Raw genomic sequence first — 72,089 nt, forward strand, 5'->3', positions numbered from 1 at the left:
CTTATACATTCTTTCTGTGTTGTACCAGTAATGTATGTCTTGTTCAGTCAGTTTATACCTTAATGCTAAAGGGAACTGAAAAGAGTGTTGATGCCATTGGATCAAAAGCTGTTTCAATTAGACTTAGAACAGAGTCATTCATCACAAGGACAGCTAGCCTATCAAATGTGTGTAATGTCACATGTCCCAGAGCCCCCACATGGAATTTCAACAATTTGTAAATAATGACCCGTCTGAAGGACAGCAGAGTGAGGACATTGAAACCAATGCCAAATACCAAGACATGTGAGAAAGAAAGAGAGAGAGATAATTTTGTTTTTACATCAGAGAACATATATTTAAGCATCATGCCATTTGCTGAATTAAAAGGTTGCCCTGTATTAAATCCACCCTTGACATTGATAATTTTGAGTACATTTTTCTAAGACTATATCTCTTATTTTGCTATTTTCTTTTCTTTTATACTTTCTTCTATTAGTATTTTTAATTTTACAATTAGTATTATTGCTTTTACATTCATATACTTTCTCTTTGTATCTAGAATAATTTAAGTGATAAGGTAAATATTAAGACACCTGGTGCACGGGAACTTGCCATTTGTTCATCCTACAGGGTTATCAAGGCTAAGAAGTCACACTTCAATAGAAGAACAAGTGTGGTAAAAGTAAGACACCATTGGTTGATAAGTAGCATGTGACCAATAGGGTGCTGATCCCTTGTGTGTGTCATGGTCACCTGTGTGTTTGTTACTGCTGATGATAGTGAATCCATGAGTAGAGTATGGAGGAATGATGGGCTTGAGGCATCACTCCTGCATACCTTATGTGGAAAGCATTCTATGTTGGATATTACAGAGTGAGTAATAGTAGGGTATCACTTATATGTAGTTGTCTAAATAGAATCTTTGAGTGTGTGTGTGTGTGTGTGTGTGTGTCAGCGTCTGTGTGTGTGTGCTAATCTTAAAGTGCAAGATTAGCACTTTAATGCACTTAAAGTGCACTTTAAACCTATTAATGAACATAATAAGTCTTACTCAGCCCACAGAGTGAACTGTGAAATACAGAGGCTGACTCCTAGCTCAGAAGCAGGTCTTCCCACAGCCAAGATTTAAGAAGGATTTTTTTATTGTACAGTGTGGACCTTTTTGTTATATATCACAGCCATTTCCCCACTGTCTCAATGGGCATGCATGGTAAAATAAGTCGCTCGCTCATGATCGATCATTAAGCCATTTGATAGTGATAGAAGTTGTCAGTCCAGTATTTTATCCCATAAGCTACCGAATCAATGGCATTAGAAATAAATATTTAGTGGTATTTGGGTCTGTCTTTGTAGATACTTTTAGAATGTGGTATGCTGTATGTTCTGCTTTTAACTGTGTCATTGTCATTTTTCATGTGATGCCTGACACACCATCTATATTTCCTGCTCTTAGTTGCATCTTTCATTTGCATTATTTACAATAATTACTTGTATAAAATGATAAGACAATAGATGGTAAAATAGTACCCTTTTGTATTGGCATATGAAATGATTAAAGGGGCTGTTTAGATATTAATGCTTCCAAGCAACAATTAAGTTTCCAGGTCCTCTGGTCGTAAATGATGTTGTGGAGACTGGAAAATGCAGGAGATAAGACTGTCCCTATAAACTATACAGAAAAAATGTGGTCTTGAAGTAGGGCTTATAGCTGTCATAGGGATTTTAGGGACATTAAGTACTTAAGACCATGGGCCTCATGTATAAATGGTGCGTACACACAAAAATGTTGCACACTCCCATTTCCACACTCATATTGCGATGTATAAAACCTAAACTTGGCGTAAAGCCACGCACATTTTCACAGTAGCTCAAACCCTGGCGTATGCAAGTTCTCTGCTCGGTTTTGCAAACTGGCGGCATCCAGCGTCAAAGCAGTGCTTTTGTTCCAGTGTGGTTTCCCTTTCTTTTTTAGATCCACATCCCTGATGTGGCTTTATCATATACATTAAAATTAACCGCATATTGTTTATTAGTTTAAGGCATCTGATTGTAATTAACCTGTAGCAATATAATGGTCCACGGAATGGCCAAACTATTCCAAATACCATAGCTGCTTTAGTCTTTACTCTAACTGCACGTTTTTCTTCTTTTAGCTGCTTCCGTTAGGGGTTGCCACAGCGGATCATCTTTTTCCATATTACGCTCACTGCACCACTTGGAGTATTTATATCACTGTATCTGAGTGTGGAATCACAGCTCTACAGCAGTTGATCAGAAAGAGAATTATCGGAATACAGCATCAAGCACACACTGCCTCAGCTATGCTGTGTCATACGACAAACGCTTCAGAGCCTTTCCTGTACTGACCTCGCGGTTCAGAAACAGTTTCATCCTAAGAACTATAAATGCAATCAATCAGTCTATAAACAACAACAACAACAACATTTATTTATATAGCACATTTTCATACAAACAGTAGCTCAAAGTGCTTTACATATTAAAGAATAGAAAAATGAAAGACATAATTATAAAAAATAAATCAACATTAACATCGAATAAGAGTAAGGTTCAATGGCCAGGGGACAGAAAAACAAAAACTCCAGGCGGCTGGAGAAAAAATAAAATCTGTAGGGATTCCAGACCATGAGACCGCCCAGTCCCCTCTGGGCATTCTACCTAACATAAATGAAACAGTCCTCTTTGGATTTAGGATTCTCACGGAAGGGCTTGATGATGATGATGGTCACGTAGACTTCTTCCTTTTAATCCGTCCATCATTGTTGGAGCATCATGAAGCTTTGAGTAGGTGGAGGTGGCGCAGGCCACCACCACAAAGAAACCGGAAAAAGAAACAGAAAAGAGAGTAGGGGTCAGTACGATTTTAGAGCCACCATGAATAGTTGTTATGATGAATTGAACATACAGAGTATCAGGATTAAGTTAAATTACGATTAAAATGAAGTTATAGAAAGGCCATGTTAAAGTAATGTGTTTTCAGCAGTGTTTTAAAGTGCTCTACTGTATCAGCCTGGCGAATTCCTATTGGCAGGCTATTCCAGATTTTCGGTGCATAACAGCAGAAGGCCGCCTCACCACTTCTTTTAAGTTTTGTTCTTGGAATTCTAAGGAGACACTCATTTGAGGATCTGAGGTTACGATTTGGAATATAAGGTGTCAGACATTCCGATATATAAGATGGGGCGAGATTATTTAAGGCTTTATAAACCATAAGCAGAATTTTAAAGTCAATTCTGAATGACACAGGTAACCAGTGTAGTGACGCTAAGACTGGTGTGATGTGTTCTGATTTTCTTTTCCTAGTTAGGATTCTAGCAGCTGCATTCTGCACTAGTTGCAAACGATTTATATCTTTTTTGGGTAGTCCAGAGAGGAGTGCGTTACAGTAATCTAGTCGACTGAAAACAAACGCGTGAACTAATTTCTCAGCATCTTTCAGTGATATAAGAGGTCTAACTTTACTTATGTTTCTTAAGTGAAAAATGCTGTCCTAATGATCTGATTAATATGTGATTTAAAATTCAGATTACAGTCAACAATCACCCCTAAGCTTTTTACCTCCGTCTTGACTTTTAATCCTAATGTATCCAGTTTATTTCTAATAGCCTCATTGTATCCATTATTGCTGATCACTAAAATTTCAGTTTTCTCTTTATTTAACTTGAGAAAATTACTATTCATCCATTCTGAGATACAAGTCAGACATTCTGTTAGTGAATCAATAGAATCGGGGTCATCAGGTGCTATTGATAAGTACAGCTGTGTGTCATCAGCATAGCTGTGGTAGCTCACGTTGTGCCCTGAGATAATCTGACCTAACGGAAGCATGTAGATTGAGAATAACAGCGGACCCAGGATAGAGCCTTGTGGAACACCATATTGGATATCATGTGTCTTGAGTTGTAATTCCCACAACTAACAAAAATTTTCTCCCTGTCAGGTAGGATTCAAACCAATTTAAGACACTGCCAGAGAGGCCCACCCATTGACTAAGGCGATTTCTAAGAATGTTGTGATCAATGGTGTCAAATGCAGCACTCAGATCTAAGAGGATGAGAACAGATAAATGGCCTCTGTCTGCATTTACCCGCAAGTCATTTACTACTTTAACGAGTGCAGTTTCTGTGCTGTGATTTGTTCTAAAACCTGACTGAAATTTATCAAGAATAGCATGTTTATTTAGGTGGTCATTTAACTGCATAATGACTGCCTTCTCTAGAACTTTACTTAAGAAGGGCAGGTTAGAGATGGGTCTAAAATTTTCAAGAGCTGAGGGGTCAAGATTATGTTTCTTAAGTAGGGGTTTAACTACAGCAGTCTTAAGACAGTCTGGGAAGACCCCAGTATCTAGTGACGAATTTACTATGTCAAGAACATTATCAATTAGCACGCCTGATACTTCTTTGAAAAACCTTGTTGGTATCGGGTCAAGGACGCAGGTGGAGGGTTTTAATTGAGATATTATTTTTGTAAATCAGGTAAATCTATCCTAGTGAAAGAGTTTAATTTGTTTATAACAGGATGTTGGGGTTTAGGGGGATCCTTAGTGTTGGGGAGATATACTATGTTATTTCTAATATCATTAATTTTTTGATTGAAAAGTGCTCATGGTAGAAATCTTTGTACTTATAAGAACAATCACCTCACTGTAAACTTGCGATACAGTTATACTATTGCACAACCTGAGCCACTTTATAAGGCACGTATTTATATATGATGAAAATATCATTTTTAAGATGAAATGCAGCAAAATATGTTTATTACATTATACAGATAAAATGTTAACACTATTAAAGTAATCTGTATTTTTAATAATTAAACAGGTGAGGACACGATGTCGCAGCATTAGCAAGGAGCTGGCACCTCATTCAGGGATTGTTCCTGCCCCATGCTGCATTCTTGTTTGGGCTGGTGCGACACTGGAAGGATAGATAAATAAAATAATTAAACATGTACTATCAAGATATTTCAATGTTCCTTAAAAGTTTTGAAGAATCAGAGTTCTAAGCTTACAGATGGCTTAACATCTATTACTGAGCTGATTGTGTGGCGATTGGGTATTTGGAGAAAGAGAAGGAAGGACAGGAATTGGCGGTTAGTACATTTGAAAGAGACATTACTGCTGCAATAAATTATTTCATTGAAGCTCACGCACAGTGCAGCAAGCATCTTGCATGAGGCAGGAAAAATCTCTGGACGAGGTGCCAGTTCATCACTATCACTGCGCCACCATGTTCCCATGTTTAATATATGTTTTTATTGATATGATATGAATACTGAAAAGATATCAAGTATATATCTCAGTATTTAAATTATTCAGAGAACTGTAATATCACGAATGTAATAGATTCTGTGTCCTGTCGGAGAAAGAGAAAGCCGGTTTAAGAAGCACATAGTGATTCACACACATAGAACACATAGAAAACAAAGAATTTAATGTGCTACTTTAGTTACGATGGAATTTGAGAAACTATTAAATTAAACGATTTTAAGATGAAGTTGATATTTTATTTTAATGACAAAATAAACTACGTGATTAAAGTGGAAATTTCAAGATTAAAGTTGACATTTTGAGCTTTTTTCCCCACTATGTCCTTATTTTTTTTTTTTCTTTCTCTGTACCCTAATAAGCTTTCATATGACACTCAGACGGTGGGCTACGACTCGCCTTTTCACGGCAACTTTAATATCTGACAACTTCTTTTTTATTTCGCCACTGTGCGACTTTGTGAACTTGAGCTTTCAAGTTTCTCCAACAGTCTCTGTCACTCGATCAGCTTCCTTTTGTTGTATATATCACTGTTTAAACCAACAAATAGTAAGTTTTTTCTTGCCTCCACTTGGTATTTGTTGAAATTCTTCTATTTTCCCCCGTGCTTTTGCCATTGCCTTTTCACAGAACGCTGAGCTTAAGGACTATTTATATTGATTTGCATTTTCAAAGAGGCGTAATTTTGGGAGGAGACGGGACAGGACACCAGGCGCATGCACTTGCGTTACTTTTCACACTGACCAGGATTTATGGAGCAGAAGAACGTGGAAGTTGACATTCGCACAGATTTATGCATCTGGATTTTTTTGTGCGTACACACATTTCCGCTTTTGTCCGCTTTTAGTGTGAATTCTATGCATGCTGTTATACATGAGGTCCCAGGACATCATTCATTATATTTAAAACTAGCAAAATACCCGCGCTTCGCAGCAGAGAAGAAGTGTGTTAAAGAAGTTATGAAAAAGAAAAGGAAAAATTTTTTAAATAACGTAACATTTGCTTTCTATTCATTTGCATAAGCACAGTCCTTCACCAGCAATTATTTAATGTTAGCTCAGACCAGGCACTTAAAGGTTTCTCTCGCACTTTTGCTGAGTTTGTGCTAAACAGTATTCTATCTCTGACCATCTCATCTTCGTTTGCATAAGCACAGTCCTTCACCAGCAATTTTAACTCAGTTACAAAGTGATCAAAAGTCTCATTTATACTCTGCGTCCTCTCAGTAAACTTGTATCTCGCGAATATCGTATTCGTCTTAGGCATGACAAACGCCAGCGGCAGCGTGTCTATGAACTTAAATTTAAAGTTAAGCTTTACACCTTGCTTTCCTATTCGTTTGCATAAGCAAAGTCCTTCACCAGCAAGTTTAATTCCGTTACAGTAATTTTAATTCTGTTACAAAGTAGTCCAAATTCTCGTTTATACCCCGCATCTTCTCATTAAACTTGTATCTTGCGAATATCGTATTCGTCGTAGGCATGACAAACGGCAGTGGCAGCATGTCTATAATCTTAATTTAAACTTACAATTTACACCGTGCTTTGTTTCCGCAGTAGCTGCACTTATGAATATGCTTGTATGCATCACTCGATTCATATTCTTTTGCTGTCTTCTCAATTGTGTAATGCGTTTTTTGTTCAGCGTTCTTTGGAGCTTTTCCTTGTTCTCTGCGTACTGCGTTCACAGTCAGTTCACGTGAGCCACTCGGAGTACATGCATCGAAGGTTCTCAGCTGTGCTTGTGGTATCTCATGCGATTATGTGATGTCCATGGCTTTTTTTAATGTCAGCTAAGACCCGGCACTTAAAAGTTTCACTCGCACTTTCGCTGAGTTTGTGCCAAACAGTAGTCCAACCATGACTATCTCATCTTCATTTGCATAAGCACAGTCCTTCACCCGCGAATATTTAGCAGCAGCGTGTCTATTGGATTGCTGCCGACATACGGCCTTATATGGGCAGGCACTCAATTACGTGGGAGGCGTGATGATGCGGGACGCAACACCGCCTCACACGGCGACCGAGCTACAGGCTATGGCCGTATATATGTACGAAAGAAGGTTCCAGTTATGACTGTTACGTGTAGAATTTCGAAATGAAACCTGCCTAGCTTTTGTAAGTAAGCTGTAAGGAATGAACCTGCCAAATTTCAGCCTTCTACCTACACGAGAAGTTGGAGAATTAGTGATGAGTCAGTGAGTCAGTCAGTGAGTCATTCAGTGAGTCAGTCAGTGAGGGCTTTGCCTTTTATTAATATAGATGAGATTGCGAAATTTAATGTTACTTCCAACACCTGAATTGTAACTGAAATATTCTAACATGAAAAGTGCTCAAAAATTAGGGATATATATTAAATGTAAAATTAACATTGATTATATTATGATGAGAACATTTGTTACCATAGGTGAGCCTGTATAGTGTGTTTAATAGTCCATTTCATAGACTGTAAAATTTGTTGCACAAATTATATACATGGAACCATCTGAAAAAGTCACTTAATTTATGCGTTGTCACACACTTGTACATGGGAGGCAGCTTACAGGCTCTAATGCATGTAATTATATGCTGGGCGAGTGGATGGCAGTTTTCATTGTCCCTTTCTTTCTTTCCTCTGCATACCGATCAAAGGAAATTTTGCTAGAGTCTAAAGAAATCACTTCCGGTTCTGGTCCTTCCAATGTCACTGTAAAGACCCGTTGTTTTTTGATCATTTATTGCTGTTTCAAGTATATAGGGTGGCTACCCCAAACCTTTTTCTATTTCATTTTGTCTTTGTCCCATTGTCCATTATTAATTTGAACCATAGTAACTGCAGTGACATTAGCAGGTTAGAAGCAGAAGGCAGTAAGGAGCAAATAACAAAGTGCTTGGAACTGATTGTAAAACAATAAGAACTACTGTAGAATATAGATTATCTTAGATTACATTGAAAAAAAGACATCTATATTCTTGCACCTTCTTTTGCATCCATGATTAACTTCCCTTGCATAAAAAACATTTTATAGATTTGAAGGTCTCAAAAAAGGCTTTGTAAATATCGGTGAAGAAAGCAAGCAGAGGTAAGTTACAACTTAAGTATAACAAAAGGACAAGATGGGTAAAGAATGGTGAATAATCAAGGGATAGGTTTTAAAAATGCAGTTATCTAATATTGCCAGAGGTCTTGTCCAAAAAAGTTTGAATAAATGAAAACATGGCAACTGCTACATCTTTGAACTTCTCCTCCTGCATGCATTGTGTCTTCAGCTACACCTCCAATTTCTACCTACCTGACAAATGTAACATGACATTTTCTTAATATAGCTTCGAGGAACATTTGAGCAGGCTTCTGAGCTACAGTTAAATATTGCTTATTACATCCATTAAGTCTGTGGTTTGTGTACTTTTCTTATTTTTGAATGAATTTTGGACCTTTTTCCTGTTGTTTAAGGAACATTTTCTATCAAGAGATATTGCTTCCACACTCAGTCAAATTAGATTAATATATTCTGCCTTTATTTTTACCATGTACCTTCCTACCCTTTTGATTTTGTTTTGATACAGATTGATCATTGACTTTTCTGTTTAGAACCCTCATTTTCTAGACTGTGACTGACAGGCTGACTACACTAAATTTGATTCAATTTATTTTTATTTAGCACACTTGTTTGCAATTTCAGTGTACTGTACACATTTAGCAAATTTAAAGAATGTAAAATAGGTGAAATGTAAACAAAATAAAGTGAAATACAAAGATCATGTAGTTATGTATATTGGCTATGTGCAACTTATGCAAGCAGGGCATTTAAAGTTTTATATTTTGCATTATTTTTCCTAAAATGATCCATTTGTTTTCAACTTAGATATTGCCTATTACAAGATCTAATACAAGGTATACTGTATAATTGTTTTAAAAACAGCTGTTAAAGCACCAGATTGCAGTGGCATAACCACTTATCTAGTGGCAATAATTTTGACTGAATGTAAAAAAGATTTGAAGCTGGATATATCACTGGGTCATGCTAATTTGTGCCAACTATTGTGAGTTGTTGCTGTGGTGTTAGAAGGGGCATCTGATTATACAGACAAGAATGCTAATATCCACCATAACATAACAGAAGTAAGAGTATGGCAAAGCAAGACTAATTGTTATGATTATGAAAAAGCAAAGAGAACAGCCACAACATCAGCTTGACATTTCTGCCCTAGAGAAATTACTTTTAAACATTGATTAAATGCTGTGACTGATGGGGTAACTACCTAATCTTGAAGCTAACTGCTTAGTCTGCAGTCTAATGCTTTGAAGTTCATTACAAAAGAAATCCCTATAATAATCAGATCAGGTCTTGTAGAGGGGTCTTCTTAAACTATTATTGTCACCATACTGTCTTTCTTTTCATGCAGAAAGAATTATTAAATACTTCATCCATCTTACACAGTCACCTTTCTTATTCCTCTCTTCCACTGAACCATACAGGATCTGGCATTCACTGGTAGATCCATGCATGGGGGAAGTGACCAGGTGCACATTATTGATGTTTGATGACATCTTTCACGACAGCAAGGGATATCGCACTTACATTAGAGTAGTGCTTTCACTGCAATATATATGAGGACAGAGCCTTTTAAAGAGCTACTGTTTCACTTTACGTCTCATTTACTAGTTTCTGCAGCTGCCACATGAATTTAAAATGCCACTTTGGACAACATGATCTAAGTTCACAATGTTTTATTCATAGAAGTTTATTTTGAATTTTGAATATGTTTGCTATGCACTCTTTTTCTTCCTAAATTGCTGTAAAAAGCTAATTTGTTCTCTAGAACAGTTGCAGATGCACAACAATTTGTACTGCAGAGGAGAAAGTAATTATCAGGCACAACTGTGCTTGTTCATTGGGAATTACTTGTTTTTTAAAAAACATTTTAGTAAAACAAGGGTAAGTGTTAAACAGGCAGGCCAAAAGTCAAATAAATTTCTATCTATCAAAAGATAAAACAATAATTCTACAGATTTGTCCTCTTTTTATCTTTATACATGAAAATAAAGTAATTTAATAAAGCAAAGGGTTTGGTTCAAAAATTACAACAACCAGTAAGCAACTCCTGCCATTTCAAATTAATTTGATATCACTAGTGCAAAGTGTACAAATTTTGAACTCTGTGTTTTCAGCCCCATATTCTGTACTTGTAGTTGACATTTTTTTAATTTGAGTATATTTTTCATTCATTAACTACTGCAGAAACAGTATCAATTGCAAACCTTATTTTAAGTACCTCACTCAGAGGTGCTGTTTGGGAATCATGATGTTGTTCGTGCTGTACAAACATACCATATTTTCATTATATTCTAGTTCATATATAGTTTCTTTTTCACCCCCCCTTTATTTAGTTTGAGCATCTTCTTAGCTTCATGTTCTGTTCTCCCATTTAGTTTAAAGTCCTTAAGTTTTTAATACGAATGCTTCTATGAATGTTGCAATCATGATAGCATCTGCACATCAACAACAACAACAACATTTATTTATATAGCACATTTTCATACAAATAATGCAGCTCAAAGTGCTTAACATGATGAAGAAAGAGAAAAAAGACAAAATAAATAAGAATTAAAATAAGGGAGCACTAATTAACATAGAATAAAAGTAAGGTCTGATGGCCAGGTAGGAAAGAAAATAATAGCATACTGCACTTTTTGTCCAGTAACATATTTTTAAATGTTTTTCTGTAAATGCATTGGTGCAAAAAAATATCATTATGCAGTATGAAATGATATGCCTAAACACAACAAAAAGGTTTGGGGCAGCACCCTCATATACTGAAAAAAAGGCAAAATTGAACAATAGGTCTAAATAGAACTGATGTAACAGAAGGAATATTGCGGTTTTAAAGCCGGACAGAGGAGATGACGTCATCTGGAGAGGAACTGGAAGTGGTATTATTGAGCCTGGAACCGGAAGAGACGCAATTAGGCCCAGGGCCGGAGGTTTCGTCATCGGGCCCTGGCAGAATTTCCTGTGGTTGGTCTGCAGGAAAAAAAGAGAAAGGATCAGTGCACTCTGCCACCTCCTGGTCCGGCATGGAATTACCTTCATTTGAGCCCCTCCCATACGTGTATATGTGACATGGTTTATAAATTTCAGAATGTTTAACTCAAATTTAGCATTTATGAAGTTGAACCTGAAACTTGTAACATTTTCCTTTGGTTTCTGATTTTATCTTGCAGATTTTCGGTAGTTACCAAATTGCTTATTAATCAGTCAATTAAGTTTTCCCACAAGACTATTAAATTGACCTTTGTTTCCCTGTATCTGTTTTACATAAAGTCTCACTCCATTTGAGTATAGCAAGAAAATGACATTTCCAATCAAGCAACAGATCCTTTCTGTTTCAGAATGGCATCTACCGTGCTTTCTTGTATTTTAATGAACATGAAATTTAAATCTTGCAGTAAGTTTAGAGTTTATTGCTTTTTCCCAATACTATTTTTTTGTCATTTGTATGGAAAACAGCATAGAATTCAAAATAACAAAATTCTATAAAATCTGCTTAATTCTATTAAGTATTTCAGGGGGCTGTGTCTATTATGGCAACAGGGGAAACAAGGTAGGAATCAGTTGTATACATGGTACCATCCCTAGGCTTATTACAGCCCAAGATACAGTATAATCAGGCCATCTCCTTCCGTTTATGTGTCCTCTGAGATTAAAAAGGGAACACCCCAAAATACGACCAGAGTTCACCACCAATTAGAACAGTAGAAGGAACTCCACCCTCTGCAGAATGTACTTTTTGCATATGCCAAACATTCGCACAGTTATCTTTTTGAATCATGACAGATGAAACCAGATTAGGTTTTGGCGTTAGTCTTCAATCAGCCCACCATTCAGAATGTGAAATGTGAATTTTACTTACAAATGTGCAACCCATTCAAGAACTGCTATTTTTTTTTACAACCAACCCTCTCTGTACGTGAACTACTGTAGAGAGAAGCATTGTTTTAATGGGGACAACAGCAGTAATCTAGTTTGAGTATGTTTACCATAATAATGAACTTAACATTTGGCTACCTGTAAGCTTAAACTGGAATAAGTTTAAAAAACAAATTAACTAATGAAGTAAAAAGATTCAATTACAATTCCCTTGATAGGCTTTACTCATGTCCACCCACAATTCTGGATTAGATAAACCTTGTGATTTTTGTTTCATGTTTCCTTATACAACTCAAATATTTGCAGGTTTTGTTAATTGTTAATTCAGATACAGCCATGTATGATTGATTATTGTTGTTTGAGAGTAGTTGCCTTATGATGGGCTGTTAGATATGTAGGCTTACCAGTGTTTGGAAACATGGGCTTAGAAAATAAATAAATGGTTCCATATAGCAATAAAAAAGATGAACTTGCATTAAAAATACATACTGTGATATCCCTTCAGGTCTACAATAAAATCATGAAGTTAACAGTTAATGCCTTTAATTAAAAGTTACTCAAATGTTGTTGAATTTTAGAATGTTAATTAATTGAGAAAAAAAATTATTTTAGTTCAAAGTAGTTTTTGTTTTTTCCCTCTATAGTTTATTCAGTCAACAATTATTTCATTTGCCTAACAGTGAATACTAATAAAGCATTACTCAGTACACTCATTGAAACTGAGCATGGCGGCTTCAATGTTCAACTGTACTCCACCACATTAGTATCTGCATGTGATAGAAATGCTTGTATTTGCTTATAGGAGGCTGATAAAATAATAATTTCCTGACATCTGAATATGGAATATGCCTTTTTAACAATCCACTTAAGAAGCCTTGAATACTTTGTTTTAAGTTTTCCCTACTGAATGTCACTTCACTTTTTTAAACTCTGTCTCTCACAATGTTGTACTATGCAGAACAATAATATTTCATACTCTGAGGAAATTTCAACTTGTTGGACCTGAGTGATAAGATTGGCTATTTGCTGTTTTAGAGAGAGAGAAAAAGAAAGTTTTTTTTTTTTGAGTGGAACAAGCTTTTTGCCAAAAAAATGTTTAAATGGCCAAGTTCAGCACAAGGTTGTCTAATGATCTGACTGTCTTGTGAGTACTTAAATCTATAAATCTTGTCATCTGTTGTAGCAATTATTAAAGATTATGAGTATTTCAGTGGTGTAATGAACACACGTACAGTATTTGTATACTGTCATGTTTTTAACTTAAAAAATCTTATATCTCATATGTCTGCTACTTTACTAAAGTGAACAATCAAAATACTGTTGAATTAAAAGCTGTTCTCAAGGTGTTCTTTTTTTTATTCTGTTAGGCAGGGCATATTGCAAATGGCATAATTATTTCTAAAAATACATGAAAGCATGAAAATGCTTTTTCTCAATAGATTAAGTTATGCATGTAGAAATGTGTGCAGTTGGCCTAATCTCAAATTACCATTTATAGAGACAAGAAATTCATTATTGTTGACATATTAGTAGCAGGGCCCCTCTAAAATAATGTTTCCATAATAAATATATTCATAACATAAGATGGTCACAGCTCTGAATCTCACATACTTGTGGACACACATGACAATGTCATGTTACAGAAGGAATTGTTGCTCATTAGGAGTCATGGAGGGAATGGCTGGCCACATGGGTGGAAGCACAAAAAAATCCAGATGGATAAATCTGTGCGAATGCCAACTTCCACGTTCTTCCACTACATAAATCCCGGTCAGCGTGAAAAGTAACGCACGTGCACGCACCTGCTGTCCCACCCCAACTCCCCCCAGAATTACGCTTCTTTGAATATGCAAATCAATATAAATAGCCCTTAAGCTTAGTGTTCTGTGAAAAGGCAATGGCAAAAGCACGGGGGAAAATAGAAGAATGTCAGCAAATACCAAGTGGAGGCAAAGAAAAACATACTATTTGTTGGTTTAAACAGTGGTATAAACAACATAAGGAAGATGATCGAGTGACATAGAGTGTCGGAGAAACTCGAAAGCTCAAGTTCACAAAGTCGCACAGAGCCCGAAATAAAAAAGTTGTCAGATATCAAAGTCGCCGTGAAAAGGCGAGTTGTAGCTCACCGTCTGAGTTTTATGTGAAAGTTTTTTAGGTTACAGAGAAAAAAATAGGCACACAGTGGGAAAAAAGCACGAAATGTCAACTTTAATCTCTTAATTTCCACTTTAATCACGTAGTTTATTTTATCATTAAAGTAGAACATCATAAACTTCATCTTAAAATCATTTAATTTACTAGTTTCTCAAATCCCATCGTAACAAAAGTGGCACATTAAATGCTTTGTTTTGTATTTGATCTTCTATGTGCTCTATGTGTGTGAATCACCACGTGCTTCTGGGCTTTCTCTTCCTCTGACAGGACACAGAAACCATTACATTCGTAATATTACAGCTCTCTGAATAATTAAAATATTGAGATGTATATTTGATATCATTTTCATGATGATAGGAGTTAAAGCATGTTATTAAACATGGAAACACGGTGGCGCAATGATAGTGATGAGCTGGTGCCTTGTCCAGAGATTGTTCGTGTCTCACTCAAGATGCTTGCTGTGCCGTGCACGACCTTTGATGAAATAATTTACTGCAGCAGTACTGTCTCTTTCAAACGTACTAACCACCAATTCCTGTCCTTCCTTTTCTTTCTCCAATACCCAATCGCCACACAATCAGCTCTGTAATAGACGTTAAGCCATCTGCAAGCTTAGAACGCCGATTCTTAAAAACTTTGAAGGAACTTTTAAATATCTTTGTAGTACATGTTTAATTATTCTATCCTTCCAATGCAATATTATAACTGTATCGCAAGTTAACAGTGAGGTGATTGTACTAATAAGTACAAACAGTTCTACAAGGAGCAATTGATGGACTGATTGAGTGCGTTTACAGTTCTTGGGATGATACTGTTTTTGAACCGCGAGGTCCGTACAGGAAAGGCTCTGAACCATGGCTGAGGCAGTGTGTGCTTGATGCTGTATACCGATAATTCTCTTTCCGTTAGGCTGCTGTAAATCTGTGATTCCACACTCAGATGCAGTGATATAAATACTCTGAGTGGTTCAGTGAGAGTAATTTGGAAAAAGATGATCCGCTGTGGCAACCCCTAACGGGAGCAGCTGAAAGAAGAAGAAGGTGCAGTGAAAGTAACAACGCTAAAGCAGCTATGGTATACTTTGGCTATTCCCTGGACCATTATATTGTTACAGGTTAATTACAATCAGATGCCTTAAACTAATAAACAATATGCAGTTAGTTTCAGTGTATATGACAAAGCCTTATCAGGGATGTGGATCTAAAAAAGAAAGGGAAACCATACTGGAACAAAAGCACTGCTTTGACACTGGGTGCCGCCAGTTTGCAAAACCGAGCGGAGAACTTGCGTACGCCAGGGTTGGAGCTACCGTGAAAATGTGCGTGGCTGTATGCCAAGTTTAGGTTTTATACATCTCGATTTGAGTGTGGAAAAGTTGGTACGCAACATTTTTGTGCGTACGCACCGTTTATACATGAGGTCCCGGTCTGCTTTGTTGTCTTTTTGGAGTACTCACAGTTTTTCATCATGTTTCAGACTTCTCATTACAACATATTTTGGGGGCTGGTCTGTCAAGTCTGAGTTTGTCCAACTTCAAAACGGTGATGTCCAATGTGAACTTTAGTGAAAGCTGTAGTATTACACTGTTTATTAGCATTTTTGGCTATTTGTGTCTCATTAAATCAGTCATAAACACGGTACTGTACAACATCATTCTGTGGACATTTTGCTAGGGTTTTTGGGTAAGAAAATTACTGCGTAATGTGTTGCTATCAAATGATTTTTATTCTGACAGAGCAAGCACAACGAAGGTTTTTCAGGAGGTGTATATACTATAACATCATCATCTACTCATACCGGCTGTAGGCTGCTCTTTTTTCAACAGCCACAGCAGTTACAGCCTAGCCTTGTTAATGTCATTTTCTCAGCCAATTGTTTAAACCAGTGTTTTTATTAAAAGTGCTCTGTAAGTGAAGGGTGCAGTTGTGGCTCTGAGGTTATGGATCTGCACTAGCCATCGGAAGGTTGCTGGTTTGAATTCCATAAAATGCCAGAAGTGACTCTATTCCATTGTACCCTTGAGCAAGGCCCTTAACCACCAAATGCCTCATCTTGGGTATGACGTTAATCTGCATCCTTTCCTGTAAGCAGGTCCTCAAAGTAGCAGAGAAAACTTGGGGGGTTTGTGGCAGGATTGGCACACTGACACCAATACTTGATCATACAAGGTTAGTTTACTGATACTGATTAAAAGTAATCTGCATGAGTTTAGGATGCATCAAGAAACAGAAGAAACTTGAGAAAACGTAATCATAAACAGGGCAACATCCAGACTTTACATGGATTGTGTCTAACATGAGAATCAAGCCCAGTTATAAAGCAGACATTTTCTTCTGCTGTTTCTTCATATAAGGTTAACTTGAAAATTTAACAAAAGTCTAAATAAAAACCTATAGATGTAAGGTCAATATTTAGGCCAGGCAACAATTTACATGATAAGTTTAGGAAGGAGTAGTTGTCAAAAAGTGTGTATGAAATAATAGATACAAGAGTCAAACATTTCCAAAAATTGAAGTAAAGCTACCATAGAGTTCCTTTTCCCTCTCACAATGGAATCTTGACACTTCATGTTTTTTGTAATATGAGCCATATTTAATGCTCCGTTGTTTGTTGTTTTTTTAAAGTTGCCTGACAACATACTCTCTCGATACATGATACCCTGAACTCAGTGATGAACAGACTAATGCAAGTTTGAAAGTATTATACATTCTAAAAATTTAAATCCTGTGTTTTTTAACAGAAATTTTACATAAAGTATTGCTACAAAAACATCATTCATCTAAACACTTTGAATGCTTTATACTGTAAATCTTATTTTAACATAAACTGGCTGTTGTTTAGGACATCCACACATGTCAGGGGGTGTGTGTGCGCATGTCTGTGTGGGGAGGTCTGTGTGTCTGTCCTGGAGATCCAGCTTACTAGTTAGGTCTGAAATGTAAAGCGAGTCCTTGGTCTTCATTTATTATAACAGTAAGTGTACAGAAATGTGAAACTAAATCGATGTGTCTGAATGAGTCAATCTCTAGAGACAAGCTGATACATGCTGTGTAGTAGTGTGGAATAATTATTGATAGCTTTTAAAATAGAACATGAAGATACAACAGCTTTCTACAGAAAAAAAGTTTTCAAGCTTTTTAAGATTTACATTTAATGCCCAGGCCCAGTTAAAATGATGTGTAAGTTAAAGCTCACGCTCTGCAAAGCGGTAATGAGCAGTCGCTAAGGAAACCATTATGCATAATGGTGATAGTGTTCTAATCGCATCATAATTACACACAGTGACTTATAATTAAGCTGTAGCAGCATGGCAATTAAAAAACGTAGCGATTTTTATTGAAATCAACAGTTATCCTTAAATATGTGACAAAATTTTAGAATACTGACAAGAAGTATGTTTTTGACTGTTCATTGGCATCTGGATTTCATGGTGTCATGCCCATTTCCACATAATTTGCATCACTTTTCTTAAAAGTGTCACCTGAATATTGTCATGGGAGGCGAAATCAAGACAAAAGTATTTACAGATGTCATCTAAATGTTTAATATTCCATAAGAATATTATTGCAATTTCTGCACTGAAGGAGCTTCACAGTTCATTCTACAGATGTGCATCATTGATATTAGGATAGTTCAAAGGAGGTAATTTGTAAAATTAAAATTAAAAATCTGGTCTACAATTAAATTGTCATTGGTTTACTACTCAAACTTTGTGCTTTATATTGCTTTGTCTGTTTTAAGTTTACATTCATGCAGCATTCCAGCGCTGAGTCAATTTCCCAGTTGTCTCTCAAGTCTTACTTTACCTGCTACATTTATCTCCTTTGCTATTTTCCTTCCCATTTCACTGATTTGCTGTAATTTTTTACGTGTATTTTTGCTGTGTGTTTACCTTCTACCTTCTTCCTGCTTTTGTTTAATGCAATTGTTTTGTGTTTTTCTGCTACTCAACACATTCATTGCCTACCAAATTTAAGCCGGCCCTGCTTTTGCCCTGTACTTTGTAGTGTCATTTGGTCAAAGGAATGTGTCTCTTAAGTAATAAAGAAGAACAAAATCTCTGAATGTGTCTGTTGTTATATTTAATGATGCAATGAAATGTGAATATAGATACAAATGTTGACAGTTGTTATTTGGATTGGATTTTGGGTTAAGAAAATTTGCTGTTTAACAGGAAATAGGAACTGCATGTGGAAATGCTTAGCTTTATTGTCTAATGAAAAATGTTAGACCTGGAACTGTCATTTAACACACAAAATCAACTTTAATGAATTACACATTATTTGCAAACATGTGATGCTCAGAATGGGCCACACAGATGAGGATGTACTGTATTTCATACAAATTTACAGATTGCTCAGATTCTGATTTTTATAAAGAAGACAGTGACAACTACACTTTGTTTGGCTCATGTTTGCAGGATCATGGAAATTGCAGTAGCTCTTGTCTCTATCACAAAATCTGCATAAGTCAGTGAGTGTCAGTGTTCAGATTGACATCACTTTGAACGCAACCTTGGACCGATGTCTTTGAAGGAATTCATAATAAATTTAATGCAATTAAATGGCAAGCAACTGACAGCAAATGGCACACAAATCAAAGACAAATTGACATCTGAATATTCAAGTAAATCTTTTGTTTCAGTCATCCAGGATAAGTAGAGAAAATAAAATACAATGTTGCTTTTTGCTTGTCCATCTTATACATTTATTGTGGGTTGCAGACAAATAAGGCATAATAATACTGTCAGTGATGGGAGAATAGATCACGTCTCTCTTTTCAGAAGCAAGTAAGCAGTAATTTTAAACATATCGTTTGGTGTTTGCAAATACCTGAAACACTATATTTGATTTTTTTTTTTTTTACTGCAGACTGCCCAGACATTAATGAAATGTCACAGTGATGGTGGTATTCAAAACTCCTTTGTCTACTGTAAAATGGAAACCTTGAGAATAAAAATAGTGTTATGGGTTTATTGCATTCTTGATCCAAATTGGCTTTCTTTTAAATTAAAACTATAATAACACATTCATGCCTAAGCAAGTTATCACAGAAAGCCAATGTCATATTTTTATAATGAATTTAAAAGAATTTTTTTGGTGGCTAGACTTAAAATGTTTGCTGTGGCACAAGAAATGCTTTTCAGTCTTGTTATCCTTCTGACGTGTTCCCATATTGCAAGCAACTGCATCCATAATTTAAACCTAAGTTTACCCCTAAGCACAACCCAGCTTATTCTGCTTGCATTTAATAGACAGATGACTTCCTGCACAATATCCAACTTACTTTACCCAGGTGCTATGGCAATTCCACATTATGTAGCTTGATCCACTAAAATAAGGCTTATTTTACCAATATGTTCCAGTCGTATCTTATCTGTCCATAGAGTGCTGTTTCATTAGTGTTATTGAAGATACCTTAGCTGTCATGCTGGTTTTCAGTGTGGGATGTTTTTGCAAGAGACCCATTAAATAAGATTTCTCCATTTGTGTACATTTTGAAGTACTGATGGAAGCTCTGTCTTTGAAATATTTCTGTAGACCTTTTCAGGATTGTCAATCTTCAGCAAATCTTCTACTGAGTTGCATTTAGCTCTCAGTTGTGGGCAATTGAACGTTTGTATGTTTGTTTATGTTGCAGAATTGTATTTTTTCATAAGACAACCAAACATTATCTCATGTTTTTTCTCTTAATTTGTTTATTAATTTGATTCTACTTACTGCTTTAGCTTTTTCATTCTTAAATTTGATTATATAAAATAAGTCTAACAAAAATCTGACAATGCACAAATTTGTGTGTACTATTGGTTTAATCAAGGTGGCTGCAGATGGTGTTCCTGCCACCCACACCCGAAACAGAATGACACAGGGCACAAGTTCAGCATACTCCTCTTTTTATTTTCCTTGTGGGAAATGCCTTCTCCTGGTTCCCACCCACACAGCACACTGCCAAAGGACTGAACACAAAAACACATATTTTCCATTTCTTCTCTTTTCTTTCTCTCTCTCTTTCTCTCAGTCCACCTCCGCTCCTCCTGGCAAGCTTTATCCTCCACCTCCTGACGTTGGCTCCATTTATAGAGCACCCGGAAGTGCTCCATGTGTTCAATGAACTTCTTCTGGCAGCACTTCCGGGTGTGGTGGAAGTGCTGCAACCAAGGGCTCAGCAGTACCTGCAGCACCCTTACCAAGTATTGTGAGATTCAGCCAATTATAAAATGAGACATACTGCTACCAGACTGATAATGCAATGGTGTGCTTCAGTGAGAGATTATTGAGCTGTTAGATTGTATATAATCAGGTGACAAGAACTGAACAGACAGGCTCTCATTCATCCATCCATCCATCTTCCTAATCCACTTATCCATCTCAGGATAGATACACAAACACACACAGAACACTTTAGCAGCTCCAGTCCACCTAACTTGCATGTGTTTGGACTATGGGATAAACTGGAAGTTCTGCAAGAAAGCAGCATTACCACTTTGCCTCCTTGCTGCCCAGTTTTGTTATTAATTGCTGTTCTCTCTATATACCATCCAATACTCTTTTCAAAGAGAATAGCACACCTCAGATGGTATGGCCACTTGATCAGCAGCGAAGAGCAGCCAGTGGCAAACACAGACTTGTGCTTCAGCTCAAATGACAAACAGACATGCAGGTGCCTAAAGAAACATTATGCCCCTCAAAGATGCCCTGGATCTGAACAAGTAAAAAGTGACATGGCGAAAACTGGATTCTGCGCCAACGTTTGACATAGGTTAGGAAGACTCTTATTCTATTCATATATTTTTCTTTACTATTGGTATAATAGTAATGATAATAATGATGATTTGTTCATCCGTCCGTCCGTCCATCCATCCATCCATCCGTTCTTCTTCCCTACCCACTTATTAAGAGCAGGGTCACAGGGCAGCTGTAGTTAATGCCAGCAATCACCAGGCACAAACAAGAAACAACCCCTAGAGATGGCACCAGTCAATTGCAGTGTGAACACACACATACATGCACACACAAACTTGGGCTGTTTTACAATTATATCATTTGAATATGCATCTGTCTGTTTTAACAAGCCATGGCAGCAGATAAACGCTACAGGAACAGAACTGCAGATGCAAAACTAGAATTACAGGTGGATCAGAGCTTGGCGTCTGCATCTTTTGAGTTTACTCATGATGGAGTTTGTGAGCAGACAAGTGGACAGAAAATTTATTTTACTTTAAGAAAATCTGGGATAAAATAATTCTTTTAGTTCCGTTTAATTATCATAAGGGTGCTTCAAAACGTGGAAGGCACGGATTCTCAAATTAAAACCGTTGCCGCTTTAAAAAGGACATTTTTGGTAAGATATTTTTTCATTTACCTATGTACTTGTTTAGCTTTAAGCCCCATTGTCAGCTGCAAGAACAGAAACGGTGTTGTTAAAATATCAAACTAATTTATAAATAAACATACCATAATGTATATTGCATAACTAACTATATACTCTTAAATTGTGTGCTTACTGTAATGGCTCTATTCATTTTCATTTTTGGGTACTTGGTTATGCTGCAAATGTTTCTAAAGTTTACAAACAGATTTTGAAAATTTAAAAAAGGCATGGCTTATTGAAGATTGACTATTTTGCATGCATTTTTTATGTATAAAGTTAGAAAAGTCATCAGGCTCCTCTCTTTAGGGAAGTACTAATTTCAAGTAGTTGCTCACAGGGAGTGGTAACTGCTGAAATAAATCATTAAAATGTAAAGTTTTGCTGAACTTTCCACCAGAATACTGTCCTGATGTTCAGCAAACCATATTCAATGTATATTGAAATTAATTCTGTAATTAATATATGAAAATACATAGATCATTGTAGTCTTTCAGCAGTGTAAATTTTCACAAAAACACTTTCTGCACTGAGTCTCCTGCCCATAGAACATTGTTTACCTGCAGTGAGTAGACAGAATTATCTTTCTAAAGCTTCTGCCACTCTATCAAGATAACTGTGTCCTCTAAGGGTAATCCCTTACAAGTAAAGAGTTTAATTGATCTGAAGAAAATTTGTGACACAGTTCATGTTGGTATTTTAGTCTCTGGTGGCGATATCTGATGAGGGAGTACTAACATTAAACATTTCCGGTCACGTCTTTGTAAGAATGTAATTTTTTTCATGTGCCTTGTTTTTTAAGTGATCTCTGCCAGTTTGAATTGCCAGTTCTAATGAAATATTGTTACATCTGTTTCTCATGACAGGTTTGCTGATTACTTTGTTGATTACTTTGTAAATGTAAAGCAAGCATGGGCTGCTTTTAAAGATACCTCTGGTACTGGAGTACTCTACTGAAATAAAGCCTTTCAGGAATGCTTCATCCTTTAGGTTTCAAGGTATTATTTGGTATTACTTTGTATACAGTGTAATTAATTTGATCTTTTTCTATGCTATCATTACTTTTGTTACTTTTGACTATTTATGAAGCAAAAGACACTACATAAATTAACTAAAAATAAATAAAATTATGAAAATGAATTAGAATGCAGTGTTGTTCTGTGTTTAGTGTATAACACATAAAGTCCTACAGAGGCTGGCATAGATTCTAATGTCTTATCTAGAATAAGAAAAATCAAATTTTCTTTCCTGCCTTCCCTCTTCCTAGACAAAAGAGTAGGATGTATACTTTCAGAATTTCAATACCAGAATGACAGGAGGGATGTCTGTAAGGCATTTCAATAGGTTTTAGGTAGCTACGGTCACAATAAAGCCTTCCACTTAGCTGTAATTTTTACTTACACACAAACACACACTCTTTCAATTTAGAATCACAAATAAAAATATACTAGAACATTGAATATTTAGTTAAATCCTATGCAATCATGACAAGAACTGAAACTGGCCTTCAGGGTCTTTGAAGCAGAAGTGACAATAATATGTTATCAGTCAGCTAAGGTTGCATGGCCTCCAGAATACTGGAGAAATTGGTATAATTTGTTCCAGCATCACTCTTCTAGCTAAACTGTAGGACAGAAAACCTTAAGTCAAGGTTAGCATTAGGAAGTGACTGTTACAAAGGCAAGAATCAAAAGCACACATCGTCCCTTGATTTTTTAAACCTTTGTATAAATTTTGATGGCACTTTCTCTAATTCATTGTTGGTTGCACTACAGATGCAATGTAGTTTCAAACAAACCTCAAATGCAAACACAGTTACATCTGCAGATTGGATATTTTTCAGAGATTTTTTAAAATCTGGCAGGCTGGTCATGTTCTTGACAACAAAGTTCATTATTATGGGTCAGTCTTGAAAGTGGTTAACTGAAGTAAAAAGAGAAACAAAGAAGAAGTCAAACACACTTTTAACTTAATTAGTTAAGACTTTTGCAAGTGGACGAAGACCAAAAGTTTTTCTGAAAAAAACAGAAATGAGGGGTGTAACACGATAAGAAGTTCAAACTTAAAATAAAATATCAGATTGTGCTACATTGATAAATGATATAACTTAAGGGGCTTCTTTTGGTAATTTCACGTGGGCTTAAGGAATACCAGAGTAACTGCTGTTGGCTGGATATGACAAATGATAGGGTCAGAATTAGGGGTAGGTTTAGCAATAAGCCATTGACAGGACATGTGTTTCTTAAAATGTCCAATGTCTGTTATATATACTTACTGGATGGTTTTGGATTTCATACCAGTTATATTACCATTGTTATTTGAAACTTTTATTCTGTTTTTGTAAAAGCACTGTTTTAAAAACATTTAATTAAATTGAAACAAATGAAAAGAATTATACTGCCATGCAGAATTAATTTTAACATTTGAATCAAGTGTAGCAAGGCCTATAATACTGAAGAAGAGCAGTCAGAAACAGAGCATACTTAGAAAAAGGGACATACTGTTACAAAACTGCTCATAAACCTTACTTCAGTATACCAGTCATTTTCATTTTCATTTTGGGACCAAAGATCTTAGACACCATTATAGTACTGAATCTCACAGGGAAGTTGTCTGCCAAATAGCAGAGAGGCTGTGACGATTATTTCTGTCTAAGCTGTCAAAATCATCAGAGAAAACACCTTTTACTTATTCTTTTAATAAAAGCAGCCAAGGAGCTCTTTGGATGTTTGCCAAAGATTCTGAGCCCTGACTAGTGAAGTGCAAGGTAATGCTGGTCCTTTTATTTATTCAAAGAAAAGGCACATCTGACCTAAGGCTGAATAATATTAGGAGAAGAAGATACAACTTTTTGATTATAATAATTCTACAAGTCTACCACTTTTGTTTAAATGTAAGTTAGAATAGTAATTTGAATGGTGTTCTTTTGTAAATGTTTAAACCTCTTGAGTCCTCAAGACAATTGTTTCATAAGAAAATAGAGTCAATTTGCTTTTGTCAGATCAGAGGTGGGTAAAATGGGTCCAGGTTTTTTTTGTTTCCATTGTCTTAATTAAAACCTAATTTGTTATTTAATTACCTGTTTTGTTTCCTAGTTTTTCAATTCAGTCTGAAGATTCCAAATGACAATCATCTTGTTCTTTATTTTACTATGCCGTTTACTTTGTTTTTTTCAGCAATTTTGATTCATATTCTTTCTTTCTTTTTGATATTTCACTTGGGGGAGTAGTATGGATCTCGGTGGTTAGTTCTGCTGCTACACGTGATCCAGTGCCCTGAGTTTGAACCCCATGCCATATTGATGTCAGTGTGGATTTTACGAGTTCTTTACATGTTCGTGTGGGTTTTCCTTGGGTACTCTGGTTTTCCTCCCACATTACCAAAGGATTTTATTAGTGATGTTCTAGTTATGTTAATTAGTGATAAAAAGTTGACTTGTGGGAGTGTAGGTTATTAGGCCTTGCAATGGATTAGTGCCCTGTCTGGGGCTGTTTCCTGCCTTACCGCAGTGCTGCCCCTATTGACTACATTCCAGTTGGATTAAGTTGGTTTGAGAGTACTTGCTATATTATGTTAGGTGTTGACATGTGACAAATACCAACTTTATTATTGTATTTGTGAAAACTGCACATTCTCCCTATGCCTAAATGGATTCTGTCATTTTTTGCTATATGTCTAAAAAAGTTTACGTTCATTCAAAATTGGCCCTCTATAAAGGACATGCTTGATTGAGTATGCCCTAGGGTAGTCTGGTACCTCTTAACAGTATGATACAGTGCATTCCTTTTATTATGCAATTAGCTTCTAGTACTGAATTAGCTTAGAGTGTTTTTATTAAATAATGGTCTAGCTGTTGTGTATTCTGTATTGTGTAGCTGCTCTTAGGCAAAACACCATGGTTAATATTTTGAATTTCATATATACACTCAATACTGACTTTCAAAAAAATTGCTATTGATTTTCTATCCATAAGTAATGATTGTTGTTATGACTGGACAATGCTTTTTGTGAACAATTTATTCAAAACACAGGAAAACGTCAGGGCCACCAGAGGACGCTGCAGGGTGGCTCGGAGACCTCTATGTCATCTCTAACCTTGAAGTACGTCTTAATTACAGTGACAGAAAAAATGATGTACTTCCGGGATGAAAAGAAGAATTTGGATCTGAACCAGAAATGCTAGGAAGTCACATGGATTGCGGGTTCAAAAGCATTTCCGGGTTAAGGGCTATAAAAGGACTATGGGAAATCCCAGACGTCGAGCTGAGCTAGGTGGAAGCGTGGCAACGTGTCTGGGAGTGGTGGTGTGTTTATTGAGTATTGATTGTATTTGTTTATGAGTATTGTAGAGAGGAGGGCGCTTTGTGCATTGTGTAATAATAAAAAGTGAACTTATTAGACTTTTACTTGGTGTCTGACGTCTGATCTGATGGTTCAAGAGGACGATAGCGCCCTCTATCTGTCACACTATGTAACAATGTGCATTCCCTATCCATGCCACCTTCTCCATTCTGAATTAAGACATGCATCTAGAAATAGATAAATGATTATGAGACAGAGAAGCCAATAGCCCAATTACACCTCATAAAGATGAAATACAAACTAAAGATGGCGTTGTTGTGTATTTGTCTTTTAAGGGAAGCACACCACTGGGCAGCAAGCAAGATTTGAAGAGCTGTGCAGATTTATTTCAGCCCTACATAAAACTTCTTGATGTACACTGTGTGCACAATTATTAGGCAAGTGATTATTTTGACCATATCATCATTTTTAATGCGTATATTCCAACTCCAAGCTGTATTAACTTGAATGCTTATTGGATTTAAGCACGTCAGGTGATGTGTATTTGTGTAATGAGGGAGGGTGTGGCCTAAGGAGATCAACACCCTATATCAAGGTGTGCAGAATTATTAGGCAGCTAGTTTTCCTCAGGCAAAATGGGCCAAAAAAGAGATTTAACTGACTCTGAAAAGTCAAAAATTGTAAAAAGTTTTTCAGAGGGATGCAGCACTTTTGGAATTGCTAACATATTGGTGTGTGATCACAGAACCATCAAACATTTTGTTGCAAATAGTCAACAGGGTCGCAAGAAACGTGTTGAGAATAAAAGACGCAAATTAGCTGCCAAAGATTTGAGAAGAATCAAACGTGAAGCTACCAGGAACCCATTATCCTCCAGTACTTTCATATTCCAGAGCTGCAACCTACCTGGAGTGCCCAGAAGTACAAGGTGTTCAGTGCTCAAAGACATGGCCAAGGTAAGGAGGGCTGAAACCCAACCACCACTGAACAAGAAACATGAGTTGAAACGTCAAAACTGGGCCAAGAAATATCTGAAGACAGATTTTTTTCAAAGGTTTTATGGACCGATGTGATGAGAGTGACTCTTGATGGACCAGATGGATGGACCTGTGGATCAGTAATGGGCACAGAGCTCCACTCCAACGTGGAGGTGGGGTACTGGTATGAGCTGGTATTTTTAAAGATGAGCTAGTTGGACCTTTTTGCGTTGAAGATGAACTCAAAATCAACTCCCAAACCTACTGCCAGTTTTTCAAAGACACTTTCTTCAAACAGTGATACAGGAAAAAGACCATGATTTTTATGCAGGCCAATGCTCCATCACTTGCATCAAAGTTCTCCACTGCGTGGCCATCCAGTAAAGGCCTTAAAGATGAAGGAATAATGACATGGCCCCCCTTCCTCATCTGACCTAAACCCTATCGAGAACTTGTGGGCACTTCTTAAACGCTAGATTTACGGGGGAGAAAAACAATACACCTCTCTGAAGAGTGTCTGGGAGGCTGTAGTCACTGCTCCACAAAAGCTGATCGTCAACAGATCAAGAAACTGACAGACTCCATGAATGGAAAGGCTTATGACTGTTATTGGAAAGAAGGGTGGCTATATTGGTCATTGATTGTGATTTATTTTTTTTGAAATGTCAGAGATGTTTATTTGTTAATTTTGAGGTGTTTGTTTATTATTCTCACTATAACAGATGAAAATAAACATGTGAGATGGGAAAATTTTCATTTTTCCTTTAGTTGCATAATAAATCTGCACACTAATAGTTGCCTAATAATTGTGCGCACATATGTATTCCCCTGATGATGTTCACACTCACATTTCCGTTGTGAAACATTCAGGTTTCAGGTTTATTAACATTTTGGATTGACTGATAGCACTGTGTTTGTTCCATATTAAAATTAATCCTCAAAAATACAACTTGCCTAATAATTCTGCACTCCCTGTATTTTATAGAGTGGTGTAAGGTTGCAAATAGAATAAAAGGCAACAGAAACCACTACTACCACTGTACAATTTCTTGTCCCCTGTTATGTATTATGGTAGTCAGTCTAGCTGTGAGTAGCCTGGCATTTTTAATAATGTTTGGACTTTAGTCATGCAGGAGCACCAGAGGCCACCTGAATAAGTTCTAGACATATGATCTCAGGGCTTCTACATAATATCCAGAATCTGAAAGTACATCCATAAGAGCATCCAAAGTAGTTTATCACTGTAAAAGGCTTAAAATGTCTTTCCAATTATAGGGTTGTTGAACCTGGATTTGGGAGGTGAGCTAGGTAAAGGTCAGCCTAGTGGAAAGAATTGGAACCTGAGTAAATATTATGTTTAGTTAGGTCCAGCAGAACAGGCAGGACTTAGTTTAGTCTGTTTATTTGCTACTATCCCTCCTTGATTTAAGAACCTTCTGCTTTATCATTTTCCTTTGTATATTACTTTGGTGTCCTTGACGTTTACACTGTCTGGGTTTGGCAAGGACTGAAGCACTCAGTGTTAACACACAAATTTTGGAGAGTAACTTATCTTAGCTATGACAGGAGGCAGGAGGCAGAATTGCTAGGTTTCTGTGGCATGGGGCAACAATAGCACTGTTGTTCTAACCTTTCTCTAACTCATCTTGGTTTAAAATTGGAAGTATGTATTAACTGAAATTTGACAGTCACGTTTAAGTCATTGCTTCTTCAAGGTTAGGGATTAAATCTTCTTCATACTTGGCATAAGTCTTGAATGCCAGTGTCATAGTTTTATTTTCCCGTGACCCTGTAGTTAGGTTGGATAATGGATGGATGGATGGATGGATAGATTACTTTTAAATAAATGCTCTGAAGTCACTCTGCATAGGTTTCAGTGATTAAATATTTATTTATTTTTATTCAGTAGATCTTTTGGAGATTTGTTCTATATGTATATGTATATATATATAATATGTAATGTATATATGTGTACTGTATATATATTTGTATATGTATGTGTATATATATATTGTGGCAGTAGGGGGCGCTAGTGCTCCCTTGAACCCTCAGGTACAACTCCGGACACCAGGTAAAAGTCCAAGACCTTTTATTGTTTACTAACAATGTGCACAATGCACACTCCACACTACTCATTCAATAAACCACTAACTACAATAAACACAACACTATAATTTTCTCTCCTCCTCGCCCAGACACTTGCTCCTCTACCTCCCAATCAATCAATCTCCCAGCTCAGCTCAGTGTCTGGACTGAGGCATCGTCCTTTTATAAGGGCAATCAATCCACAACTTCAACCCAGGAGCACGACATTTCTTCTCGTCACCTGACCGTGATGTACTCCCGGGTCATACGGCATCACAGAGCCCATAAGCCCCCCCACAGTGATTCCTGGTGGTCCCAAGGTATCCAGCAGGGCTGTGTATAAACACTACAAAGTCCATAAGGCCCTGCTGGACCTCGGGGCATGATCTTGCTGTCGGGAGAGCTCCTCCTGGTGGCCTTGGGGTGGGGACCAGCATGGATTTTTTGTGTTTATTGCAGCTCAAAATGTCAGTTGGGTTTACTGTAAAATAATGTCCACTTTTTTAATATTCATAATTCAAGCACATTACAACAAGAAACAATTAAATGTTTGTGAATCTAACCTAAGTTTGAATTGCTTTATATACTACCATATAATACAGTAAATGAAAGGCTCTGGAAGGTGTTTTACTATTTGATCTAAAGCCATCCATTCATCCATATATATTTTTAAATCCACTTATAAGCCATGGTTGCACAGGACTGCACCCAACACCAGGGAGAGCACTCCATCACTTGATGGTGAAAATCATTCACCCTAAAATCATCCATTCATCTTTTTTTAGAAACTTGATTATTCTAGTTCATGGTCATGTAATGTGTATTGTATTCCAGAAATTCTATTCTGTACAGTTGTTTTTGAACCTACATTGGGGAAATGTAATGATCAAAATAAGACTGGAATTTATGCATATATAATTATAATAATATTGTCTATAGGATGGCATTATATTAAGTCAAATGATTTTTAACTTCTCCCTTTAATATTATTTACAACTGCGATGGGAAAAAAAGCTCATCTTTCTTGTCAGAATAGTGAAATATGTATAAAAGTGTATATTTTGTTGTTTTTGGCCTCTAAAATGAAGCAAACAGTATTTATTTTGTTCAATATTGTAAATCCTAGGGCTGCTTCATTGTCTTGAGTAAGCCTGATGACCTTTCGTTCACATTGCTAGATAGTTACCAAAATATTTTACCATGACTTGGCATGGCAAATGTTAACTATAAATGTGGAAGACCAACTTGATGAGAGCTTGATTACTTTAAATGTTGTATTAGTTAAAAAATAAAAGTTGAAAGCTGCTGCTGTGTCCTGTCTTCTGTTAGTGCATGGTGCACATATCCTGGATGGCAAACTTTTGCTACATCCAATTTGTTCATTTGATGACAGTCCTTGTTTGTAACTGAACTTTTCTTTTAATTAGAAACTTCACCCCAGCAATCCCAGAAATGTGACTTTCAATTCAATTTGAAATTGGTAATGATGCTTATTACAACTGGGTTTCTTTTGCACATTTGTTAATATAGTTTGTACTATTTTTCATTGTTTTGTTTTTTTACACTGACATATAATTACATGGGAGGTACAAATAACAAAGCAGCCAGCTTCTACATTGGAAACATCTAACTCTATGCTTGTGTTCATCATTAAATTGCTGTTTTAAAAAACTGTTCAGAAGAAAAGAGTAGAAATAAAAAAATCTCTCCTTTTCAGTCCATGCAAAATTTTATTGATTTTTAAAGCAAAGTAGTAGAAGGTCACTGTTTAATTAGTAAATAATTAAAAAGTACAGCCTGTAATTAAATTGCACATGACCATAAGAAATTGTTTCATATCGATTGACCATTTTATGCTTTTCACACAAAACGTTGTGGGAATGCGCAACATACTGCCATAGCATTTAGTTGATGCAGAAACTTTAACAGCTTTAAAAAAGTATCAAGATGAGATACTGGAACAGTTTGGCTGTTTAGTTACCAAGTAAGCTATTATGCTGTTATCTAGTTATTATGGCCTACAGAAGGTCTACAGTCTGTGGCACTGGTGTGAGAAACCCCCTGGCTACATACAGAAATATCTTATATTCAACAACAACAACATTTATTTATATAGCACATTTTCATACAAACAGTAGCTCAAAGTGCTTTACATATTAAAGAATAGAAAAATGAAAGACATAATTATAAAAAATAAATCAACATTAACATCGAATAAGAGTAAGGTTCAATGGCCAGGGGACAGAAAAACAAAAACTCCAGACGGCTGGAGAAAAATAAAATCTGTAGGGATTCCAGACCATGAGACCGCCCAGTCCCCTCTGGGCATTCTACCTAACATAAATGAAACAGTCCTCTTTGGATTTAGGGTTCTCACGGAAGGGCTTGATGATGATGATGGTCACGTAGACTTCTTCCTTTTAATCCGTCCATCATTGTTGGAGCATCATGAAGCTTTGAGTAGGTGGAGGTGGCGCAGGCCACCACCACAAAGAAACCGGAAAAAGAAACAGAAAAGAGAGTAGGGGTCAGTACTGATTTTAGAGCCACCATGAATAGTTGTTATGATGAATTGAACATACAGAGTATCAGGATTAAGTTAAATTACGATTAAAATGAAGTTATAAAAAGGCCATGTTAAAGTAATGTGTTTTCAGCAGTGTTTTAAAGTGCTCTACTGTATCAGCCTGGCGAATTCCTATTGGCAGGCTATTCCAGATTTTAGGTGCATAACAGCAGAAGGCCGCCTCACCACTTCTTTTAAGTTTTGTTCTTGGAATTCTAAGGAGACACTCATTTGAGGATCTGAGGTTACGATTTGGAATATAAGGTGTCAGACATTCCGATATATAAGATGGGGCGAGATTATTTAAGGCTTTATAAACCATAAGCAGAATTTTAAAGTCAATTCTGAATGACACAGGTAACCAGTGTAGTGACGCTAAGACTGGTGTGATGTGTTCTGATTTTCTTTTCCTAGTTAGGATTCTAGCAGCTGCATTCTGCACTAGTTGCAAACGATTTATATCTTTTTTGGGTAGTCCTGAGAGGAGTGCGTTACAGTAATCTAGTCGACTGAAAACAAACACGTGAACTAATTTCTCAGCATCTTTCAGTGATATAAGAGGTCTAACTTTACTTATGTTTCTTAAGTGAAAAAATGCTGTCCTAATGATCTGATTAATATGTGATTTAAAATTCAGATTACAGTCAACAATCACCCCTAAGCTTTTTACCTCCGTCTTGACTTTTAATCCTAATGTATCCAGTTTATTTCTAATAGCCTCATTGTATCCATTATTGCTGATCACTAAAATTTCAGTTTTCTCTTTATTTAACTTGAGAAAATTACTATTCATCCATTCTGAGATACTAGTCAGACATTGTGTTAGTGAATCAATAGAATCGGGGTCATCAGGACCTATTGATAAATACAGCTGTGTGTCATCAGCATAGCTGTGGTAGCTCACGTTGTGCCCTGAGATAATCTGACCTAACGGAAGCATGTAGATTGAGAATAACAGCGGACCCAGGATAGAGCCTTGTGGAACACCATATTGGATATCATGTGTCTTCGAGTTGTAATTCCCACAACTAACAAAATATTTTCTCCCTGTCAGGTAGGATTCAAACCAATTTAAGACACTGCCAGAGAGGCCCACCCATTGACTAAGGCGATTTCTAAGAATGTTGTGATCAATGGTGTCAAATGCAGCACTCAGATCTAAGAGGATGAGAACAGATAAATGGCCTCTGTCTGCATTTACCCGCAAGTCATTTACTACTTTAACGAGTGCAGTTTCTGTGCTGTGATTTGTTCTAAAACCCGACTGAAATTTATCAAGAATAGCATGTTTATTTAGGTGGTCATTTAACTGCATAATGACTGCCTTCTCTAGAACTTTACTTAAGAAGGGCAAGTTAGAGATGGGTCTAAAATTTTTAAGAGCCGAGGGGTCAAGATTATGTTTCTTAAGTAGGGGTTTAACTACAGTAGGGGTTTAACTACAGTCTATTCCAGTCCTTGTGAGGTATTTTAGCAAGATGATGTTACAGTGGGCTGGTGTAAGCAAAGCAATTTGCCATAGGTTCATAGGTGCACCTAGACTTAATATGACCCACCATATGAGTCACTTCTGATAATTCAGCAGGCCACCAATATTATTAGTTTACAGCTTTTTTAACATTGACTTTTTGGAAATTATGAAGTTGTCAGTTTAGCAGAGCAGACTATCCCATTTTCCACCACTATCTCTGCTAATGCACTGTTGGTTTTCAGCAGCAGAGAAGGAGTAGCTTGTTGGTTTTTAGTAACTGTGTAAAATGTTGAACTTTGTGAAAATGTCAAGCAAGCTAAGACAAGGAAAAAATATAATCTCCCAAAAAAGTGGATATTTAAGCAATGCAGAAGCGCAACACTTAAAATCTCTTTAAAAGTAATCATTGATAATAAGAATTCTTTAAATTTGTATAGCACTTTTTTCATTATTCAAAGAACTCTCCACACAGGGAGCACCCAGGACACAAACCCATGATCTCCTTACTGTGAGGCAGCAGCGCTACTGCTCTGACACCTGCATGGATATTAAACACCAGGTACACAAACACATTACAGAAATTAAATAAAACTAAGAAGCTGTTCATGGGTTGCATGATAAGTGACATTTTTTTACTGATGTTACATATCCCTTTGTTTAAGTCTTGGTGTGCACAATATAACAAATTGGTGTACTTATCTCTTTATTTTTAGCTTAGAAACAAGTCAAGACAATTAGTGTTGCTTGTTTGTGCTACTGAGCTACTGGTATGAGAATCTGTATTTTATTTCACAAATTTAAATCCACATACAACCCTGCGTAACATTTGAGACATCTGTAGTAGCCACTTGGGATGCTGTTCTTGCAACCTTATCTCCAAAACAGAGTAAATACATTTTTTTCTTTTAAATTTCTTTAAAATTTGACTGTTTATACTGGCAATACAGCATAAATAAATTATTCCTTACACAATAGAGAAATAATTGTGAGGCAGCAATGATGAAAATTGTGTCTTTTTAAGTAATAGCTTCTAGGCAGTCATTGGTGACTGTTTAGTTCATCGGTACTGCTCTAGATATTGGCAAGCCTGGGGTAGACTTTCACATAAAAGACAGATACTTTGAAGAATTCTGACAGTTTCTCAGTGTTGAATCTTTTACATTATAAAGTCAAAGTGACAGGATTTAACCCTATTGCCCTGTAAAGCCATGTTCTTTAACTCTTTTTTGGCTTAATTTCAGGATTACAACTTGCTTGTGGTTAGGGCTTGGTTGAATTAAACAATTGAATCGAAATAAATTGGCCAACCTTTCTTGTGGTCCCTTCCTAAGCAGGTCTCATGTCTGGCAGATAATCATTTGTGTTAACATTTGCATATGTTTTAATTTTTTAGACTTCATACTTTTATACCGTTTTACTACATTTTTAATTTTTTTTGTCTGGAAACATGGATGCTATCCAGTGACCTGAGATGAAGACTGGGCTCCTTTGGTACTGTGTCTCTTCGGAGAATCCTTGGGTACCGTTGGTTTAACTTTGTGTCAAATGAGCGGTTGCTCATGGAGTCTCGAATGATGCACATGACCTGCATTGTGAGTGAGCGTCAGTTACGGCACTACGACCATGTGGCGCTTTCCCCGAGGGTGTTCCAGCTCGTAACATCATCATTGCTGACTAACTCTTACAGCGTACAGGGTAGCATCTTGGGTGGCAAAAGAATTATTAAATCAAATGATTCCACCTACCCACAACTTAAAAATTCTGACAAGGAAATAAGAATGTTATTCAAGAAAATTATCTGTTCTTTCAAAAATTAAAATTATTGCATCATTTCTGAGACATAGACAGAGCTGTGGAGTTGCTACACAAAACTTCCAAACTCAGACTCCTCAATTTATGGTACTACCGACTGAGACTTCTCTATTTGTAATTTAAGCCAATATACAGTACTGGTCAAAGGTTTAGGATCACTCAGAAATTTTCATGCTTTTGATAGAAATTGATACATTTCTTTTATCATGATGCCATTCAATTGATTTGTTTGCAGCTTTTGTAGTCATCAACAATTTAAGTACCAAATTCAATTCTGAAATGTTTCAAATTGTGGACACAAGTTCACTGTTTTTGATCTTACACAAGTGTGGATTTTCCTTTAGTGAATGTTATGCAGGGTTCATGTTAACCATGACTAAGTCTGCAGCATCAGTGGAGCTAATTTTGGCATTGACTTTTCTGTGTTGATTTATTGATTTATTACTAAGTCCTCCATTATAATGGAAAACAGCAAATTTTAAACCAGTTTTAGAAATGATGCAAACATATATTAAAATTATACTGTGCCTTAAATGTGGTAACTACTATTAGGATTTTATCTGTCTCTGTCACAAGCTGATGCTAGCATTTCTCTGTTATTGATGGCCACATGATTTACCTGCCATGATCCTCAGCCCTTAACAAGTTAATTTTCTGCTGCAGTAGCCTTAGCAGATGTGCTTTACAATATTTGATAGAGAATGAGATATACCTAAAAGAAGTAAATTAAATCTGAATTAAAAACATGAGAGCTAAAACCGTGAGATGAATGCAGAGCATTGTTAATTAGGTGTGTAGAAGATAGTTTTACAGGATTCACTTTTTTATCCTTCATTAAAGAGCAATGCAGATATTATGCAACATTACATTCTTTAGAGAATTCTAGTGTTTGATTTTCTGTATTTAGGATTTTCATTGTGCTTTTATGTTAGTTTAAAAGGCATATGTTCAAATTTCTTTCTAATTTAACTTTGTTTTTCCTTATTTTGTGCTTTCTGCTGCACTATGTCCTTATATCCTTAGTTGCCTTGTTACCAAATGTATAAGAATAAAATGGCCTCTCTTCAGATTTCTTTAGCTCTGTATTTAGCTTCTCAGTTTTAATTAATTTCTCTTTGTTGTTTATCATATTATCATCCATATTTCAGATTTATTTACACATTCCATTTCCAGTATGTAATCTGGGGAACTTTGTAGCTGGCCCACCCTTTGCTAAAAAATGATTTAATCACAACTGTGATCTATGTACAGCCACCACCTGCACCTCTGCAGTCACTAATGTGGACGCCCCTTCTACACATGTTCCAGGGGAGCGATCATGGACTGCTCAATACCTCCCCCAGGATGCTAGGTGGTAGCCTCCCTGGCTGAGGATGGTGCCTCAGTTTCCCGCAGGGCTTCATGGGAGATGGAGTTCTCCACAGCCCTGTTGGGATCTGGGGTTGCCGCCAGAGGATGCTGCATGGGTCCCTGAGCCAAACTGGATAACTTTACAGCCCCACCCGGAGGTGCAATCAGAAGCAGGTGAGCAAGCACCTGGGGCACTTCCGGGTGGGCTTTAAAAAGGGCCGGCAACCACCACTCAGGGCTAGAATCGGGAGGAAGAGGACAAGGTTGCCTGGGAGGAGTGGTGGTGCCATAAGAAGGGTTGTTTGTGTTGAGTTAAGTGCCATTGGGACTATGTATTGCCTGTGGGGTTCATGGGAAAGACGTGCCCTACAGGTGAAGAAAAATAAAAGTCTTGTGTGTTTTACACGTGCCTCTGAGTGAGTCTGTGCCGGGTGGGGTGCTATACAGCGTCTTTTTCACACTATTTTCAGCCAGAATATAACAAATTGTCATGGAAAAAGTTGGTTGTTGTTTGCTGTTTTTTATAGTCCCATGGTACAGAATAGTTTGCAGGATTATCAAGAATGGCAATACTAAGCAGTCTAATACTGGGGAAACAACCCATGCTTTTTACGTTTAGTACTCTAGAATAAGATTAAGGCTGTTGTAGAACAGCACAGCTATGAACAGAGAGAGTAGAAAAGTAACATTCTGTATTTCTTTGCCAAGGAATCTGAGGTTTGCAATGAATGGCTGCTAGTGAATTGGTTTAAATATGATTCTGCTGCTCCTTATTCATCTTCTTGTGAAACCCTTCTATTAAATTTGGCCCAGAATTTGGAGGGCTTCCGCATCCTATAATCTAAATGAATAACAAAAAACAAAAGGGATGAAACTTACAAAAATGTCTCCTTAAAAGTGACATACCTTTCACTTTACATATTGTCCACATTCTGGCTGCATGCTAATGACAAAAATGAACGTAGAAATAATGAATTTTATTGCAGCTTTTAAACACAATATTTTCCTTGTGAAGGCTACTTGATATTAACTAATTCCAAGCAACCAGTGTGAGTGGCATATTCATGTAGACAAAAGTACACATGATATTAGGGAGCCAGTAAAAAGTGCTTGTGGGAATGGTGTATTATAAAGTAAAATGCAACTGTTAAGCAAAATGGCATTGAAATACATAATCCACAATGTGAAAAAAATTCATATAATCTTGTTCTTACACTTCCTATCTACTCCTCCTTCAGTTGTCCTAATTGTGTGGAGGAATGACCTATAATAGTAGCAGTTGTAGTGCATACATTAGATATGCACAACAGCTAAAGGACTTTGGGAAGGTGATTGATGAGTTTGTAATAAATGCATTAATAAATTAAAAAGAATTGATTTACAAATATGTATGTTTTATTTCACAATATATTCAGCCAATAGCATTGCACATGCTTTTTGTTTACATTTAATGTAACTATTTTAGTGGAAATGTTTTGAAATGGGGATTACAAAATGGAGCAGCGCTAACTTACAAGTCCAGCAGTTGAGTTTTAAATCAAATTTGGTTGCAATTTGTGTTGAGTTTGTACATTGAATAAATGTGTAGTGAGGCCGGTAGTGACTGTATATACTGTATAATCACTAGGGAACCAATTTACAGCTTCATATGTGTTTAATTTGAGCAGATAGTGGCAAGGATGAGCTCCTGTTAATGTGGTAGAAAGTCCTGAGAACCTTTGTGGGGGTACAGAATAGAGTTCCTCTGCAGTTTGCTTGGTTTCCTGTGCATCAATGAATTGGTAGGCCATCTGGACTGCTTCTGATCCTGTCTATGATACAGAGGTAAAGGAACTTGTGGGGCTAATTGAGAGACCTCTAAGAATGCAAACCTAGACTTTTTAGTTTTATGTAGGGTGGAACAGATTCTCAGAATTCTGTCATCTGTTTTAAACAACACACTTCTGGTACCCTCCTATAAAGAGAGCAGAACAAGCGTTCATATATACTGAGTTATCAATACCCTTTCTAGTAGTTTGTCTGTTCTTCTTGCTCATTTTGCAGATGTGAGTGAGGTGAAGAGAGACAGCAGCTAGTGTTGACTTTAAAGATACTAATTTTCACAGATTTCTCTAAATTCTGCAGTTTGATCAATTTCCTAGGATCCGCTGACACACCTACTGCCACTTTGGTTACCACTGTGGTTATAGTATGCTATTTGGTTTGGAATATGTTATTGTTGAAGATGTGAGCAATATTGACTTAATTTTTGTTGTAGTGTAAATCTGTCCTTTAAAAGGCATGTCCTTATTGTCAAATACATGGTTTCATAAATAAACCTTAAACTGAAATCTGCGGTATGTTACTGGATTTTGTCAAAGGTTTTGGCATTTATAGCTTTTTAAATCAACTCTTTAATATCTGCTTAAATTATTGCACATCTATTCAGTCCATACTTTGTTTTTCTTGGCTTGTCTGAATTTCAAGTATTATACTCTTGGGTAAATCAAAAGGTGGCAGCATTAATGATACACAGATTCAAGGTTGTTTCAAGTGTCATTTTGTTCTTTTGAAACCCTGACCTCACCATTATTTAGAGAACAGACTATTTCTCTCCACTGGTAATCTTACATATTATTCAGAATTGGCCTTATTTCATAACAATTATTATTGTTACTTTTAATTGGAATAATTTTATACAGCACTTTGGATTGTGCACTCTAGTATATTGTGGGGGTGGAATGTTTAAAATGAGGTTAAAACCTTTGGGTTATGTAAGGAGTCTTAACTACATATTGCATCAAAGCTACACAATAGAAGCAGGGAAGGTCAAAATACCTAATGAATTATTTATGCTCTACATGAACATAATTTATCATTTTATGATTTTTAATTGTAATATTCATTTTTTCATCTTGGGTTCTTGTCAACATGCAGTATTTAAGCCACAAAGAAAGCTTTAAAATATCTTTTAACTGTTGAAATAAAATATGAATAAAAATGATAAAACCTTAAAAAATATTTGTATATATTATTTACAAAAACATGGTGGAGCAGTGGCTAGCACAGCTGCCTTAAAAGTCCAGGGTGCAGTGCTGCCTCAGGTATTGCTGTGTGAACCTTGAACAACTTCCCTGTGTCTAAGTTGTTTTTTCACCTGCCATGGACAGATGAGCTATGTTAGATGACCAGTATAAAATGGCCCTGAGTGAGTTTGGCTTTATGTCTGTGATAGTAAGTATGCCTATGATGGACTGGTGTCTTATGCAGGGGTGGTCCCTGCCTTGTGGTATTGGCACTAGTAAAGTGGGTAAAGTTGGATGAATGTTTTTATAGCGTACCTTAATTAGTTATTGGGACAGCAAGGTAAAAAATAAGTGCAGATTTGTGACCTTTTTTTATTTTTTATCAATTTTATTGCTTATGTGCTTTAAAGTTTTATGATATTTCCAGTTTGTGAATTTCTTTCTCTCAATCAGTTTCCAGCAATTTCATATTGGTAAGATGTTACTTGATTCATTCATGTTTGCACACAGTGAATTTGTAATTTTAAAGTGCAAACACCCACCAGTTAAAGACACCTTTTTAGATGCACATTTTTTACTCAAAGTCAGATTTTTAATTAAAATTATATACTCCAATTTATACTTTACATATTGATAAATTCATTTCTAAACTCCTCACAAGTGAAAATTTTGTAAAATATCAGGCTTCAGTGTTATTAAAATCATGCTGTTCATTTTGTCAGTTCCTTATATCTGTGGAATAATTGCTCTGTTCATTAAATATAATTCTCATTTATTTAAAGCAGGGGTGACGAACTCCAGTCCTGGTGGGCCGCAGTGGCTGCAGGTTTTCATTCTAACCCTTTTCCTAATCAAGGACCAGTTTTCACTGCTATTTAACTTATTTTTCCTTCATTTTAATAGCCCTGTTTTTAAGGATTCAGTCCCCTGAATTGATTCTTTTCTTCATTAAATGGCAGCCAAACAGAAATGAGATGTGAAACGAGCCAAAAGATGACCAGCTAAATTGGGGCTTCAGATTCCAACCAACTTCTTAATTAAAATGTGATTATTGCTGCAAATTAAACTTGTTATTGAATTCCATGACTTGTTGCTGTTCTCATTCTGCCACGACAGACATTTCCAAAACTGTTGAGTTTCTGTTTTTTCTAACAACACTGACAAAATGTTTTAGTGACCTGGGAGATTATCCTTACTGAGACCTTCACCTTTCTTTATTTTCAGCTATTGTGTGATGAGTACAGGATAGCTGGTCATGTGTTGGCTTGTTTTGTGTTTCATTATTGTAAGTCTGCTAATTAAGGAAAACAAACAAGTAAGGGGCCTGAGTCTCATGAATTAAAGCTAAGGCAAAAGAAGTTAATTAGCAGAAAAAACTGTTCACTAATTAAAAAGATGGTTAGAATGAAAATCTGCAGCCAGTGCGGCCCTCCAGGACTGGATTTCGACACCCCTGATTTAAAGATAGCTGCCCTTTTCTTGGAGGTCCGCAAAGTCTGCACTTTGATGTTTCTATTTCCCCAATAAAACCCGAAACCCTTGCCACTGCATCTCTTGACTAGCTCCTTAAGCAGCACACATCTCTCCTGAAAAGTAGATCTAGGTGCTGCTTTGAAATTTATACTGCTTTCTTTTCACCATAATTTCAATTACTGACATTCTGTTTGAACAATAGAACATTAGAAATTTTGCAAACCAAAAGAAAAAAATCAAGTATTCAGTCTCATTTGTTTTGCTAATACCTAAGTTGTCTCAATCATCTCATCTAGATCCTTCTTTAAAGGCTATCACGGTTAGAGCTTCAACTACATAACTTGGTCATTTGTTCCCAATTCCACCAACTCTTTCTGTAAAGAAAGAAGTCCTAAATGCAGCTCCACTTAATTTCCACTGGTGCTCTTGAGTGTGTCATTTACTGTTTAGTTGAAATAATTCTGCTGGATCTATATTATCAATGAATTTTGAAGACCTATATTAGGTCCCCATGCAGTCACCTACTGAAGACTAAATAGGTTTAATGGTGTGGCACAGTTTAACATTTCCTTAAGTCCTGGAATGCACTTGATTGCTCTCCTCTGAATAGCTTTAAGTGCTGCTGTACTTTTTTTGTAGCGTGGTGACCAGAATTTCACACAATATTTCAGATGTTGTCTCACTAGTGCACTGACTGATTGCATTTTGGAAATCAATCATTGGATGACAGATAATTTTTTACGACTTAATCCTGATAAAACAGATATCTTATTAGTTGGTACCAAATCTGTCCTCTCGACCCTTCATGAGCTAAAAATTGACGTTGATGGGATCCTGGTTGAACCCTCAGCATCAGTCCATAATTTGGATGTCATCTTTGATCAGCTTCTTACTTTTCAAGCACACATTAGCTCAATAGTACAGACAGCATTTCTTCATCTTTGCAACATTGTTCATCTGCATTCTTTCCTTAGTGTCAAGGATACTGAAATACTGATTCATGCTTTCATCATTGCATCAATGCATTGTTTTATGGCCTCCCGACTAAATATATCAGTAGATTGCAATATGTTCAGAATTATGCTGCTCGTCTGCTTACACACACTAAATAATCTGCTCACATCAATCCTGTCCTTTATGATTTGCATTGGTTACCAGTCTTTTCAAGAATCAAATATGAAATTATTCTTCTCACCTTTAAAGCCCTTCATGGTTTACCCCCTCATTATCTGTCTGAGCTGCTGCTTCTTTACACCCCTGCCCGTGCATTAAGATCATCGGACACTAACTTACTCACTGTACCTAAATACAGGTTAGTAACTACGGGTGGCAGAGGTTTCAGTGTGATAGCCTCTAAAATTTGGAATGCTCTTCCTCTCAGCCTTCGTGAGGAAAAATGTATTATTCATTTCAAACTCCTGTTAAAAACACCTCTCTTCAATGAGTATTATTAATTTTCTTATATACAATTTCGAATGTCTTGTTAATATGCTTATTGAATTGTAAAGTGTCCTTGAGTGTATGAAAGGCACTACATAAATAAAATTTATTATTATTATTATTTTCATTAGTTATTTTCTTTCTTAGTCATTCTCCAAATTAATTACCGTTTCCAAAGGCAATGAGGATTACTATAGTTTTCTCATTTAATGCTGAAAGGATTTTGACATGAATAGTAAAGTAGTACATTGTCATTTTCAACTGCCAACTTCAGCGATTTACTCATCTATAAATAGTTCAAAGTAAGCATCAGCTATAGATGGGAAAGATCAGTACAGACTTACAATGAAAAAAATCAAGAAAGTGATATAAATTTGGGAAAATATTTATACTTTTATATTAACGGATTCATTTAATCTTTAACTTTTCTTCTACTCTCTTATTCATTCTGATATAGAGAAATGGAAACTACCAGAACTGATTCGACACAGTTAATGGCTAAAATTTTATCCCAACGCTTTGGACTTGTTAGCCAGCAATGTTTATCATTGTGCCATGGTGTTAGCTTTTTTGTAACCAACCAGAACTCAAATTCTCTTAAGTAAAATTTGCACCCTCATTAAGTGTAAATAGTTGAATAAAAAATTGTTCAGGAGAAAATTATAGCAACATGTATAATTTGATTTAAATCAAAGGTGTACTTTCTCCAGCTATCAGAGTGGAGCTCATTAGCTGCTGGAAGATTAGTAGTATGTCTTCCTTTTTGAACATCCAGAGGTAAACTGCTCTTCTTTGTACCTATCCTTTTAATCAGACCCTTGGCCTCTTAAGTAGTAGGGATTGACTTTCAGTTCCTTAAATTGGCCTCGCTGGTCTGGGCAGACTTTAGTGGACTTCTTGTTCCTTTTAGCTGCATGCTTTTTCCACATGCTTTCTGTTATCCTTTAGGAAAAAACACAAGATCTAATATAGAATTCCTTGTCTTTTCTGTTACACTTTTCTTCATATTTCTAGCTAATACTTCACAGGGAGGTAGTTCGCAATTTTGTATATGCAGTGGAGCTCAGATGGAATAAAAATGAATAAACACACTTGTAGCCTGAAGCTTGATAAGCCACTTTAGTTAATGACATTCTTATTTGGCTCAACTGGCTAAGACGGTTGCTTTCAATACTCCACGTAGGATATGAACTTAAGTCTGTATTGTGGGAATCAATTGAGGATGAGCTTTGAAGTAGAGAAAACCTGGTTACAAATATATTTTTGTGCATTGAATTTTTCTGTAAATTTCAGCTTTGGTTTATGTGAATACTGCACTGAAAATATAAATTCACAGACCCTTTTCACTTTTAAAAAAAATAATGCAGTCAACAAAATTTAATTTTAAAAGAACAAGTAATTAAAAAAATACCATTCATCTATGATGGATTACTGGCCGATCAATACAAGATTACATTTATTGTGTTCAGTTATTATATTTGTGAAACACCTAAAGTCTCACAGTGTCATAGTATTTAGAAAAGAAAGAATGACAGTGAGATTACATTTTCTAACCTCTGACAGCACAGAGAAACATTACTACGAATAAAATACATTGTTCAATGACTGTGTTAATATGTTTAAAAAATGTAAAGCAATATAAATTTTGTTGCTTCTGTACAAAATTGTTTTACTGTGGTCCACAGGCAGAATGAGCCCCATGTGTGCTGACTGCTTCTCCATTTTCTGTTTGGTAATGTCACATTGTGATGAGAAAATCTGATGTTTTATTCTATTGAAAGAATAAACCAGTCTTCAAGCCATCCTGTCATTTGAAAAGAAGGGAGCCAGCACCTCTTATCAAACAACAGCACAAAGCTAAGGCATTATGGAACTTTTTTTGCTGTATGATAAAGAAAATGAGGTTCTTTCCCTTTGGACACATGCCAGCTTGGTTCTTTAATGACCATAGAAATTATCCAACAAAAAATAGATTCCTAATATAGGTGATGCTTTTAATATAAGACAACAATATGAAAAAGTTTAAATGTCGGATAGATCTTCATGAATAACATAACACTGATTGGGGCATTTGAATGTATATTTATTGCCAACTGTGTTTTGACAAATATGAATGTGTAAGTATGCATGCCCTGTGGCATACTGCCATTCTGGCCACTGTTGCTTTCTGCTTTGAACACATTGATTCTGAGTTAAAATGTGGCAGTATAAGCAAATTCAAGAAATGTATTGATAGTTATAATTAAGGAAAAGAATCAAAACAGTTGGACAATTCTTCCTTAAGTAGATCTTAAATTGTCAATCCTTTGTCTAAGTCATTGAATTCCAGTGTTGTCAGGGCCTCCTGTGACTGTGGGTTTTTGCTCCAACCAGTTTCTCAATCAGTCAGTCATTGTTACCTTTAAATTGACCTGATTGTTTAATTATCTGACCCGTTTTTTCTTTCATTTTGCATTTAGAAAAGTGCAGTAGTGTCAGTTTTAAAATTACTGAAAATTAAGACATATTTGTACTTTTAATGTACTGTATCTTGAAATGCTTTGTTTTTTACTTCACTTTTTCTGTATAATTTGCTTTCTTAATTGTATCTTATGTGGACAATTGGAAGGACACTTTAAATGTCAAGGAAGTGTTGGGGTATTAGACAGGTCGCCCTTTTTAATAAAAACGTAAAGGAAAAAAAAAGAATGCTCATTGGCATGCTAACTTAAGCAAACTACAGAGGTGTCTTCTTGACTTCTTAAATGGGAATCAGTGGGACGTCCTTGAGAGCTCCTTGCTGTTGTATTTTGGGTCCGATATGAGACGCCATTCTCTGTGGTGTCCACACTTTCATAGTCCTCTGACCATTAGGGGTGGACTCAATTGCCCTCAGTTTGTGTCTTCTCGCTGCTGTGGGTGACAAGAGACATCAGTGTTAGAGGCTACACCCCCTCTTGACGGGGGTGATATTGCTTACCTCCGATAAACCTGGAAGATGATCCTCTGACACACATGTGTGACACTTAACACAGACAATTAATGTTAACCAGAGCAGGCACCTGCACAAATTGTTCTGACAGGAGCAGCTACTTCAGTGAGACCGGCTTGTGTACTTATTAGTAAATGACTGTCTAAATAGCCAGAGCATTAAAAAATAAATATATTTGAAAGGATAAAGAGTGAAATCTTACCAATCTAACCCATACAAATTCCTGCTTTATTCAATAAAAATACAGCATAACCACTTTGTAAGTAAATGGTTGTAAAAATATAGAAAATGGTATATAACTGTTTGTTTATTTAAGGTATGTGTCCATACAAGAGAAGAAGTCAACTGGGGAAGAAACATATAGCCACAGGGGACCCTTACAATCAAATGTTGAGAACCTACTGGTCTAAGGGATTAGCAATATCTCTTATTGTCTTATGCCATTTGTAGAGTAAGAGCAATAGAGTGCACAAATATCCCAGAATACACTGTATACTAAAACTGTAATTCATTCTGTGGATATTTTAGGCCCTGCTTGAATCACTTTCCTTAATACATTTGCATTCTAGCAGATCAGAACTTATATTTATTTATTTAGATATGCTGTTCTCAAGATTTTATTGTAGCTTCTCTAATATCGTCCAACAATAATAAATATTAGTACACATAGAAGAACAGAGTGATTGCCTTGTCAAAGATCTTCTTTAACAAAGTACATTGGTTCATTATGCATCTTTTCAACATCTTGTTTGATTTGTTTGGTGCATTTAAAAGCATCTGTGTAAAGTCACCTTCTGTGGCACCTAATTCACAGATGAAATTTGAATTCAGTTTTGGTTAGTCACTACTGCATTTCTTGTTGCAACCACTGCAGTGGATAATGTATTTTTTTCTTTTTCTTAGACTCTTAAATATCAAATGAAGCAAATATGGCATATTTGATAATGTTTATAAATTTGAGTGATCTTCTGAAATGAAAATCGAAAAATGTTTTCACTGTTACTGTTATTTTTGGGCTGTAAAATTTTAGATTTAGTCTGTGATGATTAGACAAACAAAATTTGAAAAGTGTTTGAAATTCTTAATTTTTCAAATATATGTTTGTATATGTATATTTGTATATATGTATGCTTTTTAGTTATTATAATGTAGTATGTTTGTTCTGGGGGCTTATTTTTAATTTCTGATTTAATTAAGGTTTAGCTGGAAGAAATACAAAGTTTTTGCAATTTAAAACTTCTCCAGCCTCATCCACAATAACTTGATCAGTGCATTGTCCCTTGGTGGATAAAACTCTTGAAGTAAAAATGACTTCCATTTCTGCTCCGGCCAAGCCTGCCTCCTAATTACATGACTTCTGCTCCCAGTACATCTGAATCCACCTCTTCCTGTCCGCCTGCTTTATAACTGCTATGTTATGCTCTGTAACTGAATTCGGTTTGCCTATGAAGACCTCTTTTGACTTAAATGTCAGCTTGACTCTGAGGATGACGTGAGGAAGACTTTTTCCCGACTCAGCATCCGCAAAGCACCTGGCCCAGACGGAGTCTCAGGTCGCTTTTTAAAAACATGTTGCGACCAGCTAGCTGCTGTCTTTACGGATATTTTTAACACATCTCTGAGAGTTTCATCTGTCCCCACCTGCTTCAAGCACACAGCCATCATCCCTGTCCCAAAGAAAAATAAAGTATGTACTGCCCTAATGATTACCGCCCGGTAGCACTTACTCCCATAGCCATGAAGTGCTTTGAGAGGCTGGTGCTAGAACACATCAAGGACATCATCCCTGACAGTCTGGACCCCCTCCAGTTTGCCTACCGTTTCAACAGGTCCACTGAGGATGCCATCTCCATAACACTTCACACCACCCTGTCTCATCTGGAGAACAAGAACTGTTATGCCAGCCTGCTGTTTGTAGACTACAGCTCTACATTTAACACTGTCATTCAATCCCAGCTCATTGCTAAACTCCTGGATCTGGGGCTTAGCTCTTCACTGTGCAACTGGGTACTGGACTTCCTCGCCAGCAGACCTCAGCAAGTGCGCATTGGTGGAAAAACCTCCTCCATTATCACTATCAACACTGGCACCCCAAAGGGCAGTGTGCTGAGGCCCCTGCTTTACTCTCTCTACACCCATGACTGCGTAGCTAAGTACAGCTCTAACACCATCCTCAACTTTGCTGACGATACCACTATAATTGGTCTGATCAGTGAGGACGATGAGACAGCCTGCAGGGAGGAGGTCAGACTCCTGGCAGAATGGTGTCAGGACAACAACCTCACCCTCAACGTTAGCAAAACTAAGGAGATGATTGTGGATTTCCACAAACAGGCAGTAGAGCACAGCCTCATCTACATCGGAGGTGAGGCTGTGGAGCAGGTCAGCAGCTTTAGGTTCCTCGGAGTCACCCTCACTGATGACTTTAAATGGTCAAGTTACACTGCGACTCTTCAATTCTACCCGGGGGGGTAAACGCTAACATTATTCAAAGTTATTGTCTGTTTTTACTTGCATTTGTATTACTCTTTAGTTTAATATTGTTTTTTTGTATCAGTATGCTGCTGCAGGATTATGTGAATTTCCCCTTGGGATTAATATCTATCTATCTATCTATCTATCTATCTATCTATCTATCTATCTATCTATCTATCTATCTATCTATCTATCTATCTATCTATCTATCTATCTATCTATCTATCTAATAAAGTATCTATCTATCTATCTATCTATCTATCTATCTATCTATCTATCTATCTATCTATCTATCTATCTAGTCAAGAAAGCCCAACAATGCCTCTACTTCCTCAGAAGACTGAGTAAAGCCCGGATGTCCCCCACACCCCTGTGCAGACTCTACAGGTGTACTGTGGAATCCATCCTGACAGGATGCATCACATCCTGGTACAGCAACTGCTCAGTTCAAGAATATAGAGCTCTGCAGAGTGTGGTGAACACAGCACAGCAGGTCACGGGCACACAGCTTCCTGCGATCCATGACATCCACACTACACGCTGTCTCAGGAAAGTGAACCATATCAGGCGAGACCCTAGCCACCCTGCACTGTCACTTTTCATCCTCCTCCCATCTGGGAAGCGACTAAAGTCCATTCGGATACGCACCTCCAGGTTCAGGAACAGTTTCAACCTAACTGCAATCAGACTCATGAACAACCAGTAACCTTGTGTCACCTCCACTGCTACCTGCACATATACTACTGCCACTGTCTCTGTTTATTCCTAGGATTCTGGTTTTATTTATTTACTTATTGATATTCATTTATTTATTGTGTGGGTTTTTTTTTTTTGTCAATGTTCACTGTCTGCAGGGGCACATGCAAGCAAGCATTTAATTGTACATGGTACTTGTACTTGTACACATGACAATAAAGAATTGAAATTGAAATTCCATCCATCCATCCATTATCCAACCCGCTATATCCTAACTACAAGGTCACAGGGGTCTGCTGAAGCCAATTGAAATTTAAATTTAAATTTTTTTAAGTATACGTGGTGGTTACCTGAAACCTTTTTCTTTGTCTGGTTTGCTTATTTTACAATACATAGTAAAACCGGAAGATAAAGATTTGGGGCACTTTGGAAGCAAACCCTGTATAATTGGCAGAAAAAGCGCAAATAATCAAGAATGTATAGACAGAAGACATCCCATCTAGCCTGTGCCACCAATTCCTCCAAAGATGAAGATGTCAAAGTCATTACCAAAGAACTGTAAAACAATTCTACTGTTCAGTAGGTTCTCTTTGATTCATATTATATAATATTCTCTAGAATATACTGTATATTCTTTTAGACCATATTTCTCTTGTCTTAATATGCCCGCCATTTTTACTGGGAAGGGATATGTATAGGTTCAAGCACAAGCTGCAAACAAATTTCCATTGTGCATATGCCCCCTAATGCTTACAAGAGAAAAAATTCCAGATTATCTATTTTTACAATATGAGTTTACCAACAAGATAAAATCTGGTCATTCTACTAGAGCAAAATCTCTGCAAAGCAGAAATTTATCAATAGACAACACTTTCAGGATGTGCTGGAAAAACTTTTTTGAAAAAGTACAAGTACAAGGCTGGGGTCTAGATATGCAGTGGTTGGACATGGAAACTTCAGTGTAACAGACAAGAGATTAATCAAACTAATTTCCCTTGAAGCTAGAATTCCAGCACTGCTGACTGATGTGAATTCACAGGAACCATTGGAACCCAAGTCTGGAGGGGTTGCTGCTAATAAGCTATTCCTCAATGGGGAACCAAAGCCAAGAGACTCTGATACAATTATAGATACCAGAAAAATCAGATTTTAGTTTTCAGATGCAAGGTGTTGTTCACAACTTGCTTACCTAAATATGCTTTGAACAAAAGTTTTGAAATAATTATATCTATATATATTTTTTAAATTTCCATATGATTGTCTATAGAGCAAAATCGTGTCATGAGCTTACGTATATACTATAACCCCGATGCAGCCCCATTTCATACCTTGCCAGTTTTCACACACCTTGCTGCGCCTTGGTGTGATTTGAGTTTTTCCCTTATTTTCTTACCTTCCCTCTGACTTTCCTTTCTTATTTTATTGAAGAAGTGTTCTCTGTATATTCTCACATTTCTGTCTTGCATTTAGGTTAGAGAAGGTGGAAAGGGCACTATAAACATTAGTTGGATTATATGATCTGAGAAATGCACTGAGAATACAATATGGACAACTCATGTTTTCTCCCTCTTTCTCGCTCACTCAGTCTCAGAGCTTGTGGTCTGACAGCATGTCCCACATAGAGAGTGGCAAACTGGGAACTGTCACAGCTATTCTGATGGCCAGTCTATATCTTTGTGACTTGTGAAAGTAGAAAGAAAAGGATAAAGATGATGACATTGGTCATGTGTACCTTATTTAGTATTGGAGTGAAATACTGTGTATGATGAACATGCAGCTGCCTAATATCTATGTTATATTTTCCAGAACAGGAGTAAGGAGGAGTAGGTCCATTTTATAACATCTTTTCAGGGTTTGCCGTATTGTTGCAGACATTTTTTCACGAAGGTAGTCTTAGTGTCTATCCAGCATGAGATTTAATTATTTCTTAAGGTGAATCTTTGTTTCCTAAAGGAATACATCATTCTGCCTCTCCTTATGAAAGATATAAATGTTGCTGTAAGACAAGAGACAGACATGAACACCTGATAAAGTTAAAGAAAATAATCCATCATAGAGAGAAAAAGAGCTATAAGATATATTGAATAGTATGCCTATTTTGCTTTAGAGGCTTTAAGACACAATAAAAGGTGGATGTTTTCTTTCTAGGAGCTTAGAAATAAAAACAGCAGATAATCCTGATACTAGTTCTTTTTCCCCTATGTTCACTTTATTTATTTTTTACATTTTTTTGCTGTTAAGAGAGCACTTTAATGCTTGACAGTTATCTTTGCTGCAGTATACGTTCTCAGCCCTTGTGAATATTTTCAGGCAAGTCTTTGAACTTATTAAAGCTCTTATGATAGAGAAGCATTTGACATTTAGCACTTAAGAATCAATACAAGTTGACTTTTTTTATTCAGTCCTTCCAAGTAAGAAAATTGGCTCTTTGCATTGAAGACTGATTGCTTGGTTGAAGTTTGTAATGAAAGCTTATTTGGGCTATTGGATTAAGTATTTCATTAGCAAACAATGAAAAACAGCAGCTGATTACAAGACAGTTTAAAGCAGTGTTTGTCTAGGGTCAGACTTGAATTTATTAGTGTGGCTGTTCAAATTTCCTTTTTCATCTTGAAGAAGCAATAAATTGGTTTTGCTGTTCCTTGTTATGTGTATGTTTTTTTTGCAAACACACATTCTGAAATTTAAGTTATATTAAATTGTATAAATGGTATTGCTGATTCATTTTTATTAAATAAAATATGAGAAGGAGACAGGGCCTTTAATTCTATTTGATGTTCTGTATAGTATTTTATATTAATTGAATCATAATATTAATTGCAACCATCTTGTAAATTCAGAGTTTGTGAATGTGTTTCTGTGTGAATATGTCAAATGTTGAGAGACTTTGTCTTTTTGCCATCCACTTAATGTTCTGCCAGGTGTGAAATGGCAGGACACAAAGTATGCTTAGGATGTTAAAATGCACAGCATGCTTCTCATTATTTTGCATTAGTCTTTCCTTTAGACATTAAATTAATTAACATATAAAATGTGATGTTTATCATTATATTTCATTCACCAGTGCACATACATTAATATGCTACATGTATTTGTCATAGGTATTAAATTGTTTTGTCCAAAGCTTTATATAAAGAGTGACTAACCACCAATAAAGCACATTTATATTACTCACAATATATGAATTAAGTAAACTAAATAATATGAACTTATATATAAAATGTATAGTTTTTGTTTCTCAAGCAAAATTAATAATCTGTAGCACTATTATTCAAACAAAAAAGCTCCCTCTGATATGACTAATCTTTTAATATTTTAATCTATGTATTACTGAGTGGAAGGCAAATCAGTTACATTTTGCAGAATTTTGTAGTAGTAATTAGTGCTCCTGCTTCACAGCTGTTGTAACATAGGTTCTGTTACTGGCCAATTCAAAGTGTTTGCATGTACCCCTGTTTTTATGTGTGCTTTCTCTATGCATTTCAATTTCTTATCACACCCTAAGTGTAAGTGAATGATTGTAGGCATTTGCCTAAATGTGATCTACAGCAGACTTGCATGACTTCTAAAGTTGGTTCCTGTCTTGCATTCAGTGCTGTCAGCATAGGCTCTGGCTTCACAATTTTTTTGTGAAGAAGCGAGTCCAGAACATGGATTGGTAAGTTTCAAGAAACATGTGTTTCATCCTCAAATACATGATAGAGCTAGGTGGATATACCTTGCTGTATGTACCAAGTCTGAATATTAAAGTCTCCTTCATACTAAATACAAATCGAATGAAAAAAAGCTGGATGCATTAATTGATGTTTACTTCATATTAATTTTAACCAAATTATTGCATCTGACAGAAAATCATTTAGTTACCACTTATCTTCAAGTGTGCTTAATTAAGCTTAGTTAAATATGAATAAAAATGCAAATCATAATGAATCATTTAATTTAATCTCAGTTCACATGAAATGGTCATGAATTAATGATCCATTTAGCACTTTTAATTTTTGTTTTCCTGTTTCAGTGATGCTGAAGAGGTGAGGTGAAGAGCTTGGTTAAGGATCGAAAATGACTTAAAAATGTTAATACAATAAACCAGTAAACCAGTCAATATTTAATCTTCATAGGTAACATTTTGAAATACTGACCACACCTTGATCATAAATTATAAACGAGTATTACAGGTAAAAAATCAGGGTTTCTTGTGAAGTAAAGTACTATGTACCTTGTCAGGCAAGTACTTTATTATTAAACATGAACTTCGGTCTGATATTGTAGGTAATATTATCATATCCATGCTGGCATTTTTCTTAATGACATACATAAACAGAAAATATGAATTTATTATTTAGTCTTTGTATATATAGTCCAGTGACTTTAATTCATTTTCTAAGCCCTTGATAGAACATTCCAGAAGGAATGCAGAACCTAGATTACATGAATTGTTGGTAATATATTCACCTGCAATATGAGAATAATACTTCAGATTAATCTCTGCCACCAACTAACTGGAAATCAAAAACAAGTAAATGGATTATTATTACACTTTGAATTAGAAAGCACTGTATTGTGATTGTACCAGTAGAATGACATTGTAAAAGCTACAAGTAATATAAAAAACATACATCATATAACAAATAGCATACATAAATAAATAAGGGGCAGAAATTATTATACACTAAAATAAAGGTAATCATCATACATATCTGCAAATCTTTTTGTTCTATTTTTAAAGCTCTTGTACTGCCTGCTGGAGGGCAGTAGTGTGAACAATGAGTGGCTAGGATGGGATGGGTCTTTTAATGATTTTCTTGGCTCCACAGTGGCATTGGGCACTGGAGATATCTTCCAGGGAGGGCAGAGAACAGCCGATGATTTTCTCTGCTCTTGATATTACCCTCTGCAGAGCCTTCCTGTCAGCTGCTGTACAGCCAGCACACCATTTTGAAATACAGTATGCTAAAACACTCTCAGTGGTTGAGTAGTAGAAGGTCATCAGCAGCTTCTCCTTTATTTACACTTTCTGAAGAAGTCTCAGGAAATGAAGTGACTGCTGTGACTTATTGGCCACCACTAGAGTATTTGCTGTCCAGGTCAGGTCCTCAGAGATGTAAGTTCCCAGGAGCATACAGGAGGTGACCCTCTCTATCAGGTCCCCATTGATGTACAGTAGAGTATGGCTGGCTCTCCTCTGTGTCTCCTGGAGTCAATTACCATCCCTTTAATTTTGCAGGTGATGAGTGAGAGATTGTTCCTGGAGCACCACAGTGACATCTTCTGCACCTCATCCCTGTATGCTGACTCACTGTCACTGGTTATGAGACCTACCATGGTGGAGTCATCAGCCTGTGTACACTGATGTCCTCCCCACTTGGTTCAAGAGTCAGTGCTGTTACAATTTACAGAATATAATTTTCAAATAGAAATATGCAGAATGTGGACAATAGGGTATCTTGAAAGCAGACCCTGAACCGAAGAGATATATACACATGACCAAAGTATCTGTCATGATCATGTTTAATTTTTATTTTAATTTGCTTCATTCTCAAGCCATATTGATTATATTTGGGGTTTTCATTTATAGAGAATTCTGACTACCTGCAATTACGTTTTCCTTTTGCCTTAATTTAGACATGGTTAATAATTTTTTCCCATCTAGTTTTGTAGGCATCGGCACTATGATTCTTTGTTGCCAGGATGCAATGGCCCGTTGCTGGAGACTGTGTATTTACTCAGGTCCATGTCTGGGGGGCATTCTCAAAAGGACAATTTGTGATATTATTTTCATTTATTCTGGCTATGCATCTTTTTACTTTGATTTCTTGGTTAGGGTTTGGCATTTAGAAATCACTGGCTAAATACAGAGCTACTTAGGAATGTTTACTGACTGTGGGTTTGTCTAATGATTTAAAATTTGTTGTGCAGTTTAGTTGTCCTGATTTTTACTCTTTTTTTCTTTTGAGTTTCCTGTCCTGGTGATTGCATCTCAAAATCATTACTGTCACTAAACTTCAGTAAAGTAACAAACTAAAAGGAGTTTATTAATAAGAATGAAAAGGAGTGATTACAGCAGGGCTTGCCAACTATACATACTGTAGAGGTAAAATAATAACATCTATGTCCACAGGGCCTACGTAAACTCATACTACTTGCTCAAATTCCAGTATCACTAAACCACCATTCTCTACCACTCTAACCTCCCTTAGTCTCTGCCAGTTGAGATCTTGTCAAGTACCACCTCCCAAATCCATACTCAAAGATATGGAAAACTTTTTGACTAATCACCACCAGACACTTCCATGTTTCCTAATTTAACTATTTCATGTGAGACAGACATCACACATCAATGGTGCTGTGTAAGTACAGCTCCATCTAGTGGTACAAACTGCTCCTGCACTTCTCTCTCACTACAGAAATGACCTACTAAGGGCCAGACTGACTGCTATGAGGCTAAAGCTTACTATTGGTGGCTTTGGGGATATGAAATGTAATAATAGGATTACTCCTATTTGATTCTGAGTTTGAATCAACATTATACCTTGCTATTAGAACCCTGTGCTAGTCACAAAAATGTCCTTAGCACTATATACACTGCATCCATTTTCTAACCCACTTACCCAAGGCAGGGTTAAATGACTTTGGGTACGAGACAGGATCGATCCCTGGACAGTGTGCCAGTCAATTACCGATTGAATACACACTTAGACACACACACACACACTCACACACATTTACCAATATAGCACTGCCTGTCCATGTAACTTGCATGTCTTTGGCCTGTGGGAGGAAGCCAGAGCCTCCACAAGAAATCCACACAGACCCACGTAGAACATACAAACTCCATGCAGTTAGCACTCAGGAAAGGAACCCGAGTTTCCTTCTTGCAAGTCAGCAGTGCTACCACTTTTCCACCATATGCCACCTAGACTTAGTAACATTTCTCAGTAATTATATTCATAATGGTTCAAAATATTGAAACAAAAAGTCCTTTACTTGACCTAAATTGTAGTAGAAGGGAGTATTTTGATAATAATTTTAGAAAGCCAGTTATGGAAGGAAACTTTAGAGAAAAAAAAATCTTTTTAAACCATAAAAGTTTCATGGTTGAATCTTTAGGACAGCTAGTGATGCTAAGCCCAGAGATATTTTCATTATTATTTTTAGATCTATGGTTGCTGAACTGAAACCCGTCATTTAGCATTTGCTTTTAATCCTATATTTTAAGAGCCTAGTTACTAATGAGCAAGAAGACCTTGGATAAATATGGGAGAATGAAAAAAGGAGTTGGTAATATTATTAAAATAAATACTAATCTAAGTAGCCTACTGAGACTAGCAAACATCTCATAAAACAAGCAGCATTACAGACAAAATTAGCAAACTCCAAATTATGGTCAAAAACCTATTTATATGAGAAGGCATATAGCTGCAGATAACCTCAAGTGTCAACCTTGTCAATGTAGCAGGTAAATGAAAGTGGAAGGTGTAACCACAGACAGTTGTGTCAAAATACTTGGCAGTGGTCATATCTGAAGGTATGACATGAAATAGGGTTCAGCTGGTTTGACAATGAACCACTACTATATATTCACTCTTGGTTAACTCTTATTTGAAGGTGAGGTTCCTCTTAAGCACAAAGGCCTTAGCTGTGCTTTACAGATGACAACTATTAGGAACATTATTTGGAAGTTTGTTCATATTAGCAAGAAGGATGGCTATAGCACAATGAAGCATAGTAAATAAATAAACACAAGAAACAATCAAGACTTATTATTAATTAGACAAGAACAACATTTATTTCATAGTTTATGACATAGTTCAAGATTCTTTATAAGATGTCAAAGAAATGGTTACATGCAAAGAAAAACAAATTAAACTTATATAATAATAATGTATAAAGAGTACACAAAAAATAAATAATGCACACTTACATAAGAAATATATACTGTTTAAGATAAATAGTTTCCTTAAATATTGATAATGATAAGGTCATTTGGCAAGGGTGGACAGAAAAAACCTCCAGTTAAGCTGGAGAAAAAACAAAATAGGCAGCAAAGTTTATAGTTTTGAAAAATAAAATACGGAGACTAGACAATATAAGTAAGTCTATGTTAGACATAATGACTCAGCGGTGTGAATATTAGGGGCCTGTTTCATTAAACCTCATCTTTGGGTAAATAACTTCCGGTGTTGATCTCATCCAGGGTCTGTCACTGTGTCTGAGTGTGTTATGCTGATTTTAGATATATTTCTTTCAGTCCCAGTTGACAGATATGCTGTGACATTTTGGTATAAGAATTGTGTCTTCTTCAATCTCATTGTCTTGCTTAATTGTGCCTGAAACCCTATAAACACATTAGTAATAAATATGAATAGGTTAGGTTTCTCCACAGAGTGTGCAATTTGACCATTTCTTTAATATCCATTAGATGTATTTTCTGCTGTGGCACTTTATATTTTAACAATGGATTCAAATACTGTTTTGGTACACAGTGATAATAAAGAGGGGTCCTTCTTTAGCTTAGATCAGGTGATATCTAAAGAGTAAAATTGTACAGCCTTTTTTACACAATAGAGTCCCTGTTAAAATCCTGATTCTCGTATATAGATTTGTTCATTTCACCAGTTTGCTTTGTAAATTTCACAATAGAATTCTTGACCTTTTCAGTTGTCTAACATTAAGAGAAAAATATGCTGCAAATTAAGTTCACATTTTAATGGTGCTTTCTAATTTAATTCTTTTCAGCGCCTTTTTCTAAAACCTCGCACTTAGCCATTACCTTAATCACTTGATCCAATGACACCATTCATTCAAAATAGGGCTATGGTTTCTGTCATAAGAATAATTAGTAAATTATATATGGAGCAGTGTGGCAATGGTAATAGCACTGGGAGATGGACAAGGGCCAAATGCTGTTAAACTAATGGTAAAACATAAGAGACTTCCAAGATAGAGGGGAGTGCTGTTTTTGCTCCAATTAATTTGTTGAAAGAAAATGATGAAATGTGGATATGCTAGATAGAATAATATCATTATTAACTTTAACTTTAAGCCAAAGGATGCCAGTTCACTGCTTACAAGTGAATCATAGTTGGACTCAAAACAAGTCGCTTGACCTATCTATACCAACTGCAAACTGTAAAAACTTGCAGTTGGTCCTATTGTACCATGGATCAAATACTTGTTGAACTCCTTATGATGGTCTTCACTATTATGTGTTATTTAAAATGTAGGTTATATTTGTTGATATGGTGTCCTTTTATAGGCCTGTCTCTTTAAACATACGAATATCTTTAGGCAGAACTAAAATATAAGTTTAAAATGATACAGGTGATCACCCAGTGACTGCTCTGTACAAACGCATATGAAGAACTGTCTCTGTCTACCATAATTACAGCAATGGCATGGTGGCTCAATGGTAGAATTACTGAGTCACAACTTAGAGACTGGGGTTCAAGTCCTTAATGCTTGCTGCATAGAGTTACATGTTCTCCATGTAAACATTGGTTTTCTCTCTGTGCTCCAGTTTCATCCCATAGTTTAAAGACATGCAGGTTTAGTGGTTTATTGGATTAGCAATGCTGAATTGGCCCCTAATTTGTTTGTGTGCTCAGCCTATGATGGGCTGAAACCCTATTCAGGGATTGTTTCTTCCTGGTGCTTGCTGGGATAGGATCCAGCTTCCCTATAACCCTCCTCTGGATGGATAGAAATTCTCATCCAATTAGCAATGTTTTCTTAAGACAATCTTGTACGCCATAGTTTTTTTTTTGCTCACAATTATCCTGTTTGTGTACTCAAAATAAGAACAGAAACTGAAATATCTATCATTACAGTTCACCAAACAAAATATATATATATTAAAAAAACAGCTTGGATATCCTGCTAAGTGTGTTGGTAACTAGGCATTGTAGTACCTATAGAACCGGACAGCAGCAAGGTTGCTATTTCAATCCACGATACCGATTTGACATATGAGGTAAATCTAGTTTCTTCAACCTCTTGTGCTTTTATTGTTGAAATATGTAAATGCATGTACTGTACCTGTAAAGCACTTAGGCATGCTGTTCAGAATATAAATGTAAATTCACACAGTAGAAAAGAATACAAATAACCCTGGACAGGCAGTTTGGTACTAAGGGGCAAGGCATTGGATCATGTGCTTCTGAATTAAGTTCAAATCACTGATTCCCTGTGTGAGAGTAAGTCATTTTATCATATATGACTGTGATGTAGAAACCTGCAAAACAAGTGTATTCTATGTGTATAATACTTTAAGTTACAGTGAACTATTATTGCTAAGTTTGTCTTTCTATATTGTTTGCCAGAAGACTTTGCTGGTCACTTGAGTGATTTTGTGCACTAGAACAGCAAAAACTTTTTCCTCTTCTAAAATATATTTTTTTTCATCCAAGTCACGGATAAAGGCACAAATTATAGAATGCTTATCTGCAAGCTGTAGCTGTGCTACTGTCAGCGGACTATGTTAAACTGGTGCCCTGGAACAGGCCCAATTATTTGTGAAAGTATCTAGCATTAGTACAAATAATACAGGCTGAAGAGAATTTGGAAGACAAATAAATCATCTTGTGTTCTAATCTGCCACAACACTGGAACTGTGCAGAAAACTGTGAAAATATCTTGCACTTACTGGCAATTGGAGATGGAGTGGTGAACTGGCACAGTGCTGATGAGAACAAAGAGCATGATGGGAGTGATAGATGTGCTGCATTATATTACAAGAATGTTTTAGTAAGAGTTTATCAGTTGCTGAAGGAGCAATTATCCAGACATTACACACAAGGCAATTATTAGGTGGCACTTGTATTTTTTATATACTTATAGTAATATGATAAAGAATGCAGTTTTCATCTCATGCAAATTGACTCTAACATTATTTTCTCGTTCTCTGTTTACTCCATCATTAAAATTTTGAACATATCAAGGCCTATGCAAAAAAAAAAAAAACTAAAAACAAAACACGGCAAAGCCACAATCCTATTTAGTGATGTTTCACTCCTCATAATCTTCTGCCAAAAACATGTTGCAGAAAACAGAGGAATTTTGGAGAATTGGACCTGGGATAGAAATGATGAATTTTGCTTGTTTGAAAAGACTGTATTATGACTTGAACCAAACATAAGACGCAATGTGAATCCCAGTTTTAAGGAATGCTCTCAGGCATAACTGCGTGACCATTTGTTACTTCACCATATCAAAGTCATCCATTAGCTCCATCCATTTATTCTAATTTTACATTTTATATATAACTAGCAAAATACCCGCGCTTCGCAGCGGAGAAGTAGTGTGTTAAAGAAGCAATGAAAAGAAAAGGAAACATTTTGAAAATAACGTAACCTGAATTGTTTTGTCACTGTTGTGAGTGATGAGTGTTGTTGTCATATATATATATATATATATATATATATATATATATATATATATATATATATATATATATATATATATATATATATATATATTACACACACACACATAAACATATATATATATACATATCTATACATATACACATATATACATACATATATATCTACATATATACACACACATATATACACACAAATACATATATATATATATACATACATACACACACACATATATAAACATATATATACATATACATACATATCTACATATATACACACACAGCTATTTCATATCAGTGCAATACGCTGTTTGTTAAAACGTTGACTCCCGCTCTTACGTGAAATAACAAATCAAATCATTCAGTTGTCTTTGCTCATATGTCATTTTAGAGCTGGACGCCTGGCATCTTTTTTTTGGCCACAAGTTCGTTTCTGTTTGGTGTGAGGTTCTGTGTTGTGGAGATTCTCAGGATGGATTGCAGGTGCTCATCAGTGAGGCGACTCCTGTGTGCTGTTTTGTTAGTCTTTATCACTGAGAAGAGCTTCTCACACAGATATGTGCTACCAAACATGCACAAGGTTCGAGCCGCATGTAGACGGACTTTTTTTGTTCTTCAAAGTCACCAAAGCGCCGTGCAAACTCAGTGCGCAATAACTCTAGCTTCGCAATAACTTGCAGCATCATATGGTAGACTTGATTAACGCGGTTAGTGTTCGGCAAGGCTGCTGAAGCGCTGCATTATGGGATCTGTAGTTTATTGTGTTACCAGCGCTTCATATACCCGGGCTTTAATAACAATAATACAGTATATAAAATGATCTCGGGCGGATATAATTACACGCCGGGCGGATGTGGCCCGCCCTTGAGTTTGACACATATGGACTAAATAGAACTTGAAAAGATATATTTTTCAAATGTGATTGCGCAATTCAGATAGAGTTGACGCGCACTACAGCCTGCATGCCTCAATGAATCATCCTCCCCTCGCTCTTACTTTTTTACCGTTCATCTAATGAATACACTGAGTATGGCTTTACCAAAACAATCATTGATGGCGAATAAAGTATCCATTATTCGAGTATGTAGAGCGGGATATATATATATATATATATATATATACATATATATATACCCGCGTATCGCAGCGAGAAGTAGTGTGTTAAAAAGGTAGAAAAGAAAAGGGAACATTTTAAAAATAACGTAACATGACTGTCAATATACAGTATTTGTTTTGTGAGTGTTACTGAGTGTTGCTGTCATCAAGGATTTGATTATCATTATTTCTTTCAATCAGGTTCGTATTTGTAGGATGTGTTGTGTTCAAGTTACATTCCGTGTTTGTCAATCGTTGTAAAGATGACAGGTTTCATTCATCGATTCGTTTCTTACTGCATCAATAAACAGCTCGTCTTCTTCTTTATCTGAGACCTGACACACTGCATGCACAGGTTTTTTACACTGTCTTCCTTTAGCGGGACATTGACTTTTTCCACCGTGTGCTTTGTTTCCACAGTAGCTGCATTTATGAATATGCTTATCAGACGCTTCATATTTTTGCTGCCTTTTCAATTGTGTAATTCGGTTTTGTTCAGCTCTTTGGAACTGTTGCTTTTATCTGTGCACCGCGCCAGTTCACGTGAGCCGCCGGTGTACATGCATCGAAGGTTCCCAGCTGTGCTGGTGCCATCTCGCTATGTCCATAGCTTTATTATATATATATATATATATATATATATATATATATATATATATATATATATATATATATATATATATATATATATATATATATTTAGGCCTTTTTATAACTTCATTTTAATCGTAATTTAACTTAATCCTGATACTCTGTATGTTCAATTCATCATAACAACTATTCATGGTGACTCTAAAATCGGTACTGACCCCTACTCTCTTTTCTGTTTCTTTTTCCGGTTTCTTTGTGGTGGTGGCCTGTGCCACCTCCACCTACTCAAAGCTTCATGATGCTCCAACAATGATGGACGGATTAAAAGGAAGAAGTCTACGTGACCATCATCATCATCAAGCCCTTCCGTGAGAATCCTAAATCCAAAGAGGACTGTTTCATTTATGTTAGGTAGAATGCCCAGAGGGGACTGGGCGGTATCATGGTCTGGAATCCCTACAGATTTTATTTTTTCTCCAGCTGTCTGGAGTTTTTTTGTTTTTTCTGTCCCCCCTGGCCATTGAACCTTACTCTTATTCGATGTTAATGTTGATTTATTTTTTATAATTATGTCTTTCATTTTTCTATTCTTTAATATGTAAAGCACTTTGAGCTACTGTTTGTATGAAAATGTGCTATATAAATAAATGTTGTTGTTGTTGTTGTATTTAATGTTACCTTAGTCCTGGCACTTAAAACTTTCTCTCGCAGTTTCGCTGAGTTTGTGTCAAACACCACCCTGACCATCTCATATTCCTCTCCATAAGCACAGTCCTTCACCCGTGAATATTTACCCGTAGCAGTTTGCTATTGGATTGCCGCTGACGGACGGCCTTATATGGGCAGGCACTAAATTACAAACGCCAGCGGCAGCCTGTCTATGAACTTAATTTAAAGTGTAGGTTTACATCGTGCTTTGTTTCCGAAGTAGCAGAACACATGAATATGGTAGTATATGTCACTCGCTCGCTTCTTATTGTTTCGCTGCCTTCTCAATTATATAATGCATGTTTTCTTGAGCGCTTTTTTGAGGTCTTCCTGGTTTTCTATGTACTGCGTGATTACGTGGGAGGCGTGATGATGTCACACGAAACTCCGCCCCCACGGCGTTGAAGCTCATCTCCATTACAGTAAATGGAGAAAAACTGCTTCCAGTTATGACCATTACGCATAGAATTTCGATATAAAACCTGCCCAACTTTTGTAAGGAAGCTGTAAGGAATGAACCTGCCAAATTTCAGCCTTCCACCCACACGGGAAGTTGGAGAATTAGTGATGAGTCAGTGAGTGAGTGAGGGCTTTGCCTTTTATTAGTATAGATTGACCACCAGTTTGGTATACCAGTTTGTCAGAAAATGGGGGTTTGTCATAAATCTGTCATATAGCATTAGTGGTATTTTTATTGAGAGGTCCTTTCATCGGATTGGCTGGCCCAGCACTGTTTTAGCTGTGCCAAATGGGGGAGGCAGCTTGATGGATGAGGTCTCCAGGACTATAAACAAATCCAAATCATATTATGTGATGGCATCCATTTTTAAATTCTGCTACGTACTTGTAAAATTTTTATTTTTATACTGTATTGAGGATTTGTTCTGTTCTGTGTATTGTATTGTATTGACCCCCTTCTTTTTGACACCCACTGCACGCCCAACCTACCTGGAAAGGGGTCTCTCTTTGAACTGCCTTTCCCGAGGTTTCTTCCATTTTATCCCAGAGCTTGTTTCCGATTTTATCCCTACCGATTATGGTTCAAATGTTTCTCCTGCCATTTTGGATTCTTTTATTAAGGATGAGCTCTGTTTAGGCGTGTCTTATCTTTCCTGAAAGGGTCAAGGTTTTTTGACTTGAAATGGACCTATGGGAACCTAAAGTATTTTAAACCTCCCCAGCAGGTCTAATAGTAGCAAATGGAGTGAGTTACATTTGAGATTAGATAAACTGTATTAATCCCATGTGGAAATTCAAATGAATACTGCAGACAGATAATATATCCATTCAATCAATCGATCAATCAGTCAATAAACTCAATGAGTTCATTAGGCAGAAGCATTGAATTTCCTGATAGCAGTGGACAGAAAAGACCCCCAGAGGAATTTCTTAGTGCACCATGATGGAATGAGCCTGTGGATGGAGGGGATTTTTCATGATGGCATCCACTCTTGCCATCACCCTTCTTTCCACAACAGCTTCCAATATGCCAGGGTTCTCCCTGTGATGGAATGGACATTCTTGATAAGTTTGTTAAAGCATTTTTCTGCTTTTGTGCTCAGATTGCTTCCCCAGGAGACTTTCCAGTTAAAAAAGGTGAGATCTCTGAAGACATACAGCCGAGTGCTTGATTAAGCAAATCTAGCATACTGTGGCTAATTTCATAATGTGTAATGTTTAGGTGAACCTAAGTAAAACAAGAAACTACTAAAATGGTGGGGTCACAGTAGATGTGGTGGTTTAACCTGCAAATCTACCACCTTGGCAGAAGTGGGCATAATGTAAGATAAATCTTTTTTTGCAATATTTTAGCAATATAAGATCTTAAGTTTACACAGTACTTGAATTGGTTACTTTTCCAGGGTACAACTGCTGCCCATGAGTAAGTGGCAAAAGCCTATGATATAACTAAACTGAGACTGCCTTAGCATTGCCTACAGTGCATGTTATGGGCCTATGTGATTTCTATGTTCTTATCAGATATATGGTAGTAAAGTATTCATGTAGTTATGTTGCTTTGTAAGAGCCTTTGTCTAACAAAGAAACATCAACATACCAGCTTTTGCATTATGACAAAGGTATCTTTGTGTGTTGTGCTCCTAAGATGCATCTTATTAAAAAAAAACATCTTGCACATTGTTGAAATCTGAAGAGGCCTTGTGTATGAGAGCTGTACTGGACCAGAAATCAGAGTTTTTCACTTACAGCAGTGACAAGACTCAAGATGGCCATCCTACATCATCAAGGTTTCCCTAAAGTAAAATTTCTGCAGCAGACTGGTGTTTTTAGATTTGCTATCTAAGCTTTTCTGCAGAAGCAGAAAATATCAAAACAGAATGTATACACTACTTAAAAATCAATAAAATGCATTGTTTTATAATCAGTAACAATTAAACAATCCTTAAGCAAATTCAGTCAGCTAAGTTATTTATTCTTTAACAGTAATTAAATAAGTTCTTCAATCATAAGCCCATGCAAGTAGCACACTCCTTTCAAATACTATATATAAGAACTGTAATAGATATACAAGTAACACTGGCCAATATCAATTAACAGATTCTGTAAATACCACCTTTGTCTATTCTGTCAAATTAGAAAGATAAAGCAGCTGAACCCAATTTTCATATAATACTTTTTTATCATTTCTAAAAAGAAAGAAACCTAGGTGCACTGCATTTTGTGAGGGCAATAACGAGAGAGAAATGATCCAATGTTTTGTGATTTACTTATTAGGAACTGTTTACAGTTCAAAATACAAAACAACATTTTTATCATCTAATGCATTTGATAGAAATTCTCAAAGTCTGTTAAAAAACACACACACAGAAGAAAGCTTCCAGAGCAGAGCTGAATATCCTTCCAGTGGTACACCATGCCCCGTATCCTCCCTTGTAAAGTGCCAGTATGGTCAAGATATTTTTATACATTTATAGAAAACACTCATCTTTAGAACATAATTTCATGTGGCAAATGCATATATTCCATGTTTAAGAAGAAAAACTTTGACTTGTAAAAACAGCAAACTAATCCTTTAAGCTGAATGTATTCAGACCCCCTTCAATTTTTCACTCTTTGTTATATTGCAGCCATTTGCTAAAATCATTTAAATTAATTTTTTTCCTCATTAATGTACACACAGCACCCCATATTGACAGACAAAAAAAATAATTTTTGAAATTGTTGCAGATTTATTAAAAAAGAAAGCTGTGTGTACATTAATGAGGAAAAAAAATAATTTAAATGATTTTAGCAAATGGCTGCAATATAACAAACAGTGAAAAATTGAAGGGGGACTGAATACTTTCCGTACCCACTGTATTTGCCTAAAACCACTATTCCTTTTTTAGGTGTGTTCACATATAATGCACAAAGCACTTGTCTGTCTGTCCGCATGAAAAAACTCTACCCCCTGTGGATTTGTTTTGTTGAGATGTGGCACATTTACTCTTCAAAGAAATTTCTTGAGACTGCTCAGTTTTCATTCAGATATTTCCAATGTTGTACAAAGTTTTAAAATTTCAAAGTTTCCTATTGTAGATTTTGAAACAAAAAAATGTTCTGTGTGGCTTCAACTAGGAATTAGTTTACTGTTTCAGCTTTACCTAGAGAGCGGTTGCCTGAACTTGTACATTTTGCATATTTTTATTTTTTAATCATTTGACAGCCACTTGGATGTCCCAGTGCAAGTGTGTCATATGCCAGGGAGCTCATACCGAAACACCCTTTTGCTACTGCTGCATTAAACTGAGTACAAAAAAATCAGTTCTCTGGAAATTAATGGAAGGGGAAGAAGTAAAGCTGTCTTGGATGAAGTAAATAAAATATGTGAAATGTTCCAATATTATTATCAGGTAACGTAGTTGCCGAATGCACTTGAATGTTATTTCATGCATACATTGTCTAACGTTTATACTTTATATTCTAGAAGCTCTTTCTGTTAGCAATTTTAGAGTTTATAACATAGAGGAATACATTTACAGTATGTACCTACAAAATAAGGAGATAGATGCACGTTACTGTACTGTTTATCCCTACTGGGTGGTTTACTCTGGTGCACTTTGACATTCTACTGCGTAGCTTCCTCTACTGAGCTGAGTGGCTTTTCAACTACTTAACCTGTCTCTTATGTGTAAAAGACAAACAAATTTGTAGGTTTTCTTACAAACTAAGATAATAATCCCTTTAGCTGTAAATGAATGTGAAATTATGTGCATAGAACTCGCCTGTGTTGTGTAATTAGTTGACTGGTACTGTGTACCGTGTCCATTACCTTTATTTTCTGACTTGCACTAGAGCCAGCGGTTGCTGTTTATTCTCTTTGTCCCTCACTGGAAGCGGGACTTGAGGTGCATAGTAAAATTTGAGTTTGTCATCACATCTTACATTAGCTTTGGTAAGTCTTCCTTCATCCACTTCGGAGCTCAGGCCACATATCATCCTGTCCCTTCTCTCGTCACTTTCTACACATCCGCTTATTCACTCGTCTGACCGCGCTATTGCTGAGCGTCACTGTTGTGCTGATGGCGTTTATCTTTCAGACACACTTTTCTACACTGAGTGGAAAAAAGAAATGGGGTGCTTTAAAATAGTCCACTCAATATAGCATTATTATTTATAGATATCTGCAAATAAAAAAATATAAGAAAAAAAAAACACAATTTTTCTATAAATTCACCAAATTTTAATTAAATCAGTCAGCATTTTTAAAATTTTGGAGCATTTATGTTTTTTTATTGTAGGGTTCTTTCCCCCTAAATACTGGTATACTGAAATATTCTTTGTTAGTGGATATCTAGTGGTCTAGATGTACCATTTTGCAAAATTTCAACTTTGTAACTAAATGAGAATTATAATTTATTTTACATTAAGCCTTCTTAATAGGGAAGATCAGCACAAGTTTGTTTAAGCTTTCTTCATTGAACATTTATGAATATTTTAATTTTGTGAGAGATGGCAGAGAAAGTTACTTTCTCAGGTTCTTAAAACAAGAAAGTAAAGAGGACTTATCTGGCAATTTTGTACTTTTAAGTTCACAACATTGGTCACAAGGCCATATTTACTACAACACAATCTTTGTAAATGGCAGTCATGTAAGAATAATAGCTTAGATGATTATTCAGTCAATTTCAGGGGAAAATTGAGAACTATTCAACATTTGGCTTCTACTTCAAAAAGCTTAATAAGATTAACGGTTATATAACTAGACTTTTGATTTGCAATAAATGGTTCAGCTACTTGAAGATCTTGTGAAAAATATTCTATAAATCTTCATCAGCTTAAGTTTGCTTAAAGAGGAATGGCTGACACAGGTTGTTATAGTTATTCTGAGATTAGCATTTACAGTCTTTAAAAGACAAATCTCAGGGTGACTATAGAAATATACCATATGCTGTGTTTTATTGTCAGTGACTGCAAAGAGTTGCTTTTTAATATAAACAGCTAATCAGTGAAACTGAAGCTCTATATAAAACCCAGTTAGTTAGCTGTAAAGAGAGAGGTAATTAAAGACAGCTTTTAAGCAGGACATCATCATGCGTCCAGCTAATTTTTTTTTGCCCTATTTTATACAGTCCCACCTATTTAAACTGGAAGTTCAGAAATCATCTCAAACATTTCTAAATGTTTAATAATTGACATGGTTAAATGTACAAGAATGATTTAAAATGTATGCTGCCATACTTTATAAGACTGAGAGGTACAGTAACATGAAACTGATTTCTTCTAAAAGTTTATTTTTTTAAATTATAATCTGAGTTTTATCACTCCCATTACATGCTGTATTCTTATTTCAAGTGATTGGCATTTTGGGGACAATATATTGTGCATTATGTGTTACATATAGCTTGTCTTCTTTAACAATAGAAAAATGCACATAGAGGCCTTTCAGAAGAGGGCTGGTTTGTCATCAACACCCACAATATGATATACTTAGATTTATTTAAATAGTGTTTTGAGTGTGCATAATGCCAATAATACAGTATTTCAGCAAAACAGTTTTAAATTATGGACTTTTTTTGTATTTAACAACAGTCTGCCCTCTCCTAAATTCCTAGGACTAATCTTACTCCCACACACATAGAGCTTTTCCTTGTCAGAAATTGCTTACAGTTGACTAGTTGTAGTAGTAGGTTAACCTTCCTATTTACCATTCAAACTTACACTATACCTTCAGATTTTATTTTTTCTCCAGCCGTCTGGAGTTTTTTTTGTTTTTTCAGTCCTCCCTGGCCATCGGACCTTACTTTTATTCTATGTTAATTAGTGTTCTCTTATTTTAATCCTTACTTTGTCTTTTTTTTCTCTTTCTTCATTATGTAAAGCACTTTGAGCTACATTATTTGTATTAAAATGTGCTATAGAAATAAATGTTGTTGTTATACTAGAGAGGGTTAGCCTCATCCAGCAGAGCCCTTCAAGCAAGTGCTATTTGTTTTCACAATGCTGTCAATGAGGTAGAATAGTGAATGTCATTACACAGTAAATTGTAATGTTCCAATTATCCAACATTCTTTAATGCCAGATATTCCTGTCCCACACAAACCTCCATCTCTAACTATTAACTGTCAGGAGTTGCAGTGGGGTTTACCCATAGTCCTGTTTTTTTTCCTGCAGCTTTCTCTTGACCCTTCTCGTCAATATTGATTCCTGGTTTGCTATGGTAATTTTGCCTCTGTTTCATGTCAAATACACTTCTTTGGGTCTTGTGAAAAACTTCAGCTGTGTCCTCGTGTCTATTGCCATGTGTTTAATATTTTCATCTTTTTGTCTGCATTTTTAAGCCATTTTTGTATTGTGTTTTGGGTATTGTTATGCTTAAGACAACATTAAAAATGCATTGATTATCCTCTTGATTATCCTCTTGCATTTTTGTGTTTTTGTTCATATTTAACCTCTAGAATTAAGCATATTTTTTTATACACTATGCGACTCTTCAATTCCACCCGGGGGGGTAAACGCTAATATTATTCAAAGTTATGGTCTGTTTTTTACATGCATTTTTACTACTCTTTAATTTAATATTGGTTTTTTATATTAGTATACTGCTGATGGATTATGTGAATTTCCCCTTGGGATTAATAAAATATCTATCTGTCTATTTTCGTTTTCCCACAATGACATTTTGTATTGGTCATGGAAGCCTACTTTTTGAATGGGGCATGGTGCCGGAAGTTGTGTCATGCTTTATTAAGCAGTGCAACAGATTTTTCTTCATCCAAGACTGAAAAATTCTTAACAAGAGTTTTGACAGATAAGAGTTGGTTTAAACAAACCAGGTGGGCTTTCCTGTGCTGCAACCCAACTGAACTGTTAGCTCGTTGTACTGGCATTTATTCATAAATTTTTCTTTTTTCCTCCCTGCCTTCTGACAGTGAGAGAACAGATACATTTGATTATGCTGTGACTGGCTGTTTTGGCCTGCCTTTTTTGACTTTGGCGTTTGGATTTTTGTCATAAACAAATAGTATAGGCTTTATATTTTGCTATGGCACTGACACTTTCTCTTGCTTGAAACAGCACACACCAGCCAAGAACTGTGCTTCCAGCTGTATTTTGCGGTGTAGCATGCCATTCTTGTGCTGTGACAAGGTTTCTCTCCATAGAGAAAAAATTAAAAGCATATTAAGACCCAACACTGAATTGCTTGAAAAGGCAAAGGCAATCCAAGGCAAACAAAATGTTTAAACAGTAATCTAAGGCAATGTCAAAAAAACAGAGCTAATGTTCTTAAATCCAGCAAATAACAAAACATAGAAAATCACAGTAATCAAGAGAAGTCAAAACAACAGGAGCACATTCAGATGAACCACAAGTAAATGTGGGTTACCCCACCTTGAGGCCAGTCCTTTGCGACAATAGACAGGTTGCCCCGCCTTTTGGGGGACCACCCACAAAACACATGGAACATAATACAGGTATAGAGAACAAAACAAATAACTAACAAAAGTAACATTAACATGAATAAATGACAGACAAATTAATGAGAAAGGCATTAAACAAGGAACTGAACCCATCCAGTGAGTGCGCCCCTGCTCAAATGCAGTATAACACTCTAGGTGTAACATTGCTTGTTTTCAGATTCACAGTGGCCTTTAATAATATTTAATTTCTTAGCACAGTTTTTTGACATTGAAGCATTTTGACAATGGATAACTCCATACATGGATTCACACATTTACGCATGTAAATAGAACTTTTTAAGAAACCAGATTTCTGCCTTGACTGGGTTATTCTCCTTATCCCGGTTTTGTGTGTGAGCATTTAAATGCACCCAGCTGTATGTACTGCACTGTAATTTTAGGTTTACACTTGCTCTGAAGGAATTCAGAAACAATCTGGTATTGATAAAAAACTTCTCACATATTTCTAGTAATGTTCAATGAACCTGCATAGATTCGGTCCTCTGCACGTGTGCTAATCACGTAAGGACTTGCATGATCTGAGAATGCATGACTTGTGCAAACTTGTAAATATAATGTACCAATACCTACTATTTAATACAGATGGGTCTTTCTTAATGGGCATTTAGAATAATTGGTTGAAACATGCGCTCGATGATTTTTAGCATTAGTCAAATTTTTCAGCGCATTCTTACGAGTATTGCCCAAGGGGGCAGCGGCTGGTCCTCTGTGCCCCCTTAATATGTCTTTGAACCGGAAATGCCCTCTTTGATTTCTTCCGCCCACCTTGGGAACCTTAGCTCTAGATAGTTAAGGATAGAAAGCTAGTACTTTATATGACCCAAGAGGAAATGTATGTCTTACTGTAGCTCAAGAAATATAAATATATCAAAACAAACAATGACCCCAACTCGAGCACACACAAGAATTACAAAAAAGAAAAAAGTCTGACTTGGCTAAAGATAATGGAGCAGTCACAGTGAGGTATTATAAAAGTGTATTTCTGTGGGTATAAAGGAGCCTTGGTAGCATTTCTTGACACACATGTGCTGAAAAATTCTTTGGCTAAAAGTACTGAATAATCATGTGTCACAGAGATGACGTGCAGCATTACTGATAATGGTAGTCAGTTTTGTCTTCATTCTTTCCTCTGCTACTACCACCAGTATGTCCACAGTGTGTTCCACTGTTCTTATTTAGCTTTTATTTCAGTTATACTGTATTCTACATGATGATTAGTGTGCGTAACTGAACTGATCTGATTATATATTTTAAGTAATCTAAAATGAAATATCATCAAACTTAAATAACTAGTGGTGTACAGAAGAACACTGTCACATTTGTGTGCATCAATAGCTAAATTATAGAGGAGATAGAGAGCATCAAGTTCCTGAGCACCCCGCTTCCACAACCCTTAAAATGGAAATTCAGTATGTCCCTTATTGTTAATAAATCTGATCAAAAGTTCATACATGTTTGGAATGTTACTGAAAGCAATCACCTTTTTCTATATTTCTGTGCTTTAACTTTCTCCATCACTGTGTGGCATGTCAATATCAGTATAGTGGAAAAGATAAAATTAAGGCCAGTGATATGTGCTTTTCTGAAAAGAATTCATTATTTATTATCTTGACCTCAAACTTTTTTGCACTCATTTGATTAATTTGTTGAAGAGTTTCTGTTAGTCTGTTGTTTGTGGACTTTTTGGAAGTGGATATTACCACTGATGTTTTGTTGTATGATAGTATTGATGTTTGATTTGTATGGACTAAACAAATAATTTGAAATAAGTAAGTACATTAATACATCCTTTGTCACTGGATCTCTGTCCTTTGGCCTGATGTATACAAACACTTCCTTGGAGTGCTTCCTTGGAAACTTCAGACTAAGTTGGACACCATTTAAAAGTCTTTAATGGCTAATATATTACCAGTTTTTGGACTGAACCATTATTCCAAATTTTTTAATGCATTGCTTACTCATTTTGCTGGAGTGCCTGTGTTTTTAAAAAACATACTATAAAGTGAATAAAATGTATTGTTTGAAAAAATAGATTAATAATGTAAGAAAGCTGCTGCACAGCTAAT

Source organism: Polypterus senegalus, chromosome 12 (assembly GCF_016835505.1).
Source record: "Polypterus senegalus isolate Bchr_013 chromosome 12, ASM1683550v1, whole genome shotgun sequence".
Classification (NCBI taxonomy): domain Eukaryota; kingdom Metazoa; phylum Chordata; class Cladistia; order Polypteriformes; family Polypteridae; genus Polypterus; species Polypterus senegalus.